Below are 72089 nucleotides of genomic sequence, written 5' to 3'. Positions count from 1 at the left end.
CCAAACTTTTTATTAAAAAAAAATTTAACTTTAACATGAGATATTTGAGTTTAATCTTTATCTCTTATATTTGTTGAATAAATTTTAAAGGCCTTTGTTGGCTTCTTTAAAGAAGACATCAAAATTTTTCATTCTATTTTAAAAAAAATAAAATTAAATCTAGAAAGATTATGTAACAAAAAAAGATAAGAATTGTAAAGCCCACATCGGTTGGAGAGGGGAACGAAGCATGCCTTATAAGGGTGTGGATATCTCTCCCTAGCATGACGCGTTTTGACGAGTGAGTGTGGGGGGCTTCGGCTATCATCCCTATCGTCAAAGGTAAAACCATGAGGCCTTGTGTGCCAAAGCGGACAATATCGTGCTAGCGGGTGGTCTGGACTGTTACAGATGGTATCAGAGCCAGAACCCGGATCGATGTGCCAGCGAGGGCGCTGGACTCCCTTAGGGGGGTGGATTGTAAGGCCCACATCGGTTGGAGAGGGGAACAAAGCATGCCTTATAAGGGTGTGGATACCTCTCCCTAGCATGATGTGTTTTGACGAGTGAGTGTGGGGGGCTTCGGCTATTATCCCTATCGTCGAAGGCAAAACCGTGAGGCCTTGTGTGCCAAAGCGGACAATATCGTGCTAGCGGGTGGTCTGGGCTGTTACATAAGAAAACTCTAAATTCTTGTGGTTTGTCCAAGTTTGTGAACCCTATGTTGATTATAATGAAATTGCATGGATTAGATTGAAATTGTGTTGGTTAGGAGTTGAATCAGCGAATTAGAGTGCTTGGAATGGCTGGAATTATTGGGTTTGATTTGGAATCTTGGAAGCTTGAAGTGTGGCGTTTTGAGCTTAGGGAAGAATGGACCAAGATATAATTTTGGTTTCTCGTAGTTAATATGTAATGTCGCATAAAAACTTAAGCTAGTTAACCTTAGGATAAGTTGAATTATGTGATTGGTGCGTACTTAGTGGATAAAGTTAACGGATGTTGAATGGATGTGAATTGTAGTTGAAATGAGTAAGTAGTATTGAAGAATTATATGTTGAATTGATGTGGTGTAGTTTGAGTTGATGGAATTATTATGTATATACATGAATGTAGTAAATAAGATGTTGAGTTATGATGAAGTGTTGGTATTTTGGGTAACTAAATAATTGATGAGTAATGAGTTGGTGTTTGATGAGTTATGATAATGTTTGAGATGGTTTTGTTTAGGATTGAGTTGAATTTGATTTAGGAAACTTGAGTTTTAAAGTTTTGGTAAAAACAAATTTTTAACTAACTTCGGCGGACCATAACTTGAGTCTCAGATTTTGGATTTGAATGAATTTTGTTTCAATTTAAAGATTATAGAAATCGGATTTTTGTAGAGGAATTTATGGATGTCGAAAGTTGGGTACAGAAAATTGAATTTGACTAAGTTGCAGAAAAGTAAGATTTCTGGTGTGCGTGTGTACGCATGCTATCGTGCGTACGCACAGACGAGAGCGTATGGTTGAGCTCGTGCGTATGCACGAGGGATGTGCGTACGCAAACTCTGAGAATTTGTAAGTTGTGCGTACGCACACTATGATACGTACGCACATATTAAGAAATTTGGGTGGTGCGTGCACACGCATGCATGATGTGTATGCACGATGCCCTATTTTACACTAAAACTTTGTTTTCACTGTTTGACCTTCTCGGCAAGCCTGTAAACTTCCGAAACTACTGTTTTGATGAGAATTCACAATTTTGAACTATCAACTATTCCTCTAATTTTTCAAACCTCTAAAAATTCTGTTTAAGGTCTAATAGCTAGTGTTTAGGTATTTTGGGATGAGTAAGAGTCTACTAGTAAAATAAAAGGGATAATTTATGTTTTGTATTTAGAGCTGGAGATTTAGGGTTACAGAATACTGTGGGTAGGTTAACTAGAGTGGTTTAGTGAAGTGTTTTGAATTGATTAAAGAGAAGATGTCGGAGTGTAGAGAAGATAGGGTTGCATAAATATATTTTAAATTTTAATATTAACAAACTAATTTTTAAAGGAATAATTGTTTCATCTGAGCACTCTTTCTTGAAAGTACAACCCCAGGAGAAGGTGGAAGGTGAGGATCCCCTTCTTTGTTCCTCTTGGTATTGTAAAATCTCCTCCAGCGAGATGGTGGGAGATTAGGATCCCCTCCTTTGTTCCTCATGGATATATGAGAACGTTCCTCCTAAGTAAATGCAAGGGTGTGGTTTGCCCCACTTGCTCCAGGTTGGTTAGTATTGAGGCTCTCCGGGTAGATGCAAGGGTGTGGTTCACCTTACTTGCTCCGGATTATAATGATTTGAGCTTCCTGGGTAGTAGTAAGGGTTGTAGTTTGCCCCACTTGCTCCAGGATGGAAATTTTAAATTATTTGCATCTCATTCCTTTGACCCTATGTCGTAAGTGTGGCTGGACACTTATACCTTTCTGGATGATTATGAGTTTTTGAGCTTGGGGATGTGTACACATAGGGATTGTTCAGGGTTAGCTACTAGACATGTCGAGTTTGGCTGGATAACCGACAGATGAGACTCATCGGCCATAGGGTAGACATGCATCATGTACATTTGTATGACTTGTTTGAGTATGCATACTTTGGTTTGCCTAATTGACTATCCATGCTTATCTGCTATTTGTTCTACTGGTTGTAATTGCATTCTATCTGTGTTTTCTTTGCCTGTCTTGTATGTCTTTATAACTAAGAGATCCCTCATGCTAGTGGAGGTGACGCTTTGGGTAGTTCCACTGGTGATTGGGAGGTTTGGGTCGATAGGAGATGAAGAGTTAGATTAGAAACAAAATTCCTTAGATAGAGTACTGGATTTTTGGTTTAGTATAATCTTTAAGTTAAAATCTGAGTGTCGGAGTTATAGGAATGCCTCTGACTTTTTCGGGATCTTATATATTATCTATGTGGGCACCTCTACTATGCTGAGAACCCCCGGTTCTCATTCCATACATATTTTGTTATTTTTCAGATGCAGGTCGAGAGGCATCTTATTAAGTGTTTGGAGAATTCTCGGTGGAAGCAAAGATTTCACTCTTGGGTTATTATATTTTGAGTTTAGGCTATGTATATATGTGTATATATACTCTCCACGGTATATATTGAATTTTGTCCCTCTTAGAGGTTGAATTGGAGAATAGGTGTTTATCTTGTAGTTTGAGTTATACTTTTGGGATATATATGTACACTCTGGCCGGCCTTAGCTTCGTAGGTCGAGTTTGAAGCTTGATATCTATACCCTTGGAGCTTTGATCTGTATATTTATGTTTTTAGCCTTCTTTTCAATCTTGTTTATCCTTCCTTTCTTTTTCGTCTATCTGTTTTTCGTGTATTTGATCGTGAGTGACGCGATTTTCTGTTTCGCTTGCTTAGCTTCTTTTTCAAAGCTCCTAGCTATATTATCCTTGTTATATATGTATGTATTTTTGTTTTTAGAGGTCGTAGTTCCTCACCACCCTTGATTTACGTCCTAGGCGTAAAGTTCTGTGTGGTAGGGTGTTACACTATATAAGCATTTTTGGATTTTGTTACATAAAAAAATTAGTAACGATTTTGTTTATTATACCCATTCATTTTATAAAGTTTAGTTTTGAAATCAACTGATTAAACATAATGCTTTTAAAGTAACCTCTTTTATAAAAATTGATTTATTTTTAACGTTAGGAATATGGTGATATGTCATGCAAATATTAGTCAGCCAAAAAGAAGGTCTATATTTAGCTAAATTACATATACATATTGATGGTAACTATATGCTTGGGTAACTAAAGTTAAACTTAAATCAATGCTTATTATTTATGTGTACAATAATCTTTCCAAATAAAATTTATTGTTTGGCCAAATAATAAACATTAAACTTTGTGTTTATTTTTTATTTAATTATGCAACCACTAAACCTTACCTCGTGTCGTAAAGTAAAGGTTAATCAAAGGTTATGACAAGTCTAAAGCTTATACATATTATATAGATGGAAATGATATATATTCTAGAAGCCCGATGAAGGATTAAGCTCAAAAACAGAGTTCGAAAAATGCAAAATGTACTCATGAAGCTATACTAAACGAAGCACAAGATATACGTACGGATATCACGACATATATATAGATATATCAAAATATAATAGTCATAAGATTCTAGCCGTGGCTCACGGAGTTTAAGACGGCTATTTATATATAGACAATACAGAGTTTAGAAAGTTAAAACAACTTATACAAACTTCCTCTCAATGTAAGCCTCTAGGCCAAAAATAAATACAAAAGTGAGAGATCTAAGTAAAATAATCAAAAAGACTTCAAAACAAGATAGCAATCCTCCGCTCTGTCACCATCAAGCAACTCACCGAGGTGGGTTGCAACCTGCATCTGAAAAACAACAACAGAGTATGGTATGAGAACCGGAGGTTCTCAGTATGGTAACAGTGCCCAATGATGTAAGATATAAGACTCCGGGACGCCAGAGGCAATCCTAGAACTTCATATCCATCACAAGATTCAACTTAAAGTATAACTAAAACATTAAAACATCACTTAAAACCATAATGATAAAGGGGTATTATAACTTAGTGAATTTCTAAACTAACAACTCTCCGTTGTCCCACAGCCTTCACCAACCTATCCTCCATGCGATCCCATCGCCACCGCCTTCCGAACCTCCTCAATCCCAATAGAATACACAAATAATACAATGCAAGTAAAGCACAAGTATAAGCATATATGTCAAGTAATTCAAATAGACAATTAGGCATGTTATACAATTAGGCAAGCAATACAAGTCGGCAAAGCAAGAAAATAGATAAAAGATGCGCATGATGAATGCCTGTCCTATTTGGCTGTGATATCACATTGTCAGTTCAACTGCCAACCCGACACATCTCCATGGAGATGTCATCCTTCGGTCTCATAATGGGAACCCCCGAGATATCGTGCCCAGATCACAGTTCAGGATGTCAGTGCTTGCACACTATAGTGATTCTGAAGGGATGCAAGCGGGATACTCTTGCCACGGACCTCACATCTCAACATAAGCGGGATTAACCACCGTCCTTACGCCGCCGCCGTAACCTCGACAGGTGGGATTAACCACCGTCCCTGCTAGGTGCATAGCGTCTCAATAATCTCATTAAAATATTTCATCAGTGGTTTGCATAATCATTTTATTCAGTACTCAGTAGTTTACCACTATCACAATTCATTCCGAACTCATTAGTTCACCACTTTCACAATTTATTCCGAACTTATTAGTTCACCACTTTCACAATTCATTATCAATAATCACCAACACCATATGCCGCCTCCTCACTCAACCAAAACTGTCCTCAGTACTCCAGAAACTTAAGCCTCCGTTCTCTAACTTTTTACCAGAAATACCGAATTAAATTCACCTAGAACCTTCTCTATGTTTTGACATCCAAAAAAAGGCCAAACATTCTTAGATAAGTGTCACGGAAGTTTACAAGCTTGCTGGGAAGGTGAAACAGTTAAAAACAAGGTTTTTATTGAAAAACAGGGTAGTGTGCATACGCATAGAGGTGTGCGTACGCACAGAAAGTAAAATCTTCATTTTGTTTATAGGCATGATGTGTGGAAACGCCCTCAACAGAATGCACCTTCCAGCATGTGTGTGCGCACAGCTTGCAAAATTCAGTAGGTGGTGTGTGCGCACAGAGCGTGCTAGCACTTCCAATAGTAGGCATCCCCCTATGTGTGCGTGCGCACAAGAGTGTGCGTACGCACGTTTTCAAAAATACACAGGGTGTGTATGCGCACAAGGATATGCGTAGACACAAGTTAAAAATTGCCACTGATCATAGCACGCGCACAGCAGTGTGCGTGCACACATAAACCAGAAATCACAAATTCTGCAACATCACAGAATTCAGATTTCTGACACCAACTTTCAATGATCCTGTCTTTCTCTACAAAATTTAGATTTCTACAAAATTAATACCGTTTTAAAGCTCTTTGAATTACCTTTGATTTGATATAAAATTCATTCCATTTCAAAAACGGTAGTTCAATATATGATCCGTCAAAGTTCACAAAAATCCATTTTTACCAAAGATCACTAAATTCTCAAATCCTTAAAGTTCATAACCAAAACCAACTTAAAATCACACCAAACTCCAATTTACCTCATAACTTACCTTTTGTGTCACAAATCACCATTTACACCAATTTCCATTCACATTACATATTCCTCAATCTCAATTATCAATTATTTCACACTATAATATTTCTCAACTAACACAATCATCCATCATCTATATATCACCAACAATCATCATGATCAATCTTAATCTCAATCTTTAACACCATTTTATCAACATCACAATTCATCAAAACAACCCAAAATCATCAAATTATCATACATCATCATACAACAATTTCAACAACCAATTTAATCCAATCCTATCCTATGAGTCACTAGCTTAAGTGTCCAGAAATATTATATATTACATAGAGGAAATTGAAACCATACCTTGGCCGATTCTCAATATGCACCAATTTACCAAAATGACCTCAACCAAATTTCCACAAGCTCTCAAGCCACCAAATCCACTTCCAAGTTATTCAAGTCACCAACATTCTCCATACAACACCAATTCAAGCTATATACACATAATTCATAACTAAATCAACCTAGAGTTTCATCAAAATTACAATTTCACAAGGGTTAAGAATAAACTCACCTTATCCAAGATTGATTGGATCAAACCCAATAGGAACCAAAGGCTAGAGTGTACCTAAACACCCAAAATCACAAAATTTTACTCAATACAAAACCCAAAAACTCAAAATTCTTAGAGCATGAAACTGGACAGGGAATTTCAAGAATCTTACCACAAGACTTAGCTAGAAATGACGGGCTTGGCGAGAGCTTCGCGTAGCCGCTGACGGCATGCGAATCGAAGCACTATAACTCGAGATATGTCCACCAGAAGTGATGAGAAGTGAATAGTGTTTTTGAAACCCCTTCCTCTCTTCTCACTTCAGCTGCAGCTCTCACTCTCTAACGGTTATGGTGGCTGAACGAGGGTCGTTAATGTGTTTTTATATGTTGGGCTTGGGCCCAATCCAACCCGTTAGCGTTTTTGGCCCGTTTGCCCCAATTTCGGATCAAACATTTAAAATTAATGCCTGATTTTCAACTCTAAATATTTTTCTAAAGTTTTCTACTGTTTTTAATTATTCTCGCACAGCATCGGACCAATTTAAGCCGGTACTGCCGGTTCATTTACCGGTTCACATTTTTATGCGTTTTTTCGTAGAAAACTACATTTTCCAACTCAGAAAAATCTACTGAGTCCGAAAATCATATTTAAAAGTTCTAATTCACATTCTAAATTTTTGGACCCTATTTTGGGAAATTTAATTATTTAATTAAACGGTTAATTAATCGCGGTTCTTACATCAGCGACATGCAGGATTATAAATAAGGTTATATATTCAACTCTAGGGGAGAAAAGTATAGTCTCATTAGGTATCTCAAGAAAGTTATACAACTAAAAAATGCATAAGATTTATTATACTTCAGTAATAATCTGATGGATAACGAATTTATACACTTACAGTTATTGTGTATTTTATTAGTATCTTTGTCAGATATTTGAGTCAGAGAAGATTGAATCACTAAATAGTAGACAACCAAATTTTGCTATACCAAAATATTACATGTTCATACATATGAAGTCAGAAACTAAAGTTGGAGATCATTTGGTGTTTAAATTCTGATTTTGTTGGATGTCAAAACAATTTTAATTCATTGCAGGTATATTCATATGTTCATTGAAAGAGTTCTTTGAAAAAATGTTGATAAGATATTTATTACTCTTTCCACTAAAGCACTTGAATATAAAACACATTTTGAATGGCATCCGATTACGTGACTACAAACACATGTCACAAATTATGAATATATATTTGAAAGACCACTTGAGTTATTTTATGATAATGTGTTAGTAGTCTAATATTTTAAATTGTTATTAAACAAGAGAATTCAGAGTGTTTAAGTGCCTAATGAGCAAATTAGCACAAACTCTATAAATGTATGCATATTTAGTTTATAAAAAACAAACGCCAAAGTCTTTTGTGCAGATACTATTCATATGAATGTCAGCGGCGAATTTAAGGGGGCTAAAGTGGCCATGATCTCACAACTAGAAAATGGATTAATACAGACAGATTTACAGACGGATTTAGTCTTTATTACAGACGGATTTTTGGTTACCAACGAAATTACCGACAGATTTTGTCCCTCTGTAAAAGCGCCGTCGGAAATTATTTACCGACGAATTTTTTTCGTCAGAAAATTACAGACGAATTTTTACCAGTTACCGATGGATTTTTCCTCTGTAAATTTTCTATCCATTTCCCAAAGGCGACGAACTTTCCGACGGATTTTTCGTCTGTAATTACAGACGGATTTTTAGACGGATTTTTTTTCTGTAATTACAGACAGATTTTCTGACGGATTTTCCGTCTGTAATTACAGATGAATTTTCCGACAGATTTTTCGTCTGTAATTTGAACTTTGAAAAATCATCCCACATTCTGATTACAGATAGAAAATTCGTCTGTAAATCCGTCAGTAAGGTAAAATAGAATTTTTTTATTTTTCTAAATGCAAAATAAACTTGTTTTCATATAAAATAAATATAAATTTAATACAAATTTTTATCTAATTTGTATTCGAATATTTATAATATTTCAAAAAATAAACAAATTCATCGTATTATGAAGTACTATAAACAAGCAAGTCAATATAATTCAAAACATAAACAAAATGTATTGATCATCAACTATAATTCCTAGTATATTGTTCAACTATACTAAAACTATCAGCTATAGTCTTCAATGTCATCTTCATCCTCATCATCATCATAGTCCTCATCCGAAGACATTGAGGGTGGCGACGGTGGTAGTGGAACTGCACTAGAACTACTTGACGCTCTAACCTTCTTATAATAGCTAATCTTTCTTTTGTGACACATTTAACTTGGACAATAAGAGCTATATTTCTCACTGGAAGTGCTAGTTTCCACAACAGGACTTCTGGTTGCCACAGGAGAAGAATCAGGTGATTGTTTCTTCTTCTCAGCAGTAAGAACTTGAGAGAGAGCAGCTACTGCTGCTGCTCTTTGTGATCCTTGACTTCTTCCAGTTGTCTTAGGGCTAGAACTTTTGGTTCTGGATGATGATTTAAATGCAGAGTTTAAAGCAGCCAAAGCTTCTGCTCTTTGTCTTGGTCCTCCTTGATTCAGCCCATTCAATCTATCCTGTGACTGTGAGAGTAGAAAGTATTAGAAAGAAAGGCAAGTTCCAACGGAGTATGAAATCATCATGATCTGTGACTTGATTTGGAGATGTTCAATTTAATTTAAAAACTATGATATCTTTCCTTCATTTTTCTTTTTGGCAAATTTAATTTAAATACTATGATATTCTTTCCTTCAATTTTCTTTTCGGCAAAGATGGAAAAACCTGAACCTGTACCTACCTAAATATAATTATTAAATTTACCACTAATAACAAAAGAAAAGATACCATATACAATATGCTTAAATGCTTCATCATTATCCTACACCCTCTTGTTAGGAGAACCTACTTTTGGTTGAATTTCATTGACTATAAAACAACAAAGAAAAACATAGTTTATACAATCTTAAATATGTTGCCATACCATACTGGATGTCATATCAGAAGATGAATTAAAGGCATTAGACAAGGCAGAAAGCTTCAGCTCTTTGTCTTGGTCCCCCTTGACTTGGCCCATTAGACTTTTCCTGTCAACATATTCAGCAAGCATAGTTAAACAGATATTCATTGCACAACATATTTACTGTACAGCATTAGAGTAAGAAAAATAGCAAAATTTTTGTTATCAGAATTAATAACTCAGGTCTATACCTCTACAGCATGGCGAATCCCGAAGAGTAATGTCACCTTTTTCTGGAAAGAGTTCCCCTGTACCTGCATTGCATCAGGAAATAATCCATAAAGTGGCTCATTTTGAAACATGGACATGCATATGGATTACCTAATCAATTTCAGAAATCACACATATATCCGATATACTTCAGCTAAGTATATGTATTGATAGCATTATGTAGCACTATAATAAATATAATAGTAACTTTTACATGCAGAAAACTGTAATCAACAACTGCAGAGGATAATAATTGCCAGAACAAAGTCATTTCTAAGAAAATAAGACAAATAAAAAATTGGAATTATGTTATGTTGTAGCACATACCGAAGCTTTAGCATGGTCCCATGGAAAGTATGTTGTGAAAAAGCATGGTTCATTCCTTTCTGTTACTTTATATAGCGGTACCCGAGGAGATAGTCCCTCTAGTGATACAGCCTTATCTATATAGCTCTGAGAAAATTTTCCAGAAGAAATCAAGTAAAGGACAATATGAGAAATAAATGCTCGAATCTGTTGAGCATGTTTACCTGGCCAATTTCAAAATCATTTTGTTTTTCTTTTGGGTCCACAGACTGGCCAATCCAAACAAACACTTCTGCACTTCTTGTACAAATCAATCAAATCATTTTTCTCTGAGTCAGATCCCCTATAGTTTGCTTCAAACTCCTCAATATCAGCTTCAGTGACCTGTTAGCAAGTATCATAAAACCTTGTAAATGCAAATAAGAACTGTGCGACAAGAAATCAGAACAAAATCAGGATCTACGCAAACAACCTTCTTGTACATTGTTCTAAAGTAGTTGTGAAGATTCTTGACAACATCCCCGGCAAGGTTCTGATTTTCAGAAACAAATATAAATGAATAATGTTGATGTACATGACACGGAAAAAAATGCTGAAATGCTTATATTGCATTCTGCTGTAATAAAATCATCATAACAAGAGCAGATTCCTCCACCAATAGTTGACAGACCATAAAAGTTTAATTTGAATGAATCTAGAAAAATGCAAATTACAGATATGTTATCTTGTGGTTTCAATGTTGTAAATGCATCTACAGATACGAGAAACCAAGAACACTCACAGCATCATCAACACAACTAATCTTATCATAAATGGCTCGCTTTTCTTCATCCCCAAGAATCGAGATAACATTTTTCAGTTGCTGAAATTTTGCTTTAGCTCTTGTAAATGATTAATTGAACCATAAACATCAAATTTAATAGATGGTCAGAGGCCTAATTAGACAAAAACCTGTTTGATGCTATTGTTAAATGGAGTGTTCAAAGAGCTTCAATAGTATTTTGCTGAGAAGATACTAAATTTTTATGGATATTTCAAAAATTTTCAGAATATTAAAGGGTACAATGGAATCTTTGGATATCAACGTGGCTCCACCCTGCTTACTGTAAAACAGAAAACATTAGATAAATACCTCATCACCAGGGTTCTTGTCAGGATGCAGCCTCAATGCTAACTTGTAATAAGCCTTCTTTATTTCCTGTTGTGATGCTGTTCTCTCTACACCAAGTACCTAAGAGCAAAGAAGCAACAGGTTAGTGTCCAAAATATCAGTGCTCTCTGCGCATTGATACAAATCAAGAAATGGAAACGGGTAAGTCATATACTCATATCTCAAAGAGTAGATGATCACCTAAGTCTTGATTAAAAACTCGCATCTGCAAGAAAAAAGCTATTTAAAACAGAAAAGCATTCAAGGAATATTTTAGTTATTATTAATTATAAGTTTATAACTAGCATGCCAAAAAAGAAAATGTCCTTAACACCAAGGTGGACATAAAAAATCTTAACTCAATGCATCAAATTGATCTATATTTTCAAAGTCTTCATAGGAAAATAACTCATTCTGTATGTTAAAGACACAAGTACCTTATTATCAATAAACTCATCTACCATCAACAACAATATTCATGAAAAGTACCAAGAACTTCAAACTCTCATCAGTAACAGTCATCCTCTTAAGCTTAAGCTCTTCAAGAAAAGGGTACTTTTCAGCAAACACCACAAGCCAAAAGTGAATATCAGCACCCCAATTTGCAGGAACCAAGTTGAAATCAGAGAAACGTGGCTTCCCTTTCAGTATAACACTTCTTATGTTTGGGAACCTTCGGGTTAAGATCTCAGGGGACACAGAGTAGCAGTTACCTATGAACACGTTCCTCCTTGACCATCTCTCAGCGTTGTACCACTCCTTGCAAACCAGTGACACAGAGCTTCTGTCCTTTCTTGATTTCAGCATCCCAATAACATGCTCAAGAACCTCATCTGGAAAACACGATGAATCTCTTAGAAGGATCACTATCACACTACAGCAAGAAGCAGCAGCAAAAGAAAAAAGATAGTGCAGTGAAAAGAAACACCAAAAATTGAAAAATCATGAGGAAAAAAGTTTCAACAACAAATTTTAAATCAAACTAATTACTAAAATAAAAAAAAAAATAAATCTAACTAAACCTAATCTAATCAAAACCTAAAAATTCACTAATCAGAAAACAAATCTAACTAAACTAATTACTAAAATCAAACTAATTAAACAAAATTAATTGAACTTAACAGAAATTAAAAGAATTTTGAAACCAAAACCTGGAAGCATTGACTGGAGGAGATGATGGCTGCGGCGCTGAGAAGATATGCGAGCCAGAACTGAGTGGGGATAAAAGGAGAGAGAGAGGCGCGGTGGTGGTGGGGATAGACGCTGCTGCAGGTGGCGCCGGCGTGCTGGAGCTCACCTGAGACGAAGAGAATAGGAGCTTGAGCTTGATTTGTTCTGCGAACGAGAAAGAACGAGAGAGACAGGGGCTGTGTTCTACTGGTTCAGTGTTTAAAAGAGAGGAGAAGAAGGAGAAGGTAGATGCGGTGGTTAGGGTAGCGACGGTGGCGCTGTGAGTGAGAAAAGGAGAAGAAGAAGCTCATGCGTGCGACGGAGAAGTTCCTTGAAGGAGAGAGGAACAACTCTGATCTCTGATATTTTGTGTGTGTAAAAGGAGCTCGATTGGGTGGTGATAAAATTATGGTTACCTTAATATTTCCGACGGAAAATTTAAATTACAGACGGATTTTTCGTCTGTAATAATTTAATAAAATGCAGCGTTCTGTCTATTTAATTACAGACAAATTTTCTGTCTGTAACTATTTTCACAAAAAAAATTAATTTTACAGACAGATTATCGATGGATTCTGTTTTTCGTCTGTAATTTATGTTAATTCTTTTTTTTTTGTTTTTCGACAAAAAATCCCTCTAAAATTCTGTTTGTATTTCCGTGGGATAAAATTCGTCGGAAATATCCGTCTGTAATAACTAGTTTTCTAGTAGTGTGATCTCTCCCAATTTTTTTTAAAAAAATTAGTACTATTATTATTATTATAGATTAAATATATTTTAGTATATTACACACTGAAAAAATTTACATGTTAGTAACTTAATATGCATAAATTATAATGTGTATTATAATATATTAGTAGCAATTAATAAATAGATTTAAAAAATAATAAAATCGTATAAATATATAAATAATTGAAAAGTTATTAAAAAATATAGGTTTAGATTAATGTAAAAAGATAATAACTATAAAAAAAATTTTTGTTTTGACTATTTTTATAATAATAATAATAACAACTGAATAGACTTTTTAAACAATAAAAATTATTAAATCAAGAGTTTAAAACAAGATAGAAGACAAATTTTTAGCAGATTATATAATTGTATATGTTGAAAAAGAGAATGCTTTAAAATTTATTTTAGATGATAAATTGAAATTTTAGTTATGTGAAATATCGCAGAATAAATTAAAAATATCAAATTTCTAAAATATATAGTTGAATGTTGATTTTTATATAATATAATTATTAATTTTGACCTATATACTATGAATTATATTTTGTTCACTTGTTGTTCATGTTATATTTTAATTTATTTTGTATTTAATTTGGTCTTCTCTTATAAATTTTTTGGATCTGCAACTGATGGATGTTATATTATTTTATGATATATTGGTTCAGGTGCGAGTGTGTATTTAAATGTTCATATGGTTTAGACAATTTTACAAATATATATGTTTCTAAAAAAAATATTTAGTTTTATTTTTATTCTGACTCATGATCTCTTAAAGTTTATTATAGTAGGATCAGTTGGAAATAGGCATGCATGAGATTATTTTTGCAAGTAATTTCTAAAATTTTTTATCCAAATTTAATCTATGTCGTTGAGTATATTAGTATGGTGATCATCGTGATTTTATGGTGACACTAATGTATTATGATAATTCCATAACTGATATATGAGACAGACCAAATTGTTAAAGTAATAAAAAAATAGCTTTCTAATTTGCACATAAAACAAGTCCCTAATCTATTCACAGGTAATACATATAACAATCATAATCACAGAATTAAGCTATTTCATATTAAATAACTTATATGACGGTAATTTTGTTTATTGTCATAAATGCTGAATTAAATAAGTCATTATTTTTTTTATTTGAAATTAAAAGATTAAAACTAGATATAATATTTTATTTGGATTTTGAGGTTTAATAACAAGTGTCACATTCAAATATAAATAGTGACTTCAGAGTTTTGGTCCTTAATACATCAAAGTCACCTCCGTAGCTTTTTTTTTTTCATTAGAGGGATTGCGATTCAGTCATATTAAAAATACAAAAAACTTTAGTGAAAGAAAATAAAAAAATCGAAAAATTAAATTTTTTCAATCATATTCACAAATTCAAATACACTTTTATTTTTAAGTATTTATTTTTTAATAATTTAATATAAATAGTCTTAGAGTTAAAAAATTCTAAAAATTTTCAACACATTTCCCTCTTCTTTTCTCGTATAAAAAATCACTTTACAAAAATTTGTTGTATAAAAGTTGCATATTTTTTACAAACTTAAATACAATTACGTAGCATCAGTGTGTTTAACTTTACTTTTGTTTATATATTTGAAATAAATTTCAAATTAATATGCGTTCTTAGTTATTAATATAAGATATATCTAAAATACTTTATATAATTAAAATAAAATAAAAAATATTTAAAAAAATAATTTTTACTTTAATTTAATAAAATTTTAAAATTTATGTCCCATGTCATATCATATTTGTATCAATATTCGTACATTATAGATTCTAATAAAAGAAAAAGAACACATTAATTTAGAAAATAAAAAATATTTTAGCAATATTATGAAATTTTATAACTAAATAAGATTATTTTTTGAAATTAAGTTTTAATTAATATAGTTAATAGTATATTGATTAATTTTCTTAAAATAATATTATTGTTAGAGTTAAAATATAAAAAGATTAATACTATGTCAATATCTTAAATAACACAAATATTTTAAAATAAAAAAGGTACACGTATTTTGAAAGGGAAAATCTAATCCATTAAAAATAATATTTTTTTTATCTTGAATTGTATTTTGCTTTTATAAAGGGGAAAAAAAAGCAAAGAATAGCTACTTAGCTGAAGTAGAGAGTTTTTTTTTTTAATTATTGAAACGAGGATTTAAAGCCAAAATTACAATATAGGTTTAATTAGTTTGTTTGGTCTCTATAATTTTGTAAAATTTTTAATTAGGTTCTTATATTTTTTTTTTAATTGGATTATTGCACTAATTTTTTTTTTAATTAAGTCCTTTTTAATAATAATTGGCTTAATTTTATAGGGATCCAACTAAAAAAATTAGTATAAAGATCTAAATAAAAAAAAATATAAGAACCCAATTAAAAAAAATTAGTGTAAAGACTCAACTAAAAAAATTATAAAAATTTAATTAAAAATTTCACGAAATTATAAAGAGCAACAGAATAATAAAACCTACAAGATATTAGCCATCTGGGATAATTATCCAGCTAAAGTAAAGAGTTTGGTGGCGAAAGAGGTGGCACCATACAAGAGACAACCAAGGTTTAGAGGCCCATGTTTTTTGAGTTGCCCAACGAATGCAGCAATCTACGTTTGAAGTATTTTATGCCGACCAAAACGATACACTTGCTAACTTTTTTTTTTATGGAAGTGAGATTAATGATATTTATAAATATTGTCATTTTTGGTAATTTTAAAACTTATAGAAAATATATAAATGAAGAGTCTGATTTTTATATTTTAAATTTTTTAATTTTTTTAAAATAAAAATTAGACAGTCTAATTTCTATATATCTTTCAAAAATTAAAATGTCTTATTTATATATCTCAAATTAAACAGTGTCACCAAAAAAACAGTGTCACATTTAAAATTAACATTTTAATCGTTCATAATTTAAAAAAAATATTATTGTCAATTTAATATTAAAAATAAAAATCCGGTGCTGTGTTCTCTGTAAAACACTAAAACCATTGAATCTTTGCCGCCACTCAGGCGGAACTTTTTCTATCAAAATTTTGTAAAACACGGTTGCCAATTTATGTGGTACTAGTTATTTGCTTTAATAATTTAGCAAATTTGTATTTTAAAATTGATAAAGAAAAAATTAAAAACAAAAGGTGTTTCGTAAGTCGTAACCAAAAAGAAAGCATTCTTTATAGATACTATCCAAACTATTCATTATTATACCAATTTGAAGCATTTTTGTTTTCTTATTAAATATTTTAATAAAAATTTGTCAAATTATTGTAGAAAAATTTTATCCTTTTCTCAGCGTACAAGTCAAGATTAATATATTGTGAATTTTGCTAGTTGTTTGAGTATTTAGGAACATTTAAATAAACTTCTTTGATTTGGGTTCTGGAGAGGGGCGGTAAGAGCAAGGAAAAAAGATTAAAAACTAAATTTTTAAAATGATTCATCGAATTAATTTACAGTTCTAATTATTCTAATTTTTTAAATTTAAAATTTGTTATATTATTTTAAAATTCATTTTTGGATATTATATTAATTTTTGAATCTTTTTGAGTCAATGAACAAAATGCTAAAATGACTTTAACTTCTTATCATGTTGGATACATGACTAATCGGTCATTTTAACGCTTAAACAAGACAAAAATGAAAAGATGAAAAAGAGTTTATATGATATGTAAATAGTTTTATTTCTTTTATTCTTTAAAACGACTTCATTTTTATCTTTTTTTTTTTAAAGAAAAAGAACTCAACACAACATGGTAGAGTATAAAGAACAAACAAAAATAAAACTAATCATTATTAACAAACTGAGAAACTCAATCCATAGTCATCTTCGATATTGCTATCAACAATCATAAGAGTCAATATCATACCTGATCTTGCCTGTAAGATAGATCGGCCTCAAGTCCTCGAGAATAGTCGAGCTATGTGCTGCAAGGTTGAACGTCCGTCTCTTGGAATCCGAATTCTTTATGTTCGTCGTGAGCGTGAGAACACGAGCAATATCAAAAGAAGGGAATGTACCTACAAAAGGCACTCCGAAACTTAAGTCAGTGTGTATTCTAGTTTACTCAGGAAAAACTTAGATCTTTGGAAATAGTTTACTTCCCTTTTATATGTGACGAGTTCTTTGTCCGTTATATTCTCGGCATTACTGTTTAACTGAATGATATCGTAACCGACCTTATTTTGTCGTTGGAACGTCGGTTATGATGGAGATGTTATTGTCGCCTAGTTATAGCTCATACTTCCGAATAGTAACGGAAGATGACGAGGTACATCATATGTTGCTAATGGTTATGGGGCCGAGTTATAACGTACAATAATGACGACCATTATTATGAGATAATGATGATCATATCACAGCCCCCAAGCTTAGCCTGAGGAAGATTTTAATGAAGCAGGTTGAGCTTTTTTTGGATGAGTTATAACTCGGTTTGCGTGGGTTAGTGGATGAGCCCCCAGATCAACTTACTTCATTAAAAGATGGTTTTGTGTTTTAAATTTGTGGTACGTAGGGAGTCGTGTCCGTTATTTTCTGATGAAAGAGAAAGAGTAATGGTTTCATTTAAGTTTGCTGATTCCCAATGTTGGGTACACTGTTTGATGTGGCTTTGGGAGTGGGGGTTATCATTTGGAACGTTTTGTTCTTTTAATTGCTTTAATCCTTTCAGATTTTTGTTGGCTTTTGGTTATATGCTTGCTTCTTTAAAGAATGAGTAAGAGAGGTATGATTCTCCTTTTCCATTTCTGATCCGTTTCTTCTGCTTTCTGTTTAATCTTGTACTGCTTTGTGAGATAATGGGTTTTGAGAAAGAGAAAAAGGATAAGGTGGATTGGTCTTATGATTGGGTAGGGGAAGATGTTAAATCACGGGTGTCACTTTTCTCTGATGAGGCGGCGGTGAGGGAGGTGGATGTTAATAAAATAGTGTGGGTGGGTTCCGGAGTGAAAGTAGAGTTGTTACCATGTAGTGTGGATGATAGAGTTTATCACCGAGAGTGGGGGTTTGGGTTCTTCTACATGCATAGTTGTGTGCTTGAGGAATTGCGGGTTAGGCTTCCGTTTACGGAGTTTGAGTGTCAGGTTCTTAAGCAGCTCAACTGCGCTCCATCACAGCTTCATCCCAATGGGTGGGCGTTTTTGCGATCGTTTGAGGTTTTGATGGAATTCTTAGAGGAGGTGCCTTCTGTGGATCTATTCTTTTCTTTATTTCAAGCTAAAGGGGTGTGGAAGGGGGGTTGGGTGAACTTCAATAGTACTCCGGGATTTGGGATTTTCAAACTTTACATGTCTTCTTTTAAAGACTTCAAAGTGATGTATTTTAAAGTCAGGAGTTCAGAGGAGGACTTCCCGTTTTTTATTGATGAAAATCTTGCTGAGAAGTTTCCTCTATTTTGGTTCTCGGAGCCGCAAAATATACTCGGCCCAGAGGTGATATCGCCGAGGAACGAGTGTCTGATAGAGTTTTTGGTGGAGAATGTTGATCGGAAAAATTTGATATCGATTTATGAGTTGCTGAAGTGGGAGGAGGATAAAGGTGCTGTTGTAGAGTATTTGGGTGAGTTTTTAGGGCTTATGTTGATGTCTGTCTTTTTTTCTGAAAAGTCTAACATGAATTGTTTTTTGTAGGTGGGAAGTATCCTGGCGTTTCTGCTGCGTCTCTGAGGACGCGGTTCAAGAATAAGAATTTGGAGAAAGAGGTATCTTCATCTAATGCTGAGAAGGTTGTTGGGACTGGCGAGGTTACGCAGCCTCGTCAAGGTCGGAGGAAGGTGATTGTGAAGAAAAGAAAGAAGTCCAACCTTGTGGATTTATCGGATGATTCTGATGAAAAAGAGTTAGGTGTTCCTCTGGAAGAGATACATGCTTTTATTGGAAATCAAAAAAGGCTTCACGAGATTTCTGAACAAAGTGAGGCATTTTCGGTTTGGGGAAAAGAGTATCCTTATATGGCTGTTGTTGACGAGTATTGCCAATCGTCGGCTGATGTTACTCTTGCAAAGGAAGTTGGGGATATGGCTATTGGGCAATATATGCAGGTAATAACCTACTGACTTTTCCTTAATTTTCCTTTGGTAGTCTTATGAGTTTTGGTTTATTTTGTTCTCTAGGTGGTTGGGCTGCGTCTTGCAAGTCTTGGGCGCAGCCAGGAGTTGAAATATAAGGGGGTTGCTGCGGAAAAGGGGGAGGTTTCTGTTTTGAAGGAGGAGTTGGTTAAGTGTAAGGGTCTTGCTGCTGAGCTTCAAGCTCGTTTGACTGAGACCGAGAAGTTGCTGAAGGAGACTAAGGAAAGTTATTCTAAGGATGTGGAGGATTTGAAGAAAAAGGAAAGTGATCTGGTGAACCTGCAAAGTCGTCTGATTGAGGTTACTGCTCAGTTTAAGGATATGGAGAAGAAAAAGGCGGATGAGATATTGGATTCGTTTGTTGAAGGTTTTGAAAGGGCAAGGTTGCAGGTTAAGTTTTTGGTTCCGGATGCCGATCTCTCTGGCATGGATCCTGGAAAGATAGTGCGAGATGGTCAGCTGATTGAAGATGATGGTGACGCAGAAGATGAAGCCGATAATGTTTAGCGTGATTTGTTAGGAAACTTTTTTGAATTTGTTTTGCATATGTAACAGTATAGCCCGTGCTTTTTGAACTTATCTTGAATTAACTTGTTTGAATTTTGAATTTGATGCTTTTTATAAAAGCTATTTGTGATTGTTCGGATATTTTTCCGAGTTTATTGGTGTTGTGGTTGATGATGTTATCTGATGAATGTAGTTTGTAGATTTGCCGAGTATTGGCATTTGTCTGAGCTGTATTGATAGATTGATAAGATCGATTTTATTTGATAGAAAAGAAAAAATAAGATAATATATGTCTCCTATGTATTCGGAGTTGTTTTGAACCTTTTACATACAAAGGTGCAGGTAGGCTAGCCTCGTTAAAATCTCTCCAAGCAAAACCCTTTGGGATAAAATCTTGGTAGTAGGAAAAAGAGTACAAGCCTGTCCCTGTCTTTTAACTATAAAATTTCTTTAAGGAAGACACGTTCCATGTATTAGGCAAGAGTTTACCATCTAGTGATTCTAGCTTGTATGCTCCTTGGCCGAGTGCTTCGGATACTCGGTATGGGCCATCCCAATTGGCTGCTAGCTTTCCATGTGTTGGTGGTTTCCGAGCAGTTTCAGTTTTGCGGAGGACTAAGTCTCCTTTAACGAATGATCTGTTTCTGACCGACTTGTTGTATTGTCGAGCTATGGCTTGCTGCGTTGCGCATTGCTTCAAGGCGGCGAGGTCTCTAACTTCTTCAATGATGTCGAGCTCGGATCTCTGAGCTTCGTCTTGGTTGTCGATATAGGTTCGGATTGAGTTCTGGGAGATTTCCAGGGGGATCATGGCTTCTGATCCATATACCAGCCTGAATGGCGTTTCCTTTGTTGATGTTTGTGGGGTGGTGTTGTATCCCCAGAGTACCTTGGGTATTAATTCGGCCCACAGTCCTTTGGCGTCATCTAGTTTTTTCTTTAGTGCATGCAGGATGACCTTGTTTGCGGCCTCAGCTAGTCCGTTTGCTTGAGGATGTTCAACAGAGGCAAAGTGTTGCTTTATTTTGAGATTCTGCAAAAAAGATTGGAATTTTTGATCGGCAAACTGGCGACCGTTGTCAGTTGTGATATGTTGAGGTATGCCGAAACGGCAAATAATGTTTTTCCAAACGAATGAAATCATTTGTTGTGATGTTATTTTTGCTAGAGGTTGGACTTCAACCCATTTGGAGAAATAGTCAATTCCGACAATAAGAAATTTTACCTGGCCTGGTGCCGTGGGGAATGGTCCGAGTATATCCAAACCCCATTGGTTAAATGGCCAGCTGATATCTGAATGATGCATTTGCTCGGCAGGGATGTGTATCAGTGGTGCGTATCTTTGGCAATTGTTGCATGACCTTATTTTCTGTTAGCTGTCCTGTTTCAAAGTCGGCCAGAAAAATTCGGCTCGGAGGATCTTTGATGTTAGGCTTCGAGCCCCTGTATGTGTGCCACAGATTCCTTCATGTGCTTCTGCTAATGCTAGGAAATTTGACTTTTGCTGATATGAGTAATTATCAGTATTTTTTGATGAGTTTAGAGTTACAAATATTTTATCAAATACCTTTTAATTTCTAAGTTACTAATATTATTTATATTAGTAACTCGTATATATATATATATTACTTGTATAATAATATATTCAACTTTTATAATTATTTATTTAAAATATTTATAACTTGAACCGTTAACCAAAATTTGACACCTGCCCCTTACCTTGCTAAATTACCTTCCATTGAATTAAACCCTTTCTCTAATCACCACATCCATTATAATCAGCCGACCATTCCTTGGAAAAAGGAAAGGAATAGAAATGTGGAATCACATAAAGCAATGGTGTTTCATTAAACATAACATCACCACCAATTAATATCATTTTCTTGTTTTCATTCATTTTCGGCCAAAGCCAAGAGAAAACCGTGAATCAAATTAAACCTATGGCACGTTAATTAAGATTATTATTCAATGAATAATAATTTTCTTGGTTCCTTTCTTTGGCTTAAGCCATTAAGAAAACAAAGATTAATAAAAGCCAAACGTAGCTTATGCATGCATATATAAATATATAAACATGACACATAACCTATTCTATTAAATCACCAAAACATCTTTGTTTCATATTTGTTTCCTTCATCATCGAACTCATAAGAAAGGAAATAAGGAAAGGAAAGGCTGAACCTCGTAAGGAAGAAAACCGTAACTCCACTAAAATTTTCGACTCCAATTTTTTGTGATTAGTAGCTCCAATAAAAAATCTAATCCGATAAAAGTATTCGTATCTTTCTCCTTTATGTGTTGACATCATTTTTGTCCGGTAGAACGGTGACGTAGCTCCCCTTTCTCTTGAAGTTCAGCCCTTTAGTGTTCTTGGTAGAGGAATCGATTTTTGACGTTTTCTTCTTCGGCAGCTCGATCAAAAAACTTTTTCGAAACTTTGAGTATTTTAATTTCATACGGAGGTAGGATTTCGGTAAATTCTCAATAATTAAATCTGTATTGAATAAATGATTTGGTGTTGTGATTGATTATTGAATGAGTTTGATTGAGTTTATATTGAATTTTTGCAATATATTGATATATTTGTGAAGTTCATGGCTTGACTGTAATGAAACCAACAGAGACCGAATTATTTTGAAAATTTCTGGTTGGAATGTCATTGAGGATCAAGTAAAAAATTGGTGAGGTTTGATGGCTAAGAGATAAAATTAAAAGTTACAAAGAATCGATGACCGATCGAAAACGGATTAAAATACAAGTAATATTTTGAAAGAAAAAGGTTCAGGGTTTCGATTTTGGTATGAGAGGGAGATTAGTAATTAAATTTTATTTTTGAAAAGTAACATTGTATTTGTATATAAAAATCAAGGTAAAATTTTGTAATTGTATAAGTTTTCAAGTATTTTGAGTAATAAGTAAATTTCAAGAGTAAAAAGAGTATTTTATAAAAGTTCAGGTTATTTTTATAAATATGAAAATAAATGAGGGTTCAAATATAATTTTATAAAATATTGAGGTTAAAAATATAATATTAAAAAAGTTTGTGATTTAGAAAGTAATTAATAAAAATTTAAAATAAGATTTTATAAACTAAATTTTAAAAGAAGATTATAAATATTATTTTAAATACTTCTTTAAAATTACTCATTTATATTAAAATAAATCATTATTATAATTAGTATTTATTAAAGATATTATCTTGTAAGAATATCATAATGTGTATTATTAATGATAAAGCAAGCAAGTAGAGTAATCCTAAAAGTTTTAGAAAAAGGCATACTTAATTAAAGAACTTTATAATTCTTTTCTATAAGACACTTAGAGAAAGGCGAGAAAATAATGCTAAAATAATTTATATTATAGAGCAATAGAAAAAAAATATTAAAGAAACCTCTACCACAGGAGAGTAGAGAGCAAAGATTAATAGAATCTAAAAGAATTCCTGCCATAGGAGGGCAGAGTACAGAAAAGAAAAGAAAGAAAGAAAGTAAGAAAGAGAAAAGGGGATAAACAAAGATATTGTTTGGCATTGAGAACGAGCTGAGATGACTGTGTACCTGCTGAAAATGAGCAGAGATATGGTGGTGAGTCCACTGAGATTTGCTTCCAGAGATATATCGGCCAGTCCAGGGGATGGTCGCACTTATAAGATAGAGGTTGCTTACAGAGGTTATCGATACATACATTGGCTAGAGAGAGCCTCACCTGTAAGACTGAGGTTGCTTACAGAGGTTATGTTTGCATACATCGTCTCAAGAGAGTTGCATCTGTAAGACAGAGGTTGCTTACAGAGGTTATGGCACTGAAAACCAAACTCAGACAAAGGTTGTTGAGTTACGTCGGGAGTGGGTCGAAACCGACAGATGAGCCCATTACCTGCATTAGGGATAGACATGCATCATGATTGTTTGAGTATATCTTCTATGAATTCTGTTTTCTATGATTGTGTATGTGTTGTGTTTGTTTCTCTTTATGTTCTTTAGTTATTGTGTTTGATGCATGATTTGGTTGTTGCTGCTGACTGGGTATACTATTAAAACGGACTTAACTATACTAACAACTCCCAGTTCTTACCACTGCTCTTCCCCTTCAGAAGGAAACAGAAACTCTAGTTAAGATCACCCCTATATATACGAGGACTCGGAGAAGGATATGAAGGTGATAGAGATCTCGTCTTTTGGCTGTAATGATTGATCAGAGACAGTAAGAGTTGATAGCGTGTTTTGGGTGGGGCCTTCAGTTTGGCGTAGAAATTTTGGTTTAGTCTCTCATTTTTGGATGGATCCACTGAGAGATTAGGAGCTATAAATACTGGCTAGGCTAGTTTCGGGCGCTAGCTTAGGGGATTCCTATATGGACTAGGGCTCGGAGTGTTGATTATGTATATAGTAACAAGATGTGAAGGGCTGTACGCTAACTTATGGCATATATGACAGTACCTTTATATGTATGTATGATCTATGATACATGTTATGTATATATATAATGTTGGCCTTGTGTAAGTTTTACCTAATTCCTTTATATGGCTTGTGTATGTTTAATTAGCTGCCCTCGCAAATCTTTTTATAAAATAAAAGTTTTCTAAAAAATTTGACAGTGCGCTAATGCGATTACAGACTTAATAGTAAATAGTTAAAGTTTTGGGTAAGTAAGTTGGTGACACTCGATTTTCAGTATGATCATGACGTACTGGAAATTGGGTCGTTACGATAAGAGTTTATTTTAAAAGTCCTGTAAAAAGAATATTTGACTAAAAATTTTTGAAAAATAATTTTTTTATATTTTTAATGTATTGAATATATTAAAAATTTAAACGATTTTTATTATTATACTCTTAATCTATATTCTTAGAGCACAAGTTAACTAAATTTATAATTTAACTAATTTTAAATGATGTGAAATATTACTTTTATTACTTAATAATAATGTATTTTTTATTTTATTAAATTTTTTATATATACATTTTATTATTACCGATTTAAACAGTTCTACCAATGACCCAACAGTTGAACCACTGATCCATTGATCCAATAGTCCGATCGGGTCCCCACCCCATCCCTGTCACGGGTCTCCGTTTATTTTTTCCTGTGAGGGAGGCAGATACTTGCGAGTATCTATGGATATTATTAAGTTTAAATTTTTTTTTAAAATATTAACACAACCATAATAAAATCCTATACAATTTAACAAAATATATCAAATCAAACACAATTTAAATACAAATTTAACATAATAACATTCACATAAAATTTTCAACATATAAATTAAAATAAAATGAATTAGAGTTACTTACACGACTTATATATATATATATATATATAAAAGGTTATTTAAGTATATTTCCTTTTCCGAGATTTTGTGGGTCCTTTTTAGCCTCTCTATCTCAGATAATTCCTATCGGTGCAAGTTTTTTTTGCCATCTCTATCTGTCAGATATGTTATGGATTTTTATGGTATTCTTATTATTTTTTATTCATATAAATTTTATTTTTCTATCTTTTATTACACTATATTTATGTTTTGTGTAAAATTTTTTTATTTAACTTTATTCATATGACTTACCTTTTATTGTATTTTTTTATTCATATAATATATATTGTTGATTTTTTTATATTATAGTCTCTTTACTACTCAAATCTTTCATGTATGCAATTGTATTCTTTTATGGAATTTTTAGTTTCTCATTTATATGAATTATTTTTTTTATTCTTTACTATACTTTATTTTTGTTTTGTATAAAATTTTTTAATTTTTTATTCGACTCTATAAAACTTATAACGTATATTATGTTTAATTATTACAATTTTTTTATAATATGAATTATTAATCCCGTTAAAAAAGATAAAGTAAATAAAAAATTAATCATAAGTAACAATAAAGTCATAAGTAATAAAAATTTATAGTCTAAAATAATACTAAATAAAAAAATATTGAGACTACTAGAAAACGTATAGAATATTTTCTTTTTATTCGACTTTGTAAAATCTGTCATTGTTATTCTTGTGCACTATTTATTATTGTAATTTTTTATAATATAAATTATTCATCTTGTTAAAAAGAAAAAATTAAATAAAAAATTAACTATAAATAATAAAATCATAACTAGTGAAAAATTTGAGTCTAAAATAATATTATAAATAAGATTATTGAGAGTACTAAAATAAGAGTATGCTATAAAAAGAATACTAAATTAATATTCTCACGTTAATACTTAAAATTTTAAAAAAATATAACATATTTGATGAAATATTCTTATGTATATATCTATAATTTATATATTTTTTTAATAGAATAATGAGTAATAATAAATCTCAAAAAATAAAAGCAACATGGGACACGAACGTTACTACAATTTATCCAAATATGCTTGGATCAAGTTGCTATACTGCAATGTAATGGAACCACTTTTACAAAAAAAAAGTTAGAAATATGCTTTATCTCAATTTAATAGAAAAATTGAAAGACAATATGATAAGAGTCAATTAAAAAAATAGGTGGGACAATATTAAAAAAAAATAGTTAATATGGTACAAATTTTTTGGCAAATAAATGAATTTAAGATGGACTAAACATATTATTGATACACCAAATGAATGGTAGAATAAAAAACAATTGATATGTAATAGTTTATTATTAAAGTAAAAGTTTTAAGTCTATTTTTTATAATAAGTGTTGCATTGATTAGTTGTATACATATAGAAAATTTTCTATATAAAAACCTCAAAAAAAAAAATTTTTTTAAGATGAGTTAACTATATTATTACAAATTTACTTGGGTTCCCTTATTTGAGATATTACCTAATAACATAGAAGAAGATGGTGATGGTGGCAGAGCTTTAGTTAGACAATAGAAAATCATATCCCCAAACTTTTTATTAAAAAAAAAATTTAACTTTAACATGAGATATTTGAGTTTAATCTTTATCTCTTATATTTGTTGAATAAATTTTAAAGGCCTTTGTTGGCTTCTTTAAAGAAGACATCAAAATTTTTCATTCTATTTTTAAAAAAATAAAATTAAATCTAGAAAGATTATGTAACAAAAAAAGATAAGAATTGTAAAGCCCACATCGGTTGGAGAGGGGAACGAAGCATGCCTTATAAGGGTGTGGATATCTCTCCCTAGCATGACGCGTTTTGACTAGTGAGTGTGGGGGGCTTCGGCTATCATCCCTATCGTCAAAGGTAAAACCATGAGGCCTTGTGTGCCAAAGCGGACAATATCGTGCTAGCGGGTGGTCTGGACTGTTACAGATGGTATCAGAGCCAGAACCCGGATCGATGTGCCAGCGAGGGCGCTGGACTCCCTTAGGGGGGTGGATTGTAAGGCCCACATCGGTTGGAGAGGGGAACGAAGCATGCCTTATAAGGGTGTGGATACCTCTCCCTAGCATGACGTGTTTTGACGAGTGAGTGTGGGGGGCTTCGGCTATCATCCCTATCGTCAAAGGCAAAACCGTGAGGCCTTGTGTGCCAAAGCGGACAATATCGTGCTAGCGGGTGGTTTGGGCTGTTACATAAGAAAACTCTAAATTCTTGTGGTTTGTCCAAGTTTGTGAACCCTATGTTGATTATAATGAAATTGCATGGATTAGATTGAAATTGTGTTGGTTAGGAGTTGAATCAGCGAATTAGAGTGCTTGGAATGGCTGGAATTATTGGGTTTGATTTGGAATCTTGGAAGCTTGAAGTGTGGAGTTTTGAGCTTAGGGAAGAATGGACCAAGATATAATTTTGGTTTCTCGTAGTTAATATGTAATGTCGCATGAAAACTTAAGCTAGTTAACCTTAGGATAAGTTGAATTATGTGATTGGTGCGTACTTAGTGGATAAAGTTAACGGATGTTGAATGGATGTGAATTGTAGTTGAAATGAGTAAGTGGTATTGAAGAATTATATGTTGAATTGATGTGGTGTAGTTTGAGTTGATGGAATTATTATGTATATACATGAATGTAGTAAATAAGATGTTGAGTTATGATGAAGTGTTGGTATTTTGGGTAACTAAATAATTGATGAGTAATGAGTTGGTGTTTGATGAGTTATGATAATGTTTGAGATGGTTTTGTTTAGGATTGAGTTGAATTTGATTTAGGAAACTTGAGTTTTAAAGTTTTGGTAAAAACAAATTTTTAACTAACTTCGGCGGACCATAACTTGAGTCTCAGATTTTGGATTTGAATGAATTTTGTTTCAATTTAAAGATTATAGAAATTGGATTTTTGTAGAGGAATTTATGGATGTCGAAAGTTGGGTACAGAAAATTAAATTTGACTAAGTTGCAGAAAAGTAAGATTTCTGGTGTGCGTGTGTACGCATGCTATCGTGCGTACGCACAGACGAGAGCGTATGGTTGAGCTCGTGCGTACGCACGAGGGATGTGCGTACGCAAACTCTGAGAATTTGTAAGTTGTGCGTACGCACACTATGATGCGTACGCACATATTAAGAAATTTGGGTGGTGCGTGCACACGCATGCATGATGTGTATGCACGATGCCCTATTTTACACTAAAACTTTGTTTTCACTGTTTGACCTTCTCCGCAAGCCTGTAAACTTCCGAAACTACTGTTTTGATGAGAATTCACAATTTTGAACTATCAACTATTCCTCTAATTTTTCAAACCTCTAAAAATTCTGTTTAAGGTCTAATAGCTAGTGTTTAGGTATTTTGGGATGAGTAAGAGTCTACTAGTAAAATAAAAGGGATAATTTATGTTTTGTATTTAGAGCTGGAGATTTAGGGTTACAGAATACTGTGGGTAGGTTAACTAGAGTGGTTTAGTGAAGTGTTTTGAATTGATTAAAGAGAAGATGTCGGAGTGTAGAGAAGATAGGGTTGCATAAATATATTTTAAATTTTAATATTAACAAACTAATTTTTAAAGGAATAATTGTTTCATCTGAGCACTCTTTCTTGAAAGTACAACCCCAGGAGAAGGTGGAAGGTGAGGATCCCCTTCTTTGTTCCTCTTGGTATTGTAAAATCTCCTCCAGCGAGATGGTGGGAGATTAGGATCCCCTCCTTTGTTCCTCATGGATATATGAGAACGTTCCTCCTAAGTAAATGCAAGGGTGTGGTTTGCCCCACTTGCTCCAGGTTGGTTAGTATTGAGGCTCTCCGGGTAGATGCAAGGGTGTGGTTCACCTTACTTGCTCCGGATTATAATGATTTGAGCTTCCTGGGTAGTAGTAAGGGTTGTAGTTTGCCCCACTTGCTCCAGGATGGAAATTTTAAATTATTTGCATCTCATTCCTTTGACCCTATGTCGTAAGTGTGGCTGGACACTTATACCTTTCTGGATGATTATGAGTTTTTGAGCTTGGGGATGTGTACACATAGGGATTGTTCAGGGTTAGCTACTAGACATGTCGAGTTTGGCTGGATAACCGACAGATGAGACTCATCGGCCATAGGGTAGACATGCATCATGTACATTTGTATGACTTGTTTGAGTATGCATACTTTGGTTTGCCTAATTGACTATCCATGCTTATCTGCTATTTGTTCTACTGGTTGTAATTGCATTCTATCTGTGTTTTCTTTGCCTGTCTTGTATGTCTTTATAACTAAGAGATCCCTCATGCTAGTGGAGGTGACGCTTTGGGTAGTTCCACTGGTGATTGGGAGGTTTGGGTCGATAGGAGATGAAGAGTTAGATTAGAAACAAAATTCCTTAGATAGAGTACTGGATTTTTGGTTTAGTATAATCTTTAAGTTAAAATCTGAGTGTCGGAGTTCTAGGAATGCCTCTGACTTTTTCGGGATCTTATATATTATCTATGTGGGCACCTCTACTATGCTGAGAACCCCCGGTTCTCATTCCATACATATTTTGTTATTTTTCAGATGCAGGTCGAGAGACATCTTATTAAGTGTTTGGAGAATTCTCGGTGGAAGCAAAGATTTCACTCTTGGGTTATTATATTTTGAGTTTAGGCTATGTATATATGTGTATATATACTCTCCACGGTATATATTGAATTTTGTCCCTCTTAGAGGTTGAATTGGAGAATAGGTGTTTATCTTGTAGTTTGAGTTATACTTTTGGGATATATATGTACACTCTGGCCGGCCTTAGCTTCGTAGGTCGAGTTTGGAGTTTGATATCTATACCCTTGGAGCTTTGATCTGTATATTTATGTTTTTAGCCTTCTTTTCAATCTTGTTTATCCTTCCTTTCTTTTTCGTCTATCTGTTTTTCGTGTATTTGATCGTGAGTGACGCGATTTTCTGTTTCGCTTGCTTAGCTTCTTTTTCAAAGCTCCTAGCTATATTATCCTTGTTATATATGTATGTATTTTTGTTTTTAGAGGTCGTAGTTCCTCACCACCCTTGATTTACGTCCTAGGCGTAAAGTTCTGTGTGGTAGGGTGTTACACTATATAAGCATTTTTGGATTTTGTTACATAAAAAAATTAGTAACGATTTTGTTTATTATACCTATTCATTTTATAAAGTTTAGTTTTGAAATCAACTGATTAAACATAATGCTTTTAAAGTAACCTCTTTTATAAAAATTGATTTATTTTTAACGTTAGGAATATGGTGATATGTCATGCAAATATTAGTCAGCCAAAAAGAAGGTCTATATTTAGCTAAATTACATATACATATTGATGGTAACTATATGCTTGGGTAACTAAAGTTAAACTTAAATCAATGCTTATTATTTATGTGTACAATAATCTTCCCAAATAAAATTTATTGTTTGGCCAAATAATAAACATTAAACTTTGTGTTTATTTTTTATTTAATTATGCAACCACTAAACCTTACCTCGTGTCGTAAAGTAAAGGTTAATCAAAGGTTATGACAAGTCTAAAGCTTATACATATTATATAGATGGAAATGATATATATTCTAGAAGCCCGATGAAGGATTAAGCTCAAAAACAGAGTTCGAAAAATGCAAAATGTACTCACGAAGCTATACTAAACGAAGTACAAGATATACGTACGGATATCACGACATATATATAGATATATCAAAATATAATAGTCATAAGATTCTAGCCGTGGCTCACGGAGTTTAAGACGGCTATTTATATATAGACAATACAGAGTTTAGAAAGTTAAAACAACTTATACAAACTTCCTCTCAATGTAAGCCTCTAGGCCAAAAATAAATACAAAAGTGAGAGATCTAAGTAAAATAATCAAAAAGACTTCAAAACAAGATAGCAATCCTCTGCTCTGTCACCATCAAGCAACTCACCGAGGTGGGTTGCAACCTGCATCTGAAAAACAACAACAGAGTATGGTATGAGAACCGGAGGTTCTCAGTATGGTAACAGTGCCCAATGATGTAAGATATAAGACTCCGGGACGCCAGAGGCAATCCTAGAACTTCATATCCATCACAAGATTCAACTTAAAGTATAACTAAAACATTAAAACATCACTTAAAACCATAATGATAAAGGGGTATTATAACTTAGTGAATTTCTAAACTAACAACTCTCCGTTGTCCCACAGCCTTCACCAACCTATCCTCCATGCGATCCCATCGCCACCGCCTTCCGAACCTCCTCAATCCCAATAGAATACACAAATAATACAATGCAAGTAAAGCACAAGTATAAGCATATATGTCAAGTAATTCAAATAGACAATTAGGCATGTTATACAATTAGGCAAGCAATACAAGTCGGCAAAGCAAGAAAATAGATAAAAGATGCGCATGATGAATGCCTGTCCTATCTGGCTGTGATATCACATTGTCAGTTCAACTGCCAACCCGACACATCTCCATGGAGATGTCATCCTTTGGTCTCATAATGGGAACCCCCGAGATATCGTGCCCAGATCACAGTCCAGGATGTCAGTGCTTGCACACTATAGTGATTCTGAAGGGATGCAAGCGGGATACTCTTGCCACGGACCTCACATCTCAACATAAGCGGGATTAACCACCGTCCTTACGCCGCCGCCGTAACCTCGACAGGTGGGATTAACCACCGTCCCTGCTAGGTGCATAGCGTCTCAATAATCTCATTAAAATATTTCATCAGTGGTTTGCATAATCATTTTATTCAGTATTCAGTAGTTTACCACTATCACAATTCATTCCGAACTCATTAGTTCACCACTTTCACAAGTTATTCCGAACTTATTAGTTCACCACTTTCACAATTCATTATCAATAATCACCAACACCATATGCCGCCTCCTCACTCAACCAAAACTGTCCTCAGTACTCCAGAAACTTAAGCCTCCGTTCTCTAACTTTTTACCAGAAATACCGAATTAAATTCACCTAGAACCTTCTCTATGTTTTGACATCCAAAAAAAGGCCAAACATTCTTAGATAAGTGTCACGGAAGTTTACAAGCTTGCTGGGAAGGTGAAACAGTTAAAAACAAGGTTTTTATTGAAAAACAGGGTAGTGTGCATACGCATAGAGGTGTGCGTACGCACAGAAAGTAAAATCTTCATTTTGTTTATAGGCATGATGTGTGGAAACGCCCTCAACAGAATGCACCTTCCAGCATGTGCGTGCGCACAGCTTGCAAAATTCAGTAGGTGGTGTGTGCGCACAGAGCGTGCTAGCACTTCCAATAGTAGGCATCCCCTATGTGTGCGTGCGCACAAGAGTGTGCGTACGCACGTTTTCAAAAATACACAGGGTGTGTATGCGCACAAGGCTATGCGTAGACACAAGTTAAAAATTGCCACTGATCATAGCACGCGCACAGCAGTGTGCGTGCACACACAAACCAGAAATCACAAATTCTGCAACATCACAGAATTCAGATTTCTTACACCAACTTTCAATGATCCTGTCTTTCTCTACAAAATTTAGATTTCTACAAAATTAATACCGTTTTAAAGCTCTTTGAATTACCTTTGATTTGATATAAAATTCATTCCATTTCAAAAACGGTAGTTCAATATATGATCCGTCAAAGTTCACAAAAATCCATTTTTACCAAAGATCACTAAATTCTCAAATCCTTAAAGTTCATAACCAAAACCAACTTAAAATCACACCAAACTCCAATTTACCTCATAACTTACCTTTTGTGTCACAAATCACCATTTACACCAATTTCCATTCACATTACATATTCCTCAATCTCAATTATCAATTATTTCACACTATAATATTTCTCAACTAACACAATCATCCATCATCTATATATCACCAACAATCATCATGATCAATCTTAATCTCAATCTTTAACACCATTTTATCAACATCACAATTCATCAAAACAACCCAAAATCATCAAATTATCATACATCATCATACAACAATTTCAACAACCAATTTAATACAATCCTATCCTATGAGTCACTAGCTTAAGTGTCCAGAAATATTATATATTACATAGAGGAAACTGAAACCATACCTTGGCCGATTCTCAATATGCACCAATTTACCAAAATGACCTCAACCAAATTTCCACAAGCTCTCAAGCCACCAAATCCACTTCCAAGTTATTCAAGTCACCAACATTCTCCATACAACACCAATTCAAGCTATATACACATAATTCATAACTAAATCAACCTAGAGTTTCATCAAAATTACAATTTCACAAGGGTTAAGAATAAACTCACCTTATCCAAGATTGATTGGATCAAACCCAATAGGAACCAAAGGCTAGAGTGTACCTAAACACCCAAAATCACAAAATTTTACTCAATACAAAACCCAAAAACTCAAAATTCTTAGGGCATGAAACTGGACAGGGAATTTCAAGAATCTTACCATAAGACTTAGCTAGAAATGACGGGCTTGGCGAGAGCTTCGCGTAGCCGCTGACGGCATGCTTATCGAAGCACTGTAACTCGAGATATGTCCACCAGAAGTGATGAGAAGTGAATAGTGTTTTTGAAACCCCTTCCTCTCTTCTCACTTCAGCTGCAGCTCTCACTCTCTAACGGTTATGGTGGCTGAACGAGGGTCGTTAATGTGTTTTTATATGTTGGGCTTGGGCCCAATCCAACCCGTTAGCGTTTTTGGCCCGTTTGCCCCAATTTCGGATCAAACATTTAAAATTAATGCCTGATTTTCAACTCTAAATATTTTTCTAAAGTTTTCTACTGTTTTTAATTATTCTCGCACAGCATCGGACCAATTTAAGTCGGTACTGTCGGTTCATTTACCGGTTCACATTTTTATGCGTTTTTTCGTAGAAAACTACATTTTCCAACTCAAAAAAATCTACTGAGTCCGAAAATCATATTTAAAATTTCTAATTCACATTCTAAATTTTTGGATCCTATTTTGGGAAATTTAATTATTTAATTAAACGGTTAATTAATCGCGGTTCTTACATCAGCGACATGCAGGATTATAAATAAGGTTATATATTCAACTCTAGGGGAGAAAAGTATAGTCTCATTAGGTATCTCAAGAAAGTTATACAACTAAAAAATGCATAAGATTTGTTATACTTCAGCAATAATCTGATGGATAACGAATTTATACACTTACAGTTATTGTGTATTTTATTAGTATCTTTGTCAGATATTTGAGTCAGAGAAGATTGAATCACTAAATAGTAGACAACCAAATTTTGCTATACCAAAATATTACATGTTCATACATATGAAGTCAGAAACTAAAGTTGGAGATCATTTGGTGTTCAAATTCTGATTTTGTTGGATGTCAAAACAATTTTAATTCATTGCAGGTATATTCATATGTTCATTGAAAGAGTTCTTTGAAAAAATGTTGATAAGATATTTATTACTCTTTCCACTAAAGCACTTGAATATAAAACACATTTTGAATGGCATCCGATTAGGTGACTACAAACACATGTCACAAATTATGAATATATATTTGAAAGACCACTTGAGTTATTTTATGATAATGTGTTAGTAGTCTAATATTTTAAATTGTTATTAAACAAGAGAATTCAGAGTGTTTAAGTGCCTAATGAGCAAATTAGCACAAACTCTATAAATGTATGCATATTTAGTTTATAAAAAACAAACGTCAAAGTCTTTTGTGCAGATACTATTCATATGAATGTCAGCGGCGAATTTAAGGGGGCTAAAGTGGCCATGATCTCACAACTAGAAAATGGATTAATACAGACAGATTTACAGACGGATTTAGTCTTTATTACAGACGGATTTTTGGTTACCAACGAAATTAACGACAGATTTTGTCCCTTTGTAAAAGCCCCGTCGAAAATTATTTACCGACGAATTTTTTTTCGTCAAAAAATTACAGACGGATTTTTACCAGTTACCGACGAATTTTTCCTCTGTAAATTTTCTATCCATTTCCCAAAGGCGACGAACTTTCCGACGGATTTTTCGTCTGTAATTACAGACGGATTTTTAGACGGATTTTCTGTCTGTAATTACAGACAGATTTTCCGACAGATTTTCCGTCTGTAATTACAGATGAATTTTCCGACAGATTTTTCGTCTGTAATTTGAACTTTGAAAAATCATCCCACATTCTGATTACAGATAGAAAATCCGTCTGTAAATCCGTCAGTAAGGTAAAATAGAATTTTTTTATTTTTCTAAATGCAAAATAAACTTGTTTTCATATAAAATAAATATAAATTTAATACAAATTTTTATCTAATTTGTATTCGAATATTTATAATATTTCAAAAAATAAACAAATTCATCGTATTATGAAGTACTATAAACAAGCAAGTCAATATAATTCAAAACATAAACAAAATGTATTGATCATCAACTATAATTCCTAGTATATTGTTCAACTATACTAAAACTATCAGCTATAGTCTTCAATGTCATCTTCATCCTCATCATCATCATAGTCCTCATCCGAAGACATTGAGGGTGGCGACGGTGGTAGTGGAACTGCACTAGAACTACTTGACGCTCTAACCTTCTTATAATAGCTAATCTTTCTTTTGTGACACATTTAACTTGGACGATAAGAGCTATATTTCTCACTGGAAGTGCTAGTTTCCACAACAGGACTTCTGGTTGCCACAGGAGAAGAATCAGGTGATTGTTTCTTCTTCTCAGCAGTAAGAACTTGAGAGAGAGCAGCTACTGCTGCTGCTCTTTGTGATCCTTGACTTCTTCCAGTTGTCTTAGGGCTAGAACTTTTGGTTCTGGATGATGATTTAAATGCAGAGTTTAAAGCAGCCAAAGCTTCTGCTCTTTGTCTTGGTCCTCCTTGATTCAGCCCATTCAATCTATCCTGTGACTGTGAGAGTAGAAAGTATTAGAAAGAAAGGCAAGTTCCAACGGAGTATGAAATCATCATGATCTGTGACTTGATTTGGAGATGTTCAATTTAATTTAAAAACTATGATATCTTTCCTTCATTTTTCTTTTTGGCAAATTTAATTTAAATACTATGATATTCTTTCCTTCAATTTTCTTTTCGGCAAAGATGGAAAAACCTGAACCTGTACCTACCTAAATATAATTATTAAATTTACCACTAATAACAAAAGAAAAGATACCATATACAATATGCTTAAATGCTTCATCATTATCCTACACCCTCTTGTTAGGAGAACCTACTTTTGGTTGAATTTCATTGACTATAAAACAACAAAGAAAAACATAGTTTATACAATCTTAAATATGTTGCCATACCATACTGGATGTCATATTAGAAGATGAATTAAAGGCATTAGACAAGGCAGAAAGCTTCAGCTCTTTGTCTTGGTCCCCCTTGACTTGGCCCATTAGACTTTTCCTGTCAACATATTCAGCAAGCATAGTTAAACAGATATTCATTGCACAACATATTTACTGTACAGCATTAGAGTAAGAAAAATAGCAAAATTTTTGTTATCAGAATTAATAACTCAGGTCTATACCTCTACAGCATGGCGAATCCCGAAGAGTAATGTCACCTTTTTCTGGAAAGAGTTCCCCTGTACCTGCATTGCATCAGGAAATAATCCATAAAGTGGCTCATTTTGAAACATGGACATGCATATGGATTACCTAATCAATTTCAGAAATCACACATATATCCGATATACTTCAGCTAAGTATATGTATTGATAGCATTATGTAGCACTATAATAAATATAATAGTAACTTTTACATGCAGAAAACTGTAATCAACAACTGCAGAGGATAATAATTGCCAGAACAAAGTCATTTCTAAGAAAATAAGACAAATAAAAAATTGGAATTATGTTATGTTGTAGCACATACCGAAGCTTTAGCATGGTCCCATGGAAAGTATGTTGTGAAAAAGCATGGTTCATTCCTTTTTGTTACTTTATATAGCGGTACCCGAGGAGATAGTCCCTCTAGTGATACAGCCTTATCTATATAGCTCTGAGAAAATTTTCCAGAAGAAATCAAGTAAAGGACAATATGAGAAATAAATGCTCGAATCTGTTGAGCATGTTTACCTGGCCAATTTCAAAATCATTTTGTTTTTCTTTTGGGTCCACAGACTGGCCAATCCAAACAAACACTTCTGCACTTCTTGTACAAATCAATCAAATCATTTTTCTCTGAGTCAGATCCCCTATAGTTTGCTTCAAACTCCTCAATATCAGCTTCAGTGACCTGTTAGCAAGTATCATAAAACCTTGTAAATGCAAATAAGAACTGTGCGACAAGAAATCAGAACAAAATCAGGATCAACGCAAACAACCTTCTTGTACATTGTTCTAAAGTAGTTGTGAAGATTCTTGACAACATCCCCGGCAAGGTTCTGATTTTCAGAAACAAATATAAATGAATAATGTTGATGTACATGACACGAAAAAAAATGCTGAAATGCTTATATTGCATTCTGCTGTAATAAAATCATCATAACAAGAGCAGATTCCTCCACAAATAGTTGACAGACCATAAAAGTTTAATTTGAATGAATCTAGAAAAATGCAAATTACAGATATGTTATCTTGTGGTTTTAATGTTGTAAATGCATCTACAGATACGAGAAACCAAGAACACTCACAGCATCATCAACACAACTAATCTTATCATAAATGGCTCGCTTTTCTTCATCCCCAAGAATCGAGATAACATTTTTCAGTTGCTGAAATTTTGCTTTAGCTCCTGTAAATGATTAATTGAACCATAAACATCAAATTTAATAGATGGTCAGAGGCCTAATTAGACAAAAACCTGTTTGATGCTATTGTTAAATGGAGTGTTCAAAGAGCTTCAATAGTATTTTGCTGAGAAGATACTAAATTTTTATGGATATTTCAAAAATTTTCAGAATATTAAAGGGTACAATGGAATCTTTGGATATCAACGTGGCTCCACCCTGCTTACTGTAAAACAGAAAACATTAGATAAATACCTCATCACCAGGGTTCTTGTCAGGATGCAGCCTCAATGCTAACTTGTAATAAGCCTTCTTTATTTCCTGTTGTGATGCTGTTCTCTCTACACCAAGTACCTAAGAGCAAAGAAGCAACAGGTTAGTGTCCAAAATATCAGTGCTCTCTGCGCATTGATACAAATCAAGAAATGGAAACGGGTAAGTCATATACTCATATCTCAAAGAGTAGATGATCACCTAAGTCTTGATTAAAAACTCGCATCTGCAAGAAAAAAGCTATTTAAAACAGAAAAGCATTCAAGGAATATTTTAGTTATTATTAATTATAAGTTTATAACTAGCATGCCAAAAAAGAAAATGTCCTTAACACCAAGGTGGACATAAAAAATCTTAACTCAATGCATCAAATTGATCTATATTTTCAAAGTCTTCATAGGAAAATAACTCATTCTGTATGTTAAAGACACAAGTACCTTATTATCAATAAACTCATCTACCATCAACAACAATATTCATGAAAAGTACCAAGAACTTCAAACTCTCATCAGTAACAGTCATCCTCTTAAGCTTAAGCTCTTCAAGAAAAGGGTACTTTTCAGCAAACACCACAAGCCAAAAGTGAATATCAGCACCCCAATTTGCAGGAACCAAGTTGAAATCAGAGAAACGTGGCTTCCCTTTCAGTATAACACTTCTTATGTTTGGGAACCTTCGGGTTAAGATCTCAGGGGACACAGAGTAGCAGTTACCTATGAACACGTTCCTCCTTGACCATCTCTCAGCGTTGTACCACTCCTTGCAAACCAGTGACACAGAGCTTCTGTCCTTTCTTGATTTCAGCATCCCAATAACATGCTCAAGAACCTCATCTGGAAAACACAATGAATCTCTTAGAAGGATCACTATCACACTACAGCAAGAAGCAGCAGCAAAAGAAAAAAGATAGTGCAGTGAAAAGAATCACCAAAAATTGAAAAATCATGAGGAAAAAAGTTTCAACAACAAATTTTAAATCAAACTAATTACTAAAATCAGAAAAAAACAAATCTAACTAAACCTAATGTAATCAAAACCTAAAAATCCACTAATCAGAAAACAAATCTAACTAAACTAATTACTAAAATCAAACTAATTAAACAAAATTAATTGAACTTAACAGAAATTAAAAGAATTTTGAAACCAAAACCTGGAAGCATTGACTGGAGGAGATGATGGCTGCGGCGCTGAGAAGATATGCGAGCCAGAACTGAGTGGGGATAAAAGGAGAGAGAGAGGCGCGGTGGTGGTGGGGATAGACGCTGCTGCAGGTGGCGCCGGCGTGCTGGAGCTCACCTAAGACGAAGAGAATAGGAGCTTGAGCTTGATTTGTTCTGCGAACGAGAAAGAACGAGAGAGACAGGGGCTGTGTTCTACTGGTTCAGTGTTTAAAAGAGAGGAGAAGAAGGAGAAGGTAGATGCGGTGGTTAGGGTAGCGACGGTGGCGCTGTGAGTGAGAAAAGGAGAAGAAGAAGCTCATGCGTGCGACGGAGAAGTTCCTTGAAGGAGAGAGGAACAACTTTGATCTCTGATATTTTGTGTGTGTAAAAGGAGCTCGATTGGGTGGTGATAAAATTAGGGTTACCTTAATATTTCCGACGGAAAATTTAAATTACAGACGGATTTTTCGTCTGTAATAATTTAATAAAATGCAGCGTTCTGTCTATTTAATTACAGACGAATTTTCTGTCTGTAACTATTTTCACAAAAAAAATTAATTTTACAGACAGATTATCGATGGATTCTGTTTTTTGTCTGTAATTTATGTTAATTCTTTTTTTTTTGTTTTTCGACAAAAAATCCCTCTAAAATTCTGTCTGTATTTCCGTGGGATAAAATTCGTCGGAAATATCCGTCTGTAATAACTAGTTTTCTAGTAGTGTGATCTCTCCCAATTTTTTTTTAAAAAAATTAGTACTATTATTATTATTATAGATTAAATATATTTTAGTATATTACACACTGAAAAAATTTACATGTTAGTAACTTAATATGCATAAATTATAATGTGTATTATAATATATTAGTAGCAATTAATAAATAGATTTAAAAAATAATAAAATCGTATAAATATATAAATAATTGAAAAGTTATTAAAAAATATAGGTTTAGATTAATGTAAAAAGATAATAACTATAAAAAAAAATTTTGTTTTGACTATTTTTATAATAATAATAATAACAACTGAATAGACTTTTTAAACAATAAAAATTATTAAATCAAGAGTTTAAAACAAGATAGAAGACAAATTTTTAGCAGATTATATAATTGTATATGTTGAAAAAGAGAATGCTTTAAAATTTATTTTAGATGGTAAATTGAAATTTTAGTTATGTGAAATATCGCAGAATAAATTAAAAATATCAAATTTCTAAAGTATATAGTTGAATGTTGATTTTTATATAATATAATTATTAATTTTGACCTATATACTATGAATTATATTTTGTTCACTTGTTGTTCATGTTATATTTTAATTTATTTTGTATTTAATTTGGTCTTCTCTTATAAATTTTTTGGATCTGCAACTGATGGATGTTATATTATTTTATGATATATTGGTTCAGGTGCGAGTGTGTATTTAAATGTTCATATGGTTTAGACAATTTTACAAATATATATGTTTCTAAAAAAAATATTTAGTTTTATTTTTATTCTGACTCGTGATCTCTTAAAGTTTATTATAGTAGGATCAGTTGGAAATAGGCATGCATGAGATTATTTTTGCAAGTAATTTCTAAAATTTTTTATCCAAATTTAATCTATGTCGTTGAGTATATTAGTATGGTGATCATCGTGATTTTATGGTGACACTAATGTATTATGATAATTCCATAACTGATATATGAGACAGACCAAATTATTAAAGTAATAAAAAAATAGCTTTCTAATTTGCACATAAAACAAGTCCCTAATCTATTCACAGGTAATACATATAACAATCATAATCACAGAATTAAGCTATTTCATATTAAATAACTTATATGACGGTAATTTTGTTTATTGTCATAAATGATGAATTAAATAAGTCATTATTTTTTTTTATTTGAAATTAAAAGATTAAAACTAGATATAATATTTTATTTGGATTTTGAGGTTTAATAATAAGTGTCACATTCAAATATAAATAGTGACTTCAGAGTTTTGGTCCTTAATACATCAAAGTCACCTCCGTAGCTTTTTTTTTTTCATTAGAGGGATTGCGATTCAGTCATATTAAAGATACAAAAAACTTTAGTGAAAGAAAATAAAAAAATCGAAAAATTAAATTTTTTCAATCATATTCACAAATTCAAATACACTTTTATTTTTAAGTATTTATTTTTTAATAATTTAATATAAATAGTCTTAGAGTTAAAAAATTCTAAAAATTTTCAACACATTTCCCTCTTCTTTTCTCGTATAAAAAATCACTTTACAAAAATTTGTTGTATAAAAGTTGCATATTTTTTACAAACTTAAATACAATTACGTAGCATCAGTGTGTTTAACTTTACTTTTGTTTATATATTTGAAATAAATTTCAAATTAATATGCGTTCTTAGTTATTAATATAAGATATATCTAAAATACTTTATATAATTAAAATAAAATAAAAAATATTTAAAAAAATAATTTTTACTTTAATTTAATAAAATTTTAAAATTTATGTCCCATGTCATATCATATTTGTATCAATATTCGTACATTATAGATTCTAATAAAAGAAAAAGAACACATTAATTTAGAAAATAAAAAATATTTTAGCAATATTATGAAATTTTATAACTAAATAAGATTATTTTTTGAAATTAAGTTTTAATTAATATAGTTAATAGTATATTGATTAATTTTCTTAAAATAATATTATTGTTAGAGTTAAAATATAAAAAGATTAATACTATGTCAATATCTTAAATAACACAAATATTTTAAAATAAAAAAGGTACACGTATTTTGAAAGGGAAAATCTAATCCATTAAAAATAATATTTTTTTTATCTTGAATTGTATTTTGCTTTTATAAAGGGGAAAAAAAAGCAAAGAATAGCTACTTAGCTGAAGTAGAGAGTTTTTTTTTTTAATTATTGAAACGAGGATTTAAAGCCAAAATTACAATATAGGTTTAATTAGTTTGTTTGGTCTCTATAATTTTGTAAAATTTTTAATTAGGTTCTTATATTTTTTTTTTAATTGGATTTTTGCACTAATTTTTTTTTTAATTAAGTCCTTTTTAATAATAATTGGCTTAATTTTATAGGGATCCAACTAAAAAAATTAGTATAAAGATCTAAATAAAAAAAAATATAAGAACCCAATTAAAAAAAATTAGTGTAAAGACTCAACTAAAAAAATTATAAAAATTTAATTAAAAATTTCACGAAATTATAAAGAGCAACAGAATAATAAAACCTACAAGATATTAGCCATCTGGGATAATTATCCAGCTAAAGTAAAGAGTTTGGTGGCGAAAGAGGTGGCACCATACAAGAGACAACCAAGGTTTAGAGGCCCATGTTTTTTGAGTTGCCCAACGAATGCAGCAATCTACGTTTGAAGTATTTTATGCCGACCAAAACGATACACTTGCTAACTTTTTTTTTTATGGAAGTGAGATTAATGATATTTATAAATATTGTCATTTTTGGTAATTTTAAAACTTATAGAAAATATATAAATGAAGAGTCTGATTTTTATATTTTAAATTTTTTAATTTTTTTAAAATAAAAATTAGACAGTCTAATTTCTATATATCTTTCAAAAATTAAAATGTCTTATTTATATATCTCAAATTAAACAGTGTCACCAAAAAAACAGTGTCACATTTAAAATTAACATTTTAATCGTTCATAATTTAAAAAAAATATTATTGTCAATTTAATATTAAAAATAAAAATCCGGTGCTGTGTTCTCTGTAAAACACTAAAACCATTGAATCTTTGCCGCCACTCAGGCGGAACTTTTTCTATCAAAATTTTGTAAAACACGGTTGCCAATTTATGTGGTACTAGTTATTTGCTTTAATAATTTAGCAAATTTGTATTTTAAAATTGATAAAGAAAAAATTAAAAACAAAAGGTGTTTCGTAAGTCGTAACCAAAAAGAAAGCATTCTTTATAGATACTATCCAAACTATTCATTATTATACCAATTTGAAGCATTTTTGTTTTCTTATTAAATATTTTAATAAAAATTTGTCAAATTATTGTAGAAAAATTTTATCCTTTTCTCAGCGTACAAGTCAAGATTAATATATTGTGAATTTTGCTAGTTGTTTGAGTATTTAGGAACATTTAAATAAACTTCTTTGATTTGGGTTCTGGAGAGGGGCGGTAAGAGCAAGGAAAAAAGATTAAAAACTAAATTTTTAAAATGATTCATCGAATTAATTTACAGTTCTAATTATTCTAATTTTTTAAATTTAAAATTTGTTATATTATTTTAAAATTCATTTTTGGATATTATATTAATTTTTGAATCTTTTTGAGTCAATGAACAAAATGCTAAAATGACTTTAACTTCTTATCATGTTGGATACATGACTAATCGGTCATTTTAACGCTTAAACAAGACAAAAATGAAAAGATGAAAAAGAGTTTATATGATATGTAAATAGTTTTATTTCTTTTATTCTTTAAAACGACTTCATTTTTATCTTTTTTTTTTTAAAGAAAAAGAACTCAACACAACATGGTAGAGTATAAAGAACAAACAAAAATAAAACTAATCATTATTAACAAACTGAGAAACTCAATCCATAGTCATCTTCGATATTGCTATCAACAATCATAAGAGTCAATATCATACCTGATCTTGCCTGTAAGATAGATCGGCCTCAAGTCCTCGAGAATAGTCGAGCTATGTGCTGCAAGGTTGAACGTCCGTCTCTTGGAATCCGAATTCTTTATGTTCGTCGTGAGCGTGAGAACACGAGCAATATCAAAAGAAGGGAATGTACCTACAAAAGGCACTCCGAAACTTAAGTCAGTGTGTATTCTAGTTTACTCAGGAAAAACTTAGATCTTTGGAAATAGTTTACTTCCCTTTTATATGTGACGAGTTCTTTGTCCGTTATATTCTCGGCATTACTGTTTAACTGAATGATATCGTAACCGACCTTATTTTGTCGTTGGAACGTCGGTTATGATGGAGATGTTATTGTCGCCTAGTTATAGCTCATACTTCCGAATAGTAACGGAAGATGACGAGGTACATCATATGTTGCTAATGGTTATGGGGCCGAGTTATAACGTACAATAATGACGACCATTATTATGAGATAATGATGATCATATCACAGCCCCCAAGCTTAGCCTGAGGAAGATTTTAATGAAGCAGGTTGAGCTTTTTTTGGATGAGTTATAACTCGGTTTGCGTGGGTTAGTGGATGAGCCCCCAGATCAACTTACTTCATTAAAAGATGGTTTTGTGTTTTAAATTTGTGGTACGTAGGGAGTCGTGTCCGTTATTTTCTGATGAAAGAGAAAGAGTAATGGTTTCATTTAAGTTTGCTGATTCCCAATGTTGGGTACACTGTTTGATGTGGCTTTGGGAGTGGGGGTTATCATTTGGAACGTTTTGTTCTTTTAATTGCTTTAATCCTTTCAGATTTTTGTTGGCTTTTGGTTATATGCTTGCTTCTTTAAAGAATGAGTAAGAGAGGTATGATTCTCCTTTTCCATTTCTGATCCGTTTCTTCTGCTTTCTGTTTAATCTTGTACTGCTTTGTGAGATAATGGGTTTTGAGAAAGAGAAAAAGGATAAGGTGGATTGGTCTTATGATTGGGTAGGGGAAGATGTTAAATCACGGGTGTCACTTTTCTCTGATGAGGCGGCGGTGAGGGAGGTGGATGTTAATAAAATAGTGTGGGTGGGTTCCGGAGTGAAAGTAGAGTTGTTACCATGTAGTGTGGATGATAGAGTTTATCACCGAGAGTGGGGGTTTGGGTTCTTCTACATGCATAGTTGTGTGCTTGAGGAATTGCGGGTTAGGCTTCCGTTTACGGAGTTTGAGTGTCAGGTTCTTAAGCAGCTCAACTGCGCTCCATCACAGCTTCATCCCAATGGGTGGGCGTTTTTGCGATCGTTTGAGGTTTTGATGGAATTCTTAGAGGAGGTGCCTTCTGTGGATCTATTCTTTTCTTTATTTCAAGCTAAAGGGGTGTGGAAGGGGGGTTGGGTGAACTTCAATAGTACTCCGGGATTTGGGATTTTCAAACTTTACATGTCTTCTTTTAAAGACTTCAAAGTGATGTATTTTAAAGTCAGGAGTTCAGAGGAGGACTTCCCGTTTTTTATTGATGAAAATCTTGCTGAGAAGTTTCCTCTATTTTGGTTCTCGGAGCCGCAAAATATACTCGGCCCAGAGGTGATATCGCCGAGGAACGAGTGTCTGATAGAGTTTTTGGTGGAGAATGTTGATCGGAAAAATTTGATATCGATTTATGAGTTGCTGAAGTGGGAGGAGGATAAAGGTGCTGTTGTAGAGTATTTGGGTGAGTTTTTAGGGCTTATGTTGATGTCTGTCTTTTTTTCTGAAAAGTCTAACATGAATTGTTTTTTGTAGGTGGGAAGTATCCTGGCGTTTCTGCTGCGTCTCTGAGGACGCGGTTCAAGAATAAGAATTTGGAGAAAGAGGTATCTTCATCTAATGCTGAGAAGGTTGTTGGGACTGGCGAGGTTACGCAGCCTCGTCAAGGTCGGAGGAAGGTGATTGTGAAGAAAAGAAAGAAGTCCAACCTTGTGGATTTATCGGATGATTCTGATGAAAAAGAGTTAGGTGTTCCTCTGGAAGAGATACATGCTTTTATTGGAAATCAAAAAAGGCTTCATGATGACAAGTCATCCTAGCCTATTTTAACTAGTCTTTTTCTTTTGTTTTCATTAGAATTATGCACTTTCTTGAGCTACAAGCAAGCTAATTGAGTAGATTTTCATGTTTCCCTTGATTGAACCAACCATATATGAATTTATGCCATTTCATGAGGTTTTATGCTATATTTGTTGCATATTCTGAAAGAATGAATATCTCATGATTTTGAGCATAGCTTTGATGAGTTTGGTTGATTAATGATAGGTGAAGAAAGCTTGGAGAAAGGTTGAAGCAAAGAGGAATGGCTAGGAGTGAAGAGAGGACAATGGAATAAGTGAAATTGAACCAGGAAGCAAGAAGTTAGCCCCAACGTTAGCCCCCTAACTTGGAGGCTAAGTTGGAACTTGAAATTTCCTCCCTGGCCATCCCACGTTTGCGCCAACGTTAGCCCCCTAACTTGGAGGCTAACGTTGGCACATGAATTCCTCCCTGGCTATCCAACGTTTGCACCAACGTTAGCCCCCTAACTTGGAGGCTAACGTTGGCACATGAATTACAATGGGGAAGGAGCCAACGTTTGCACCAACGTTAGCCCCCTAACTTGGAGGCTAACGTTGGCACATGAATTACAAAGGGAGAAGGGGCCAACGTTTGCGCCAACGTTAGCCCCCTAACTTGGAGGCTAACGTTGGCGCCACTAGCACAAAGGGAAGGCCAACGTTAGGGTCAAAGTTAGACCCCTAACGTTGGCACCAACGTCCAAACCAGAAAAATGTGCCAACTGATATGAAAAGTTGGAGCCAAAGTTAGACCCCTAACTTTGGCTCAAACTTTTGGTCCAACTTTTGCTAACCTCAAAACCGGTTCAATTGGTTCACTTCGGTTCTTCTCCAAACTTCAAGAGCAATCAACCAAGGCCTCTTTCAACCCAATTCCACCAAGAGCAAAGGCCCAACTCAAGGCTTGAAAATCATTTGAAGAAAGTGTATAAATAGGATAGAATTCAAGTTCTTCGGGGAGCTTTCCTTTTAGAATTTTCATAATAGTTTTCGGAGAGCTTTTGAACTTTAATTTCTTTGCTTTCATTGCTTTCATTTTCAATTTACACTTGTCTTGGATCTTGGATTGGAGAATTGAAGAAATTCTGTTTCAATCTCAATCTTGGATCTCTCTGTTTCTTTACTGTTAATTGAATTTCATTTCCGGTTCATTGCTCTTCATCTATTCTCTTTGCAATTTACAATTCCCTTGCAATTGTTCTTGTTGGATCTAGGAAGGCATTGAGATCTAGACTTGGTTTTCTAGTCTCTGGGCCTTGAGATCTCAATTTTACATTCTCTGTTTCTTGTTTTTAATGTTCATTTATTTTACTGCTTCAAGATCCGGTTCAATTCCAATTCCCTTTCCCTCTTCTGTTTGATGCAATTTAATTTTTCCTTGTTTAATTTCTGCAAATCCACATCCCAATCCCCTTTACATTTCAAGCAATTTACATTCCTTGCACTTTAAGATTCCGCAATTTACATTTCTTGTACTCTAAGTTTCTGCCATTTAATTTCTTGTTCCTTAAGATTCAGCAATTTAATTTCCTGCATTCTTTACTTTCATGCAATTTACATTCTGCAAATCACAAATCACCCAACCAACACTCGATTCGCTTGACTAAATCAACCACTAAACTAAAATTGCTCAATCCTTCAATCCCTGTGGGATCGACCTCACTCCCGTGAGTTATTATTACTTGATGCGACCCGGTACACTTGCCGGTTAGATTTGTGTGTTTTGGGAGAAATTTATTTTTCACCAAAATACTCATCACTTCACGAGATTTCTGAACAAAGTGAGGCATTTTCGGTTTGGGGAAAAGAGTATCCTTATATGGCTGTTGTTGACGAGTATTGCCAATCGTCGGCTGATGTTACTCTTGCAAAGGAAGTTGGGGATATGGCTATTGGGCAATATATGCAGGTAATAACCTACTGACTTTTCCTTAATTTTCCTTTGGTAGTCTTATGAGTTTTGGTTTATTTTGTTCTCTAGGTGGTTGGGCTGCGTCTTGCAAGTCTTGGGCGCAGCCAGGAGTTGAAATATAAGGGGGTTGCTGCGGAAAAGGGGGAGGTTTCTGTTTTGAAGGAGGAGTTGGTTAAGTGTAAGGGTCTTGCTGCTGAGCTTCAAGCTCGTTTGACTGAGACCGAGAAGTTGCTGAAGGAGACTAAGGAAAGTTATTCTAAGGATGTGGAGGATTTGAAGAAAAAGGAAAGTGATCTGGTGAACCTGCAAAGTCGTCTGATTGAGGTTACTGCTCAGTTTAAGGATATGGAGAAGAAAAAGGCGGATGAGATATTGGATTCGTTTGTTGAAGGTTTTGAAAGGGCAAGGTTGCAGGTTAAGTTTTTGGTTCCGGATGCCGATCTCTCTGGCATGGATCCTGGAAAGATAGTGCGAGATGGTCAGCTGATTGAAGATGATGGTGACGCAGAAGATGAAGCCGATAATGTTTAGCGTGATTTGTTAGGAAACTTTTTTGAATTTGTTTTGCATATGTAACAGTATAGCCCGTGCTTTTTGAACTTATCTTGAATTGACTTGTTTGAATTTTGAATTTGATGCTTTTTATAAAAGCTATTTGTGATTGTTCGGATATTTTTCCGAGTTTATTGGTGTTGTGGTTGATGATGTTATCTGATGAATGTAGTTTGTAGATTTGCCGAGTATTGGCATTTGTCTGAGCTGTATTGATAGATTGATAAGATCGATTTTATTTGATAGAAAAGAAAAAATAAGATAATATATGTCTCCTATGTATTCGGAGTTGTTTTGAACCTTTTACATACAAAGGTGCAGGTAGGCTAGCCTCGTTAAAACCTCTCCAAGCAAAACCCTTTGGGATAAAATCTTGGTAGTAGGAAAAAGAGTACAAGCCTGTCCCTGTCTTTTAACTATAAAATTTCTTTAAGGAAGACACGTTCCATGTATTAGGCAAGAGTTTACCATCTAGTGATTCTAGCTTGTATGCTCCTTGGCCGAGTGCTTCGGATACTCGGTATGGGCCATCCCAATTGGCTGCTAGCTTTCCATGTGTTGGTGGTTTCCAAGCAGTTTCAGTTTTGCGGAGGACTAAGTCTCCTTTAACGAATGATCTGTTTCTGACCGACTTGTTGTATTGTCGAGCTATGGCTTGCTGCGTTGCGCATTGCTTCAAGGCGGCGAGGTCTCTAACTTCTTCAATGATGTCGAGCTCGGATCTCCGAGCTTCGTCTTGGTTGTCGATATAGGTTCGGATTGAGTTCTGGGAGATTTCCAGGGGGATCATGGCTTCTGATCCATATACCAGCCTGAATGGCGTTTCCTTTGTTGATGTTTGTGGGGTGGTGTTGTATCCCCAGAGTACCTCGGGTATTAATTCGGCCCACAGTCCTTTGGCGTCATCTAGTTTTTTCTTTAGTGCATGCAGGATGACCTTGTTTGCGGCCTCAGCTAGTCCGTTTGCTTGAGGATGTTCAACAGAGGCAAAGTGTTGCTTTATTTTGAGATTCTGCAAAAAAGATTGGAATTTCTGATCGGCAAACTGGCGACCGTTGTCAGTTGTGATATGTTGAGGTATGCCGAAACGGCAAATAATGTTTTTCCAAACGAATGAAATCATTTGTTGTGATGTTATTTTTGCTAGAGGTTGGACTTCAACCCATTTGGAGAAATAGTCAATTCCGACAATAAGAAATTTTACCTGGCCTGGTGCCGTGGGGAATGGCCCGAGTATATCCAAACCCCATTGGTTAAACGGCCAGCTGATATCTGAATGATGCATTTGCTCGGCAGGGATGTGTATCAGTGGTGCGTGTCTTTGGCAATTGTTGCATGACCTTATTTTCTGTTGGCTGTCCTGTTTCAAAGTCGGCCAGAAAAATCCGGCTCGGAGGATCTTTGATGTTAGGCTTCGAGCCCCTGTATGTGTGCCACAGATTCCTTCATGTGCTTCTGCTAATGCTAGGTCGGCTTCTGATTTGTTGAGGCATTTGAGTAGAGGGCGAGTATATCCCCGTCGATACAATGTTCCATTGAGTATTGTGAAGGAAGATGCTTGCCGTCGAAACTTTTTATCGCTCTCGACCCCTTCTGGTATATTACCTGTTTGTAAATAGTGTATCAAGTCGTTCCTCCAATCTGTTTCCTGTGAAACACTTAGCATATTTGTCAGAGTAACAGTGGGTGATGTTATTGTGAACTGTTGCAGTGTAGATAGCTCGGACTGTGTACTGCCGAGCTTAGATAAGATATCCGCTCTTTGATTTTGTTCGCATGGTATATGTTCTATTTCAAATTTGAAAATTTTTTTTGATAATTTTTTTACTAACAGCAAGTATTTAGAGAGTAGAGGATCTTTTACCTGGAAAAGGTCATTTACCTGCTGTACGACTAACAAAGAATCACAGTATACCTTGATCGTCGAGATTTGAAGATCTAAACAGAGTCGGAGTCCGGCGATTAGTGCTTCATACTCGGATTGGTTGTTGCTCGCTTTGAAAGCTAAGTGTATTGAGTGTTCCAATATGAATCCATCCTCGGCCTCCAGACGAATTCCTGCACCACAGCCTCCGTTATTTGAAGAGCCGTCCACATGTAAGATCCATTGTTTGGCATGGTCTTCCTCGGATGGTATTGTAAGCTCGGCGATAAAATCTGCCAGGAATTGTGACTTGATCGGTCCTCGGGATTGGTATTTGATGTCGAACTCAGATAGTTCGACTGCCCATTTTATGAGTCGTCCTGCAATTTCTGGTTTGTGTAACACTTGTCTTAGTGGGTGATCGGTTCTGACATGGATAACATGGTTTTGGAAGTAAGGTCGGAGACGTCTCGCCGAGAATATCAGTGCTAGTGCGAGCTTCTCAATCCTTGGATAATTGAGTTCGGCATGCTGGAGAGTCTTACTGACAAAGTATACTGGATGCTGAACTTTGTTTCTCTCTGTAACAAGGGCTGAGCTTATTGACCAATCAGTAACTGACAGATATAGAAATAAATCCTCCCCTTGTAGGGGTTTTTGTAATATCGGCGGTTGTGAGAGTGTTGTTTTTAATTTTAAAAAGGCCTTCTCACAATCGTCGTTCCATTCGAATTTATTTTTCTTTTTAATTGCTTGGAAAAAAGGAATAGAAGTTGAAGCAAGGCAAGGAACAAATCTGGAAAGTGCAACGAGTCGTCCTGTGAGGCGCTGAACTTCCTTGACTGTTTTAGGGCTGGCCATGTCCAATACAGCTTGGCATTTGTCTGGATTTGCCTCTATTCCCCTGCATGTCAGCAAAAAACCTAAAAACTTTCCCCCTTGAACGGCGAATGCGCATTTTTCGGGGTTGAGACGCATGTTGTACTGGCGGATCTGGCCAAATATTTCTGTAAGGTCGCTGATATGGTTATCTCCGATTTTTGTTTTGGCGACCATATCATCGACATAAACTTCGATATTCCTGCCGATTTGTTTGGCGAATATCTTATCCATAAGGCGTTGGTAAGTTGCACCTGCGTTCTTTAAACCAAATGGCATAACTTTATAACAATAGTTACCGAAATCAGTGATAAAAGCTGTTTTATTTTGATCAGAGGGGTGCATCATTATTTGATTATACCCTGAATACGCATCCATAAAGCTTAAAGTAGCGTAGCCTGACGCATCGTCTACTAAAGAGTCTATGGATGGTAGGGGATAAAAATCCTTTGGGCATGCTTTGTTTAAATCAGTGAAGTCGACGCACATGCGCCACTTACCGTTTTGTTTTCTTACCATTACCACATTGGCTAACCAGGTGGTGAATCTGATCGCTTTGATAAATTCGGTGTTGATAAGCTTTTGTGTTTCTTCCAGTGATGCTCTCTTTTTCTCTTCGCCGAGTTTGTGTTTCTTCTGTTGCACCGGTCGGATTGTCGAGTTTATTGCTAGTCTATGACTGATAATCTGTGGGTCGATTCCGGGTATGTCTGATGGTGTCCATGCAAAAAGGTCGGCATGTTCTTGCAGGAAGGTAGTTATGGCCTGCAACTCGGATGCATTGAGTGAGGTACCTACATACGTGAATTTATTAGGGTTATTGTTGAAATACACTTTTTGTAGGTCATCAGAGGGTTTTGGGCGATCGAGGAAATCAGCTCTTGGGTCCAGTTCGGCTAGCGTGTGCTCCTTTTGGTTCAGGCCGACGTTGTTGACTTGTTGCGTGGAGCGATTTTGGAATTTCATGCTGATGTTGTAACATTGTCGTGCCTCTTTATGGTCGCCATGAATTGTTACAACCTGGTTGTCCTGCAGAGGAAACTTTACACAGAGATGAACTGTAGATACAATGGCGCCGAACTTATTCAAAAAAGGTCGGCCGAGAATAATGCTATATGGGCTGAAACAATCGACTACTAAATATTGAATATCATTAGTTTTTGAAAGAGGTTGCTCACTAACCACACTGATCCGAGTATTGGAACTCGTTCTCCCGAGAAGCCGACCAAGTCTCCTCCTGTGGACTGTAGCACGTTGTCGCTGAGCTTCATCTTTTGAAATGTGGAATAAAACAGAACATCGGCACTGCTCCCGGGATCCAAGAGTACTTTTTTCACTAATAGATCCCCTATCTGGAGGGTGATTACCACAGGGTCGTCCAAATTTTGTATATTGGAGTTAAAGTCGGCCTGTGTGAAAGTGACTTCTGGTTGTGGGTTAGTGATTGCTACATCTTGTTTCGGTCCTTCTACCGAGCATATTGCTCTGAACGACCTTTTCCTTGCCGAGTTTGAGTATCCCCCACTTGCATATCCTCCTGAAATACAATTGATTATACCTCGTGGTCTTTCATATTGGCTTGAAGATGCCTTCTCTTTTCCTCGGTGTTGTTCAGAGAGGTCGTTTGTTGTGGAACTGGGGCCGCGTTTTTGGATGTGACCACCGATGTATTTGTCTAGGTGTCCTTGTCTTGCTAGTCGTTCTAAGAGATCTTTGGCGACCACACAATCATCGGTATTTTGGCCGTGTTTCTGGTGGAAAGCGCAGTACTTTGACTTGTCCACGTTCTTTGTATCCTGGTATGTGCCGGCCTTTCTTGGAGGCTTAATTAGTTTGGAGTTCAAGATCTCCTTGATTATGTCTTCCCTCTTAGTGTTAAACTGCGTATAAGAATCAAATCGAGGTGTTAGTTTAAAACTTTTCTTAATGGTTGAGCTCTTATCTTCTTCACGGAAGTGTGACTTGTCAGACTTCCGAGCTTGTCTGAGCTCCTCGATGTCAATTTGTCCTTTTGCTTTCTCTCGAAATTCTGCTAGGGTCTTTGGTTTTGCTACTGCGATCGTCTCCTGGAACTTCCCAGGTCGGAGGCCGCTTTTAATTGCGTGGAGATGGACCTCGGGGTGGAGATCTGGTATGCTGATTGCGACCTTGGTAAAGCGAGTCATATAGTCCTTTAAGCTTTCGTTTGGTCCTTGCTTGATAGTGTTCAGGTAATCGGAATCGTGCAAGTATATTGCAGATCCGGCGAAATGTTCTTCAAATAACTTCGCCAACTGATGAAAACGCGAAATGGAACCTGCAGGCAAAGCACACAACCAATCAAGTGCAGGACCGTCTAAATAATTCGGAAAACAACGACATAAAACTATATCTGATGCACCATTGACGATCATTATTGATCGGAATTTCTTTAGGAACTTCCTCGGGTCTCCGAGTCCATCATAAGGCGTGAGAGTCAACGGCAGAGTGAACCTCTTCGGCAGTTCGAAGTTCATTACTTCTTTTGTAAAGGGGCCTACAGGGTCCTCGGACTCTTCTTTCTCGTCTTCGGGCTGCTGCTCTTCGTGTCGAGCAGTTTCTGAAACATGAGTCGGTTGGGACTGATGTTCCTCGTCCTCCGCCTGTTGGCGATGAGCATCGTTGTGTTCAATCCGAGCATGATTTAGTTCAGCAATTTGAGCAGCCATTATTTGGTTCTCGTTAGCCATTCGCTGATTAGCTTGTTGTAGCTCAGCTACCATTCGCATGAGTTCGGACAGTGAAGGAGGCGGTACGTCAGCCATGGATGCAGATGGAAGTGATGGGACCAAAAGAAAAAATATGATTTCCTCGGCCCCACGGTGGGCGCCAATTGATCTTGCCTGTAAGATAGATCGGCCTCAAGTCCTCGAGAATAGCCGAGCTATGTGCTGCAAGGTTGAACGTCCGTCTCTTAGAATCCGAATTCTTTATGTTCATCGTGAGCGTGAGAACACGAGCAATATCAAAAGAGGGGAGTGTACCTGCAAAAGGCACTCCGAAGCTTAAGTCAGTGTGTATTCTAGTTTACTCAGGAAAAACTTAGATCTTTGGAAATAGTTTACTTCCCTTTTATATGTGACGAGTTCTTTGTCCGTTATATTCTCGGCATTACCGTTTAACTGAATGATATCGTAACCGACCTTATTTTGTCGTTGGAACGTCGGTTATGATGGAGATGTTATTGTCGCCTAGTTATAGCTCATAATTCCGAATAGTAACGGAAGATGACGAGGTACATCATATGTTGCTAATGGTTATGGGGCCGAGTTATAACGTACAATAATGACGATTATTATGAGATAATGATGATCATATCAATACCACTCTTGGTAGCTTTTAATTGTTCTATTGGTGACTTGTGCTACATTCGAGTACTTATTTTTAAAGATTCTATCGTTTTTACCTTATTTGTGCCAAAATAAAATGATATCGTTTAATCCTATGTCTAATGTAACAAATCAGAGCCAACTCAATATTTTGTTTGTTGACCCAATATTAAAAAGGATTTAAAAATTAATATAATATCTAAAATTAGATCTTAAAAATTAGTATAGTAAATTTTAAATTTGTAGAATTAAAATAATAAAAATTATGAATTTCAAAAACTACTATAAAAATTAAGAGATTTCTGTTTATCAAAATAAAACATTGAAATGTTTGCTAATGTTTCATAAAATTTAATTCAATTTTCCCTTAACTTTGAATAAATAATTGGCCTTTTATGAGATTATGTAATTATGTTAATTGTAATTATATTATTTAACTCATTATGTACAATACTATATTTTCTTCTTTTTTTTTTTTTTCGTTACAAGAGACTCAAAATCGAATTATGGAAAAGAAAAAATCTAATCATTTTAAGTGATATCAACTATAGTTGTCATAATCGAACCATGATTGGATCGATTAGATTATTGGTTTAATAATTTACTGGTTTAACTGATAAGTTACTAGTTGACTCGGTCCAACATAAATAAAAAATATAAAATAATCAAAGACTTAAAATTAAAATTTGAAATACATATATTCACTAATATTTAAGAATAATCAAGTCTCAAATTCTAAATAAAAATAGACAAAAATTTACTAGTACTACTATAACTAGTGTTAAACCCGTACGATGTACGGGCTTATATTTAAATTTGACATATTAAATTAAAAATAATATTTTATAATCATAATTTTTTGAATTTAGTATAACACGATGATTGTCATTATATAATAAATGTACTGAATATGTTGTTTTATCTTTATTCAAAGTAAAAAGTAAATAGAAGAGTTTGAAGTCTATAATATTCTTGAACCATAGGGAAGGAGAAATGAAAAAAATAAGAACATATATAACTGTAATAATAGCATATTAATTTTACACTAAATTTTATTCATAAGGCTAAAAAAAATTTATCGACAACCTAGTATCTTATGGAAATGGATCCTCTCCATTTTTTTAACTCTTGAGAGAATAAAGTATGATTTCTCACCTTTAATTCTATAAGTGAGATCAAAATTAAATAGGAGAGAGAGTGCAATGAAAGGTGAGATCAAACACTAGACACTATCCAGTTTTTTTTCCACTGGAGATGATCCACTCCCGTATCTTACTAACTTCATTAGAAAAATAATTGGCATATGATGTTGTGCTCCTTGTTACACATTTCATCTCAAATATGAAAACAAAGTTATAGATAAATTAGTTATATCTACAGTAAATATTTATACAAAAGTGTAAATCATAACATGTTATTAAAATGAAAAGAATATTATTCTTACCTAAATATTATTAAAAACTTCTTCAAACACGATATTTGTTGTTGATGACTTTGGATTGCCGTCTTCGTCTAGAATTAAAACCCTGAGGCCACTGCGACTCTTAACTCTTGACAAAGCAACATAAAATTGTCCATGGGTGAACACTGATTTTGGCAAATAAAATTCTACATGTGATAATGATTGACCCTAACTCTTGTTAATGGTCATTGCAAAGCATACTGTTAATGGAAATTGTCTCTGTTGGAACTTAAATGGAAATCCTGAATATGAAGGGATCAAGTTCATTCTTGGAATGTACACTTTATCTCCAATATTTCTACCGGTCACTACCGTCGCTCCAATTACGTTGCTGTCAAGTTCGTTAATTATTAATCTTGTCCCGTTGCATAAACCTGAAGTCTGGTCTATGTTTCGCAGTAGCATTACAGCGACTCCTGGCTTCAAAGTCAACTTGTGATTGAATAGTCCGGAACATTTGATGTCATTTAGGAACTCTGGTGTGAACCACTCTTGTTGTACATCTTCATTCTCATCGGCTTGACATGTTGTGTCAGAACTCAAATACTCCTTTTCCATCCCTGAAAAGATTGTCAAGACAAAATCGTTTATCTTCTCGACACTCTCAAGCGTGGGTTCAAGAATTGCCACTACAAGATTTTTATTTATTTATGGAGGTTTTTTTTCTATTTGTGGAGGTTTATAACCCCCATCAAATGGTTTGTGGAGGTTTCTAAAACCCCCAAAATTTAAGGTGCCACGAGGTCTTTTGTGGGGGTTTTTAAAAATCTCCACAATCTATTCAGTGGGGGGGGGGGGTTTGTGTGTATTTAATGGGGGTTTTATATTACACTTTTGTGAGAGTTTTAAATCACTTTTGTGACAGTTTAAAACCCCCACAAATTGATTTTTTAATTTTAAAAAATAACTATTTTGTGAGACTTTTAAACCTCCACAAACTCTATAATTATTTATTTATTTTTAATTTCAAATTATTCATTAATCTTATTTCATTTACATATTCTCAAATTAAAAATTTATTTTTTAATATCAAAATTTAAAAACTAAATCTTTTATAACACAATTCCTTAATATAAAACATAAATCTATATATAAAAAAATTCTCAATGTCAATAGTTCCAATCATAATTCCATATGGTATTGTTCTAATTAACTATATAAAAGAATAGAGAGATACTTCGATAATCACATAAGAAAGGCAAAACATTGAGTAATACTTAATAGAGGCTGAACTCAATCCAAGTTTGGCTTCACAAAAGCTTTAACATTTATACATACATAACAATCAAACTTATCAAAAACTGAACTATACCGTAAATAATGAAATATGCATAGTTGTAACATTTGTCTAAATAGGAGCTTTTCCATGGACAAATATAAAGGTAAACCTTTGATGGTCCAGCCTCATGAAGAAAATTACAAGTTTTCCGGCCATCATTTTCAGATTGAATCCTACAATAATAAATACAATGAATAAATATGCAAGTAAAACTGACATATTCGTATAGATACACAAACAGAATAAATAAGTAAAACCAAGTTTAAATGGGATAAGATTAGAGCCAGCTCTTAAACTTTCTCATCAGTATAAATAGGCTCTGTGGGGCAAGCAAGACATGTCAATGTGACATCATATGTGTCTCCATTTTAATGAAAACTAGGATGAATAAAGGAGGCCTGAAAGTATTTGGGAATAACAAACCTCTGACGATAAATAGATTCCTGAGCTTTTCCATGAACTGCTTTCATATGCATGTTGTGCACTTGCCCTTTAGCATTAAGTTCCTTTGCTAGGGCTTTATTGCCAATAAGATAGGCTTGCCGTGCCTGTTTCCAAATTATAAACAATTGAACTAAAAGATTTATATTCTTTAGAAGATTTATATTCTATATGAATGAAATGAAAAAGAAAAGACACCTTTGGAATCCGAAAAGGATTTTTTGCAGCATATTCACACAATTTGGCAATCTTCCTTTCACTTGGGGGCTCATCCTGAGAGACATCATAAAATATGAGTGTCTGGGCTCCGTCACTTGTCTAATTGAATGGTAAAGTATAAAAAAACACCAATTCAACAAAATTGTTTGATTTATTAGTCTGTTAGAACTAGAATCATATCTCTTCAAGCCTATATATATACATATACCATTGTGCGCTACAATCAAGAGTAATTAGCGGCGAAGCACACATAATTAACAAGGAGGTTCAACATGAGCAAAGAGATAATATTCAAATTTACTCATATTTGACTTATTTAGAAAAAAATGGAAATTTTATGCTTAAACCTAGCTAGCATGATCTATTTGAGACTTAATGTTAGGTTAGGGGTTCAATTTCATCTTGTACAACTGGACAAGGTATCAAAAGCCAACCACTAATTTCTCACCTTCTTCAATATGCTTAAAACCTATGGCTGTAAATGTTTCTATCTGTCTACAACAACATAGATTCACAATATCTAAGCAAACCAAGGATATTCAAGTTATAAAATTTGTAATACCAATGCATAGAAATTAAAACCACTAACCTTATTGATGCTGGAAACTAATTCCTGCAAGCCTTCATTCTTTCATCAATCCTCTCATGACGTAACTACATTGCATACGAGTAAACATGACAACATACACCTTATTATTTTTTCGGTTTCTTTTTATTCGATTACGATTTAAAGATGTACAAAAGTCGAGCAAGAATTAAAAGCAAAGCCATTTTTCAAGCAATTTAATGTCATATTAGTTACCAAGAACCTGCGGATAAATCACAAGTTTTAGTTACCAGGTTGTACCTACTTTTCATGACAAATACAAGAGGATGTAAGGTAAAGTTCTTCATACTCACATGGATTTTGTTGTAGTCTAAGGCTCAAGGAAGATTATCACATTGATTTTCTTGAAATCAAAGTCCTATACAACAACACACCCTAAATCAAAGACCATCACATTATTCGTACGCAAATCATTAGTAAATCACTGCATAATTAATTCTGCAAACAATTGTAAATTAGTATATATACTACCCAAAAATGAAAGAGCAAAGTGGGTTCAGCAGATAGTTAGCAATTAACAATATCAAACTAAGGTATCTATGCTCAAACAGTACAAATTACACAAGGACATGCAGCCTGAATTTTTTCAGATAAAAAGCTCTTAATTTGCACAAAGTGGCCCAATGTTTGGAACAGAAAATACAAGAATTCTTAACCTAATAAATTAAGCATCCATGGAAATGTTTTAATGGAATAAACTCAAGAAAAATGCAAAAACTGAAAAAGGGGGGGCGGGGGGAATACTGCATTTTCTTTCTAATTCCATGCTTGATAATCATTGCATTTCCAAACATGTTTGCCACTACCACACCAGAAATTAACAGATGTAAAATACACGATCTAATATAAATATATTAAACATTTTTTTTAAGAACATGCATATATTATAAATTAATTAGTTATCTAACTAAAAAACAATCTTAGGAGCTGTCCCTAATTTCATTCTGTTTACTCATCCCTTCTCCTACTTGAATTAGGAATTGGACTCTTCCTATATTAGTTGGCTTGGCTTGTAATAATAGTACCAATGTACCATACCAGTTCTTGACCTAATTACCAGATAGCTATCCTATGCAATCATTACAATTAAAGGTCAAGCTACAGCATAATCTAGTGCATCTAACAAATGCTGCATTAACCATCTATGAATCCTCATTAAAAAAAGCATCCACACCAATGAAACACCAGAATTAGGCCATGCATCTTACCTGTTTTGAACTACAATGAAGAGTTGAATCCTGAAGTAACGATGTAATCTGATGCACTGAAGCAGACAACTCTTTCTCCACAACGACTATGAATGTTTGAAGGCTAGATTTATTAGAAGACTTCATAGGTATGAAATCAACACTCATTTTCCATCCAAGGCGGAACTTTGAAAAGAGTTGACCTTAAAAGGCCTGAATTAGTTTCCTCCAAGACCAACCAGGTCAATTTCTTCCCTTAAAGACATAAATAAATTATAAAATGAAGTTAAAATGCAAAACAAGGTCCAGAAGATCATTTCTTTCACAGTTCACAGTAACAAAGCTCCTTGTCCAAGTTTACTACAAAGAATCCAAAATGAAATTAGAGCCGAAATAGCTTCTACATCAACATGTTTCTTTTTCATATGAGATTTGCATTATGCAGAAAAGAAAAGGAAAACACACACAAAAGGAACTATTATCATCAGAACTAGTCATCTTTGTCAACCAAATATTCTACTATCATAATAAACAAATGGAGTAACAAAAACTGCAGAAACGTACCAAGTACATGAGATTCAGCCAAGGTAAGGCACAAAAATTTCCCCCCTGGTTTCAAAACTCTCTTTACCTGGAAATACGAATCAGTACAAGTTCACATGACCAATTAATTAATCTATATTATTCTTCACAATAATAACTAGAATAGATCAAAGAAATCATAGAAACCTCTGAGAGATACTGATTTCCCAACTTAGGGCCAAGCTCTGGCTCCATCAAAGCATCTAATCCACCTTTATCAATAATTGCATCAAAACTTTCGTCTTCAAGCTGCATACCAGCATTTAAAAGAAATGAAAACAACGCAGGAATCAGATAACTCAAAACCCGAAGGGCTGCTTCAGCTTCAAACTCGAAACATTTTGAGAAAAAAAAATACAGCGCAGAAAAGCGAGCAGTTGACACGCACCTGCATGTTGGTCATGTCCATGACACGCCACCGTATGTGAGGACGGAGGCGGACGTTGCGGCGGAGCATGTCGGAGATGACGACCTTGGAGAAGTCAATGTTGGTGAGTCCAGTGTATCCGGCGTCATAGAGGTGCTCGGAGAGTCGGGAGTTCCCGCAACCGGGGATAAGCAGCTGAGGAGCGGCATCGCCGCCGTCAGCATTCGGCGGGAGGTGGGAGAGGAGCGGCAAGGAGATTGTCGAAGCACATTGTGGCATTGGCACTAGCGGCAAGGAGATGAATGGTTGTGGCTGTGGCTGCGGCGGTGATGGAGAGGCGGCGACGGCGACGCGACGGCGACGGCGACGATGATGCTGCAATTTAGGGTTTTCATTCATAGGTCTTGCTCACTCTCCCCTCACTCGAAACTAAGCCAACGTTTCATTTTGGTATGGGCTTTGAGTGCTTGGGTGGGCTTCAGATGTGTGGGTGTTTTAATTTTGTGTAAATGCTGAGATTTTTATTTAGGGAGGTTTTGTAAATTGCTACAAATAGATGATGTTGTGGAGGTTTTCAAAAACTTCTATTATAAAACCTCCACCAATTAATAAAAATCTTGTAGTGATGCCCTACTCTAAAAATATCTGTAATCTAACATGTTTTGCAACAAATTTGGATATGCAAAGTCTACCAAATGAGAGAGAGGGTCATCAGTAATTGTAATCAATAGATTATCTGAAATTTCAATTTCCGATTCATCACCAACAACAGAACCAATATTTTCATTTCCAATATCAAGTATCTAATTAGTAAATCTCTTCATTTCACCTTCATTTTGATCTCAAGAAGACATTAGAAGTTTCATGATTAAGAATATAGGAATTAGTATTAGAATTTCAAATTTCAAATTTTTAAATAAAATTTCTTAATTAAACGTTCGTTGTTCGTTAGGAATATAGGAATTTGTTAATTTAAAAATAATTTTTATTAGTTTTATCATAAATAGTATAAATCCTATTATTTGCCGATAAAAATAAATAAAATTAAATACAATCTAAAAATTAATAACCTTATAAATTACGTAAATTTAGAAAAAATATTTAAAAAGAGAGAAAAAATGAAAATACTTCTATTATGGAGAAACAATCTAAAAGATAACAATGTAAATTGAGTAAAGAGAAAATTTATAAATGTTGCAAGTAAAAAAATTTAAATTTAAAAATCGAAATGGTTAAGGAGTCAATTAATTATGAATTAGTATTAGAATTTCAAATTTCAAAATTTTAAATAGAGTTTCGTAATTAGATAGTACAAATTTTGTCGAAACAACATTAGATAGTACAAATTTTAAATAGAGTTTCCTAATATAATTTTCTAAATTAATTCAATTTTGTCGAAACAACATTAGAAACAGAATTCAGTATAGAAGAATGTCAAATTAAAATTTTTTTTAAATAGTATAAATAACCTCACATTTTAATAAGACGAATAATTCTATTTACTTTAATATAATCTTTTGTAATTAGCATAGTAGCTTATAAATTATATTAAATTTTAAAAAATATTCTCAAACCTAATTGCTTACTTAAAAATTAAAAAAAAAAAGTTTATTTGAATTTAAATTTAAAATTTTAAACATAATACTTTAATTAAAAATTATAATTAGATTTTTTTAAAAATAAGTACACATTAAAAATTAATAACTAACTTAATTGTATCAACAATAATACAAATGAGAAATTTATAACTTTGTGACATTAAATACTAAATTAGAAATTAACAGAATATCAATGATGTGAATCGAATTAAAAATAAAACCACAAGTAATAACCAAATAACTTCAATTTATATTTAAAAAAAATTCTAAATTCCAAACATAAAAATTGAAAAGAACTACAAGAAAAATAACAACTCAAGAAAAGACAATGTTTCCACCAAAACAAACATATGCTTGGCATTATTCTATTAGATAAACTCTAAAAGGAATTTCAAAACATGTGCATCTAAATTCTCAAGTTTCATTCTCAATCTTGATCTTCTTGCAAGTTGAGGTATCTCTTTGCACCTTCGAATCTTCTGACTCCGAGGATAGTCGCTTGGTTGGTGTAATAGCATTTTTCAACACTTCGGATTCATCATTGTCCGCAACTTCATTAGAGAATTCAAGCAACAAATTCTGTACAAAATACTACATTAAATTAAAGACTTCCTTCTCACCTTTGATTTTATCTCAATAATATTTTTTGAATAAAATAAAGATCTAACTTTGAGAAAACAAACAAACAAAAAAATCATTTTTTGAACAAATACTTTAGCACCTTCTACTTTCTCCCTTTCAATTTTGAGGATGCCTTTGAAGTTGGAAGCAAACCACTGGTATAGTCAACATCCTAAAATTATAATTAGTTATTAATTATTATTTATAAATTAGATACTACTAATGATCAAAGAAGAGAAAAATAAACTGATTTTTAATAGAAAGTACACTTATAACTGTACTCACAATTTAAATAGAGTGAGCCTTTTCTAATTTATTTATGAGGTTTACATTATCAGTCATCTTCTTAACTTTATAAGAAGGTGAAAAATGTGGATTATCAGATATTTGAACTTCAACGATGAAGACGAAGGTCTTATCAATTAGGTTGAACAAAAGTGTAGGTGTATCCGATAGATCTCCTTTCTGCAGAGAATTACATAATATATTAATAATAAATATGTTTAATTATTCTGTTGGTCCCTATAGTTTCTTGAAATTTTCAATTAGGTCCCTATACTTTTTTTCTTTTTAATTGGGTCCCTGGACAAAATTTTTTTTTCAATTAAGTCCCTCTTAGTAGTAATTGGCTTAATTTTATAGGGACCCAACTAAAAAAAATTGGCACAGGGATCTAAATAAAAGAAAAAAAAGTGTAGGGACCCAATTAAAAAAAATTTTGGTGCAAGGACTCAATTAAAAGAAAAAAAAGTATAGAGACCTAATTGAAAATTTTGCGAAACTATAGGGACCAACAGAGTAATTAAATATAAAAATTACCATAAAAAATATCTTCACTAATATTTTTAAAAATAAATATTAGTTAGAACTTACCAATAGGAGTGGATCAAGTATCTCTACACAGCTCTTTCCCGAAACATGTTTTGCCTCCTTGTCAAAAACTACGAAACATGCACAGTCAGAGTCATCAATGACACCAAGCTTTATTCGGTACTTGCTTAATAAAAAAAAGTATAAAAAAAAGGTTAAACATAGACTTATTCAATATCTAATCCATTGTGATTAGATTTTAAATTAAAAAAAATAAATAAATAACCTTGGAATTATGGATAAAAAGAGACGGCCACAACTTGAACATTTGAAAGTTTTTGTAAAAGCATACGTGGACTTGTTGCATTCACATTGATCGTACCACCAGTCTGTAGTATCTATAATATGACTTATAGTAACCAAGACAACACAAACAGCATTCTAAAAAAAATTAATGATTTAAATTCCTTGAATTTGGTGAGTTTTTAAATCTAAAAGATACATCTAAATAAATAAGACGAATAAACAAAAATAATCAATGTACAACAGATTTAAATTAATTTTTTTCCTCAACTGTTTCTAATTCTTTTAACCGCCCAATGATTTTGTCTTGATAAATTTTTAAGAATATAGTCTCATTTGGAATTGCGCCGATATTACCCCTAAGTTCTTCAAATCTTACAAAGCTAGAAAAATAAAGCGAAAAAAAACTGCGTTAGATAACACACATAATTAATATTAAACTAAAGAATTAAAAAAATATATATATATACCCACCTATTTTTAAATTGGATGACATTTGCTTCTTCAAGATTGAAAAATATCTTTGTGCCATACATGAAATTCTGTAAAACAATTTTTCCTGAAAAATTTAATTTAATACAAAATGAGTAAAAACTCACATAAAAAATGAGTAAAATCTCACATATAAAAATTTACATAATTATGGATAAATATTACCGTTATATAACTTCACTCTAACAAATTATAAGATGACAACCGCTCCATCTTTATTGTCAGATCCCAAAAAAACATTTAATTTATGTGCATAGTTGTCAAAAAGTGCACACTTCATTATTTTTCTATGTCAAATAGAATGTTTAATGTTAAATATATTTTTTATAACAAAATAAACAAAAAATAATTACAACTAAAAAAGTAACTACTAATAAAATAATATCAAATTATACATATATTTTATATTTTCAAATTAAAAAATTAACAATAAAATTAAAACATCAAACACAATTTTAAAAAATTGATAATTAGTTTATTAATTATTTTAAACTCATAAAAAACTAACTACAGAAAAAATGCTTTCTATTAAAATTCTTTTTAAAAGAAGATTTAAACACTTTCTTTCAAAATCAATCCAAACTCATTTTTCAAAAAATTTAAATACTATTAATAAAAAAAGTTGCCTTTTTTCAAAAACGTTGCCTTTGAATAAAAACGTTTGTTACCTATTAATAATACTAATAAAAATATTCATAATAAAATAAGTTAAAATAGCAATTTAAAAAGATGAGAATATCAAAATTTTTAAATTTATAAAAATAAATATATGATTATCCATCATCAATCTCTAATTCAATAATAGTGTATTTGGTATATTTGCCATTCTTTTCAAGAGTCTTCTCACTCTTAATTCCAACAAGATATCTAACATCATCTGAAATGATTTAAAATAAAAAAAATATTGTCAATATATTTGTTAATAAAAATATATAGCCAAAATTATCAATAAAATAAATAAATTTATAAATAAATTATACTTTTTTTAAAACAATAAATTTATCTACTAAGTAGGTGTAATTGTACCCAAGAGTATTGAGAGTGTCAAAACTCATAAAATTAAATCCATATCGTGGGATACTTGACGATTCTGAAAGTTTGTGCACATCGGTACGTTGGTTTAAATTAATCACATACTCATGATATGTAGTCTTCAAATTACCTTCATTGAGTCCAACATCAAAATATCTTATTTGGTAAGATATTCCTTCCTTTAGCAAATTCACTAATCCAGACAGAAAAGCCCTCTTAACCGAGGCGTATATTTTTCCTCCCTAAAATTGATAAACAAAAATCAAAGAATAATTAGTAGAGGATAAACAAACAAATTTAAAATAAAATATAAAATTATTAGTAGAAAACTCACGTCTTCATCGAGCCAAACCATCTCAATTGAGTATGGCAATGAAGAATTTCCGTAACTTGGTAGTGTCCATAACCGTATCACTCGTATACGTACACACAAATTATCAATTGTAGGATTGATTTATGCGATTTTGTGAATACCTGCCATTGGAATAAGTAGAGAAATGTTAGATTTTGGATGTATGTAAAGAAAGGGTTTGATGTACTTTGAATTGTGGTGCTATACATATCTCATAACTTATACTTTTATAGTTGATTCATAACTAAATTTTTTTAAATTTGATTGACTTTAATTTAAATTTGAATTAAATTTGTAGATAAAGTAAATAAATATATTAACAATTTTAAAAATTTTAAATTAACGTAAATATATTTAAATTTACGTATGTAGCTGCAATTTTTGAAAAAATCTACAAAAATTTAAAAAATAATGCTAAAAAGAATCAACAAATTTTTAAAAAATAGTGTTAAAAATTTAAAAAATAACAACCTAAGTATAACAACCCAAACAAATAATTTAAAATTTGAAAATAACAACCTAAGCAAATAATAATTTATAATTTATAAATATAAATCTAAAAATTTCTAATAACGACACCTAAGCAAATAAACTCTCAGACTCAATGTATGAGCGCCCCGTCAGCATATGAGCTTCCCATTTGTATTACTGAAAAAAATCTATAAAAATTTAAAAAATAATGCTAAAAAGAATCAACAAATTTTTAAAAAATAGTGTTAAAATTTAAAAAATAACAACCTAAGTATAACAACCCAAACAAATAATTTAAAATTTGAAAATAACAATCTAAACAAATAATAATTTATAATTTATAAATATAAATCAAAAAATTTCTAATGACGACACCTAAGCAAATAAACTCCTAGACTCAACGTATGAGCGCCATGTCAACATATGAGCTCCCCATTTGTATTACTATAAAGATAGTATTTCAATTTGACACAATAAGAGCACATTAGTACATCATATCAAGGTTGCAAGAACCGGACCGGTCAATGAACCAGTGGAGTAACTGGTTCAATGGTTTAGAAGTTCAACCGGAATTCAACCGGTTTAACTAAATTAAAATAAGATTATTAAAAATTTAATATATAATTTTAAATATTTAAATTTAATACTTTTTAAATGGATAAAATTTAAAATTTTATAATTTTATATAATAAATTATCCATTAAAAATTAAAAAAATTTTAAAAATCAACATTTATAACTAACAAAAATCAAAATGCATATAATACCACAACAGTTATTCCAATTTCATAAAAATAATAATAAAACTATAACAACAGCATAAACAATGATGGAAACATTGCACCATAACCCAGAATCAACAACTAAGAAAAAAATCAATCTTACAATTTCAAGAAATTACTGAAGACCAAATTGCTAAATTGCTAAGTAGTCAAGAGGTTCAAAACTCAAAAGGGGCTAAGAAATCCAATTAACCAACTTGAAACGACAAAGACCTGAGAAGAGAATCTAAAATTCCAATATCCATAAAATTAATTCAGAATCCAATGTCCATACAATTAACTCAATCCATATAATTAACTCAGAAATCAGAATATATACAACAACAATCTAAAAAATTAACAAGAAAAAAAACGCAACTCAAGGGAGGTGTAGATGAGTGCTTATCGGAGATGACTTGCGAAGAGAAGACAGCCAAGTAGACACGCTCGCGATGGCGAGGAGGACAGAGCTGCAAGCAGAGATAGGGCGAAGAGAACAGGGCGACGCGAGGAGAACAAGACAACGCGAGGAGAAGAATAGACCTTTGAGTGGAGAAGACGAGGATGGCAACAACCGCGCTGACGCCAAGGTTGATGGTGGGAGCGTGGCTGGGTGCTCCTCTTAATCTCTAGGGTTAGGTTACTAGGGATTAGGGATTTTGCGTGAAGAGGGAAAGGGAGTTCTATCTCACCCGTTTTCCTTTCTTATATATAGAAGGGACCAAAACGACACCGCATTTGTGCTGGAGGAGAGAACCGGCTCTTTGAAAAACTGGTCCGGTTCATTCGGTTCACCAGTTAACCACCGGTTTAGCCGATTTTTCAACCAGTTTTTTGCAGAGTGGTTTTGTAGCTCAACTAAATCGGCCAGATGATCGGTTCCGGTTAACCCGGTCAAACTGGTCGGTCCGGTCCAATTTTCAGAATATTGCATCATATAATTAATTCAAAAGCCTATTATCTAACCATAATATCAGTAGATTTCAACACTAACACCAAAATAGATAACCTTAATCACAACACTAGCATTGAAATAGATCAAACAGATTAATAAATTTTTAGTGCTTGTTTGGATGTCATTATCTTAATAAAAAAAAAGATCTTTTTTAAATGAAAAAATATCTTTTTTTTATTTTAGCGTGTTTGGCAAATTTCTAGTAGTAAAAGTAAAAGCACCAGAAAAAAAAATCTTTTATGAGAAGTTACAATTTACATCTTTTTTTAAAAGATCTTTTTCTCTTAAAAAAAGATATTTTTTAAATAATAAATAAACAAAAAAGTACTTTCATATTGTTATACCCAATCATAACTGATAGTAAAAAGATCTTTTTGCATAAGATATCCAAACATAAAATTACTTTTACTTTTTTATAAGATCTTTTAAGAAAAGATAACTCGAAAAAAGATCTTTTCTTAAGAGCTCACCCAAAGAAGCCCTTAGTAAAGTTTATATTTCTATTAATAATGGCATATAATTAAAAATATAATTAATTTAAAAAATTAAAAATTAAAAATTAAAATTAAATTAGATATCTATAAAATTATTTAATTCAACGTTAAGCATGGTGGTAGAGTAGCAATTGGGAGGCAACATATACCTTACCCGCAGGTATCCAACCCGACCTCACCCGGTCGGGTAGGGTTGCAAACCCGATCCGCAGCGGGTAGGGTTCTCGTGCAGATCGGATAGGGTGCGGGTTGAGTCTCAACCCTACACGACCAACCCGCACCCATATATATATATATATATATATATATATATATATATATATATATATATATATATATGTTTCAAGTGAATGTTGAACTAAAGACCTCTCACTAAATGCAAAAATTCCTTAGTCATTAAAAGAAGATCATTAATTGATAATTTAATACTTTTTTTTAACATAAAAGTCAGCTCTATTTTAAATTATCATCAAGTTATATAATAATGTTCCATCTTTTTTGTAACTTGTGGGTAGGGTTGGGTACCCGTGGATTTAGAGCGGGTAGGGTTAGGGTTGGGATATTCTCAACTTGCGGATAGAGTAGAGTTGAATTTATATAAAAATCTCAACCCACGGGTAGGATTAGGGATGGCTCCAAACCCTACCTTACCCTACCTATTGCCACCCCTACTAATTACAGGTGGACAAATAGCACGTTGGATCACACAAGCAGTGCTATGAAGCACCATAAAACGCGCAGTTGGTGTTATCAAACTGAACTGGTTGGAATGATTTTTATTGGTTCTCACCGAACTTAACCAATTTTCATAATTCACACTAGTTCTTATTTTTGAACGGTTTGATTTTTAAAATTATGATATCAACTATGTTACTTTCTGTTCCGGCCCGGCCCGCCTGATGCAGTCCCCCGGCCCGAGCGGCCGACTCGGCGAATTAATGACAACCGACCTGGGGGGAGCGCCCGGACTTTCCCTCTCCTCTAATAGGGCTCGTGATAGCTGGAAGGAGGAAATTTCCTGGAAGGTACTAAACATTCCTGTGGGACCTGCCCTGGGACACAGAGTATAAAAGGGGAGGGCCCTACCCCTCCCCCACGGTACGTCACTATCCATTCACCTTTACTGCCATCTGTACGGATTCTGACTTGAGCGTCAGAGTCCTTTTTTCAGGTGGTTTCCCCTATTCAACACCACAGCTCGGGAGGTCGTGAGGTCTCAGTCTTCCACTCTCCATCACCACAACTCGGGTGATTCGTCCATCCATCCAGCACCAGGTCCAGATCCCCCTCATCTCACTTACCCATTCCATTCACCTGATCCGTTTGGTACCCGGCTACCGAATATTTGGCACCGTCTGTGGGGACTGGCCTGAATGGACTTTCTGTTGGGTCTTGTGAAAGGAGATGATGGAGGCGAGCCACGTGGAGAGGAAGTGGTTCACTGAACCAGTAGGGTAGCTTCCTTGGTTTCCTCCCACGAACGCACAAGATCCCCCCCCGGAGACATGAGCAACCCTCCCATTCCAAGGAAAGGCATCCCTTTGGAGGGACGGGAAGCGACAGCACCAGAATAATGCAAGAACTACGCCACAGGGTACAAAACTTGGAGCGGGAGCTAGCGAGAAAAGAGCGCTACGAGCCAGCCCCGAGGCAATATCGTTCCCGGTCTCCTCAAAGGAGGGGGAAACAGAGGGAGAAGCCCCCAAAGAGACCACTCCAGATGCACACCGACCCCCCGGTCGGAGCCAGGAAGCCAGGGGAAAGTAGAGAGGTGCCGAGAAGACGACAAGGTCCTATAATCTACACTCGACCTCCGGCGAGACATACCGAGGAGGAATACCGAGAAGATAGCAGAGAAAGACCAAGGAGGCGGCGACACCCTGTAATCATGGGGGCAACACCTTTTCACCACTCCATTCTCGAGGTCCGGCTACCGAAGCACTTCGATAAGCCAACGGACATGAGATACGACGGGACCCAGGACCCCCAGGAACATCTAATGGCCTTTGAGGTCAGGATGAATCTGAAGGGTGTGGGTGATGAAGTGAGGTGTCGCGCCTTCCCTGTGACCCTAGCTGGGTCGGCAATCCGCTGGTTCAATGCTCTCCCCCAAGCTGACAACCTTTGCGGACATAACCCGCGCTTTTCTGGCTCAGTTCACCAAATGTATTGCCAAAGCGAAACACCCGATCAACTTGCTAGGGGTGACGCAGAGAAGCGGGGAACCAACCAGGAAGTACCTGGACAGGTTCAATGATGAATGCCTGGAGATTGACGGCTTGACTGACTCGGTGGCCAGCTTGTGCTTGACAAATGGGCTGTTGAATGAGGATTTCAGGAAACACCTTACCACCAAGCCCGTGTGGACGATGCAAGAAATCCAAAATGTGGCCATGGAGTACATCAACGACGTGGAGGTTAGCCAAGTCGTGGCAGCCAACAAGCGGCAGCCCGCCTATCACCCTGCTCGTCAGCCCGGTAACAGGGAAAGGCCTAAGGAGCACTCCAAGGACGGAGGTCCAGCTAAAGCCTTCAAGCCATTCCCCCGGGTAGGGAAGTTCACCAACTACACTCCCCTGGCGGCCCCGATCGTCGAGGTGTACCAACAGATAGCTGACAAAGGTATCTTGTCGAAGCCCCGCCAACTCAAGGATAGAACTGGAGGGAACAAAAACCTCTATTGTGACTACCACAAGGGCTTCGACCACAAAATCCAAGACTGTTTTGACCTGAAGGATGCTATGGAGCAAGCAATCCGGGAAGGCAAGCTGGCAGAGTTCTCTCACCTCATAAGAGAACCCAGGAGGCGAGATCACGACCGATCTGGCGACGACAGGAGTCGCGCCGTCAGACCAAGGCAAGAACAAGAGGGGAACAATGAACGCGGCCTCACCATCGTAAACGTTGTAGTCAGGAGAGACGCGGCACCTAGGTCGAAGTCGGCATGCAGAAAAGATGCCAAAATCTTAGCCATGTCATCGCCTAGTCCTGCGCCTTCCTCCAGGAGAGTCCCAACAATATCATTCAGACCAGAGGACCAATGGTTCAACGACTTGCTGGAGAACCCTCCAATGGTGATCACAGCAAGAGTGGGAACTGGTTTGGTCAGGCAAATCCTCGTGGACACTGGAGCCGATTTGAACATCATGTTCCGAAATGTATTTGATGCCTTGGGCCTCTGAGACACCGACCTGAGAACCCACCAGCACGGTGTGGTCGGCTTAGGTGATAACTTTATCAAGCCTAATGGAGTAGTCTCCCTACCAGTCTCTATAGGAGGAGGTCGAGGGAAGCAGTTGGTAATGGCAGAGTTCGTTGTTCTAAGGGACTCTACGGCCTACAACCTTATCTTAGGAAGGAAGATAATCAATGAGTTCGAAGCAGTAATAAGTACCAAGCTACTGATGATGAAGTTTGTGGCTGATGATGGGTCGGTAGGATCCATCAAGGGAGATCTGAAAACGGCAGTCGCGTGCGACAATGCCAGCCTCTCCCTAAGGAAGAAGTCAAA

At 34.2% G+C, this 72089-nt stretch overlaps 3 protein-coding genes and 1 long non-coding RNA gene across 8 annotated transcripts; 2 read left to right on the top strand and 2 right to left on the bottom strand.

Annotated features, from left to right (window-relative positions):
* Nucleotides 1-8684: 8684 nt before the first annotated feature.
* Nucleotides 8685-9951, bottom strand: LOC148562575 (uncharacterized). The gene is made up of 3 exons (XR_015885640.1): nucleotides 9921-9951; nucleotides 9694-9796; nucleotides 8685-9295 (listed from the first exon to the last, which is right to left on the bottom strand). It is a non-coding gene; the product is annotated as an uncharacterized LOC148562575 (long non-coding RNA).
* Nucleotides 9952-18108: 8157 nt separating this feature from the next.
* Nucleotides 18109-19883, top strand: LOC148562574 (uncharacterized). Its single transcript, XM_088489674.1, has 3 exons — nucleotides 18109-18868; nucleotides 18940-19349; nucleotides 19422-19883. The coding sequence occupies exons 1-3, from the start codon at nucleotides 18109-18111 to the stop codon at nucleotides 19881-19883; spliced, it is 1632 nt and encodes a 543-aa protein (XP_088345800.1).
* Nucleotides 19884-44856: 24973 nt separating this feature from the next.
* On the top strand, nucleotides 44857-48435 carry LOC148562573 (uncharacterized). Its single transcript, XM_088489666.1, has 4 exons — nucleotides 44857-45616; nucleotides 45688-45946; nucleotides 47751-47901; nucleotides 47974-48435. Exons 1-4 carry the CDS (start codon nucleotides 44857-44859, stop codon nucleotides 48433-48435), a joined length of 1632 nt encoding a protein of 543 aa, XP_088345792.1.
* Nucleotides 48436-55966: 7531 nt separating this feature from the next.
* LOC107648354 (uncharacterized) lies at nucleotides 55967-61210 on the bottom strand. 5 transcript variants are annotated; one of them, XM_088492087.1, is made up of 10 exons: nucleotides 60712-61209; nucleotides 60471-60572; nucleotides 60306-60372; nucleotides 59763-59996; nucleotides 58848-58912; nucleotides 58537-58601; nucleotides 57927-58001; nucleotides 57711-57835; nucleotides 57397-57460; nucleotides 55967-56568 (listed from the first exon to the last, which is right to left on the bottom strand). In XM_088492087.1, exons 1-4 carry the CDS (start codon nucleotides 61087-61089, stop codon nucleotides 59899-59901), a joined length of 645 nt encoding a protein of 214 aa, XP_088348213.1. In that variant the 5' UTR covers nucleotides 61090-61209; the 3' UTR covers nucleotides 55967-56568; nucleotides 57397-57460; nucleotides 57711-57835; nucleotides 57927-58001; nucleotides 58537-58601; nucleotides 58848-58912; nucleotides 59763-59898. The 5 variants fall into 5 exon arrangements, with proteins under 5 accessions (XP_088348213.1, XP_088348215.1, XP_088348214.1 ...); XM_088492089.1 differs by lacking the exon at nucleotides 55967-56568 and having other exon boundaries at nucleotides 57252-57460; nucleotides 59763-59944; nucleotides 60712-61210; XM_088492088.1 differs by lacking the exon at nucleotides 55967-56568 and having other exon boundaries at nucleotides 57252-57460; nucleotides 58848-58929.
* Nucleotides 61211-72089: the final 10879 nt, after the last annotated feature.

Source organism: Arachis ipaensis, chromosome B6 (genome assembly GCF_059453495.1).
Source record: "Arachis ipaensis isolate K30076 ecotype BB chromosome B6, ASM5945349v1, whole genome shotgun sequence".
Lineage (NCBI taxonomy): Eukaryota > Viridiplantae > Streptophyta > Magnoliopsida > Fabales > Fabaceae > Arachis > Arachis ipaensis.
The sequence above is the reverse complement of the archived record's forward strand: the minus strand, read 5'-3'. Positions and strand labels throughout refer to the sequence as shown.

What these genes read in the sequence shown, in the direction of transcription:
- LOC148562574 (XM_088489674.1), top strand. Translation starts at nt 18,109, where the DNA reads ATGGGTTTTGAGAAAGAGAAAAAGGATAAGGTGGATTGGTCTTATGAT. An exon ending in TGCTGTTGTAGAGTATTTGG is followed by an intron (nt 18,869 to 18,939) that starts GTGAGTTTTTAG and finishes TGTTTTTTGTAG; the next exon opens with GTGGGAAGTATCCTGGCGTT. An exon ending in CTATTGGGCAATATATGCAG is followed by an intron (nt 19,350 to 19,421) that starts GTAATAACCTAC and finishes TTTGTTCTCTAG; the next exon opens with GTGGTTGGGCTGCGTCTTGC.
- LOC148562573 (XM_088489666.1), top strand. Translation starts at nt 44,857, where the DNA reads ATGGGTTTTGAGAAAGAGAAAAAGGATAAGGTGGATTGGTCTTATGAT. An exon ending in TGCTGTTGTAGAGTATTTGG is followed by an intron (nt 45,617 to 45,687) that starts GTGAGTTTTTAG and finishes TGTTTTTTGTAG; the next exon opens with GTGGGAAGTATCCTGGCGTT. An exon ending in TTTATTGGAAATCAAAAAAG is followed by an intron (nt 45,947 to 47,750) that starts GCTTCATGATGA and finishes AAAATACTCATC; the next exon opens with ACTTCACGAGATTTCTGAAC.
- LOC107648354 (XM_088492089.1), bottom strand. Translation starts at nt 61,089, where the DNA reads ATGAATGAAAACCCTAAATTGCAGCATCATCGTCGCCGTCGCCGTCGC. An exon ending in TGGACATGACCAACATGCAG is followed by an intron (nt 60,573 to 60,711) that starts GTGCGTGTCAAC and finishes GCTGGTATGCAG; the next exon opens with CTTGAAGACGAAAGTTTTGA. An exon ending in GGCTGAATCTCATGTACTTG is followed by an intron (nt 59,945 to 60,305) that starts GTACGTTTCTGC and finishes AGGCCTTTTAAG; the next exon opens with GTCAACTCTTTTCAAAGTTC.